Source organism: Bubalus bubalis, chromosome 3, assembly GCF_019923935.1.
Source record: "Bubalus bubalis isolate 160015118507 breed Murrah chromosome 3, NDDB_SH_1, whole genome shotgun sequence".
In the NCBI taxonomy this organism is placed as follows: domain Eukaryota; kingdom Metazoa; phylum Chordata; class Mammalia; order Artiodactyla; family Bovidae; genus Bubalus; species Bubalus bubalis.
This window is the reverse complement of record NC_059159.1, coordinates 120127972-120200060: the sequence shown is the minus strand read 5'-3', so window position 1 is coordinate 120200060 and position 72089 is coordinate 120127972.

Genomic DNA, 72089 nt, shown 5'->3' with positions numbered 1-72089 from the left:
ATGGGGAGTCAGAGTTCCTCTCAAAGATAAACTACTTTTCTTGCCTCCGTATTGAGAAGATATCCTTGGTCAGGGTTGTGCTTTCCCATTTTCTCTTAAAAAGAATTTGCTGAAATAATAATGCCATTCTCAGGTCGTATAATATGTACATATTGAAATGGTAACATTGTCCTCAGATCACATGACATTCAAATATACCACTGGTTCTAAATCAAAATGGTAAAAACTACTGAATTTGAGAACATAATCCTAGTTTTTATCAAACAGTGTTGGCAACCATTTACCAGTGGACTTTTTTAGTTCTATAAAGTGGGTGTTGATGGTACCCAAAGCAGGCATTAATAATCTTCACTGAAACAGAACGAATGGTAAGGAAGGAAATGAAAAACTTTGTTTGATATAATTGCAGTTTAATGTGCTTTATTGGTGTGACTTGCATAAGGCTTAAGAAACCAGTCAATTTCAGTGAACAAACAAGAAAATATCTAAAACTAGCTATTTATATTGTGTGTAGTTAATCATTACTTGCTTGAATTTTTCACATTCTAATCAGCTGTTTTGGCATTTTGTAGATGCAGTCTGAATAATTCTACCTATATTCCATCAGTCTTAAATGAACACGACAAGTATTTGCATTTAGTAACATTTTCTAAAGTTGATAACTTTGTAAACAATTAGATGGTTCACTCCAGTTTCCTAAAATACAGACATTTTCCAAGCAGATTGTTCTGAGAACAACAGTTCCCTCATTTCCAAAGGGCATTACAGAAACTACAGAACTAAACTGGCCACCTTCTTTTAATTTCCAGGACTCACTTTTCCATATGTCACTTAAGTGAAACATAAATGTATTTTAAATGGTTTACCTCCTTTTAGGTGCCTATCAAGAGAAATGGAAATGTCTATTCTACCGTTATCAAAAATTTCCTATATTTTTATCTAATTAAAAAGAGAGAGAGAAATTTGAATCATGTCACAGGCAGGTGGAAGGACACCGCAGGCAGGACTGTGTTTTCCAGTGGCATCGCAGAAGATAATGAGTCCATGTCTATGGAAATTGATTCATTAATATTTCATCGAGGCAGCTTCAGAGCAATTCAGGAACTAGCTACCAGGAATTCAATCAGTGAATTCAATGAATTGTTGAGCTTAAAATACTAGGGGGTGGGGGAGGGGGCAAAAATATACATATATTTGGCATGTGTGCATATTTATACATACGGATGTGACACATATATGCACATGAATACAGCCATACATATTAAAACACAGCACATGCAAGACACTATCATTTCTAGGCTTAAAATCAGTCTCACCTGCCTTTATTCTTAAGAATTTCCAAATAACACAAAAATTACTCAAGTTTAATATCATTGTCCTGACTGAGTACCTGATTGGAAAGCAAGTTAAAAACTGTTAGCGGCAACTTTTTCACTGGTAGTCACATTTATCAATAAAGCCCCTTCAATCAATTGCCAGCGCGTCAAGATGACTCCCAAGGACCCATGCTGCGGCTCAAAAAAACGGGGATCAACTATTTCAGGAGAAAGGACTGCTGGTGTGGGGCAGAGCGGCCAATTTACCGCACTGAGAAGGGCCAGTTAGGGGAATAAGATTCAAATTATCATGTCGGCTAAGTAATCGGTCTTTGGGTGTCCCTAAACACCAACCTACAAATAATTTTATTTTCATTTTGGATCAATGTCTTCTAGCCCTTGTCTAACTAACCTGTATTGATGTCTTTTTAATTAAACCATGCGTGATATGCTCGCTCGGCAGTGGGGCATGCTGAGTGTGCATGCTAGGAATTCCAGATAAGGTGATTATGCTGTTTGTCACTGTCATGATGAATGTGTGGCAGCTGTTGCGACAGCTGTGCCACTGTTTGGTCACAATGCTCTGTTCATCCAGCAAAATTAGCTGTCGCACTCAAAGGCACACACTTGCTGCTGTTTCTTTCTGAAGTCAACACGGAGAAAATCGAGAGGGACTATTACATGAAGTCCATGACAAACAAGAAAAACGACATCTTTATTTTTTTTTCTTTAAATGATGATATAACCTGCCTGCACTGAAAATGCAGATAGCTCACCTCTAGCAAACAAGCTGTCACGAGGAGCCAATCTACCACTAATCTAGCTAACAAGGTCTCAGTATGTGAGGGGTTTGCTTCATAATTTGAATCTGCCTTGTCAGGCAAGCCTTTTAGATGTTACCCAAATTAGCATGGGCTGGAACTGTTACTGCCTGTCAAGGTGGAAAACTGCAAATGCAGAGTTATAATAGGAAGTGGGAGACTGACTCACCCTTTGGGCGTCAGTCAAGTGGAGCAAAATAGGTGCTCTGCCTCCATCTCCCTCCAGACAGTCATCCCTCCTTCCCCACAAAGCCCTGCACCCTAAACTGGGGAAGATGCTTTCAGGAGCTGTCTCCAAATAGAGATATAAATTGTCAGATGAAGGCAGTTATTAACGTTAACCAATATTGTTTCTTACAGAGCCCTAAGACTGGACTATAAAACCACAGAAGACACTGATGTGAAGAGACAGATGGCTACAGTAATAGCGTCATTATTCTATAGCTTTGGGTGAAGTGGATACTGCATATGTTCCATAAATTTAAAAGAAAAAAGCCCACGAAGATTGTCTATTCATAACAAAAAAGAAACTTTGTGACATCGGAGACCCTGAGTGCAAAAGAAAGAAAATATGTCATGTCGGATATGTATAACTAATTGAATATGGTATTTTCTCTCTTAAAAATTAAAGGGAGAATGGCTGTGGCTATTACTGTTTTGCAACAAATGATTAGTTCAATTTACTGACAACATATTTAAATTTGCCAATAACTTAACCAGCAAATACAATATGCACTTTTAACAACAGTACTGTTTAAATCAGGCCCATCTGCACTGTCTCTCTTAGGCCTCTTCTCCAAAAACAGCCCTGGAACAGAACGCTGAATTATTTCAAACAATTAGAATGATTACAAAGGAAATGTTACCACCTGCTGCTGACTCTTGGCAGTCATCAGTCAATGAAGGATTTAGAATATTTATCAACAACGACCTAAACTCCTTTTGATTTGCCTCTGATTTCTTCATATGGGAAAAGTAAATTCTTTGAAATTCAAACAAAAGATGGTAGGGATTTCAGGAGTAAAGGTCACTTCAGCACATCAATCCCAGGAAGACCTTGGTGTTCATGGATTAATAAAGAATTGACTTCTCAGGACTTCCCTGGTGGTCCAGGGGCTAAGACTCCATGCTCCCAACGCAGGGGGCCCGGGTTCAATCCCTGGTCAGGGAACTAGGTCTCAGACACTGCAATTAAGACTTCACGTGCTGCAACTAAGGGTTCGCATGGTGTAACTAAAGATCACACCTGTGGAAACTAAAAAAAGATACCACATGATGCAGCTAAGGATCCCGGGTGCTACAACAAAGACATGCCACAGCCAAATTAAAAAATAACAAGAAGAAGAATTGACTTCTCTACAGATATTTGAGGGTTCCTCCTCTTTGGTTTCAAACAAGCTGGAGACAAGACTACAGATTAAGAGGCTCTTAAATTCACCCCCTCCCATGAGCGCACCAAATACAACTAACTGTTGAACAACCACTGATTTAAAAAAGACTGGAATCCATTTTAAAAAGATATTCTACATCTAATGACATAAGAAGAAACCATTAGAATGCAGGAGGTCATGATTTAGCCAAATTTTACCGTATCATCCAGGAGGGCAATCCACAAACTGGAAAACAATTATATTGCAGAAATTCACTCACAGTAGTGAGAGCTCTGAGCCCAATGCAGACCCCCCAGCTGAGGGGTCTGGCATTAGAAGGAGAAACCCCTGGAGCACTGAGCTTTGAAGGTCAGTAGGGCTTGAGTGCAGGAGCTCCACAGGACTGGGGGATACAGACTCTACCCTCAGAGGGTTCACACAAGGTCCTATGTGCGCTGGGTCCGAGGAAAAAAGCAGTGACTCCGCAGGAGGCTGGGGCAGATCTATCTGTCTTGGAAGGTCTCCTAGAGAGGCAGGGAGGCAACTGTAGCTCTCTCTGGAGTCCTAAAAGCTGATGGCAGACACAGAAGGGGCCTGTATGAACTCTGGCTGGAGTCAGAGGCAGATAGTTTGGGCCCTTGTTATGGAGACCTGGCTCCACTCGACAGCCTGTAAGCTTTAGTGTTGGGACGCCTTAGGCCAAACAACAAACGGGTCGGGAACACAGCCCTACCATCAGCTGCTACTGCTGCTGCTAAGTCGCTTCAGTCGTGTCCGACTCTGTGCGACCCCATAGACGACAGCCCACCAGGCTCCCCCATCCCTGGGATTCTCCAGGCAAGAACACTGGAGTGGGTTGCCATTTTCTTCTCCAATGCATAAAAGTGAAAAGTGAAAGGGAGTCGCTCAGTCGTGTCCGACTCTTTGCGACCCCATGGACTGCAGCCCACCAGGCTCCTCTGTCCATGGGATTTTCCAGGCAAGAGTACTGGAGTGGGGTGCCATTGCCTTCTCCGTACCATCAGCAGACAGGCCGCCTAAAAAGACTTTCTAAGTCCACAGTCATCTCTAGACACGCCCCTTGACTCAGCCCTGCCCACCAAAGGCCAAGATCTGGCTCCACCTACTAATGGGCGGGCATCAGCACCTCCCACTACGAAGTCTACACAAACCTCTAGACCAGCCTCATCCACCAGGAGGCAGGCATTAAGAAGGAAGGAAATTACCATCCCGCAGAGTGCGGAACTGACTTGGGTCGGAATCTACTCTGGGACCAGCTAGCTGGCTCTGGGTCTTTCGGTGCTGAGAGGTGAGTATGCTGCTGGGACACATAGGACATCCCCTACACAGGGTCACATAAATAAGTGACTACATGAAGAACTCAGGAAAAGAATGGATGCACAGAGGGAGAAGTTACAAGAAATTTTTATCAAACAGAAAAATGCTAAAAAATCTGGTGGCATGCTTAAATAGATTTCAAATCAGGATAGTTAGGCTTTATTCAACTACACTGGTTGTTTTCTCTGTGGCAGGTGTGTGAGCCCTTGATGATTCTTTTCATTTTTCCTTTCTACCTCAAAGGAGACAAGAACATTGGTTGCCTTACATTATTCTTACCAAGCATATAGCACTGAGCTACTCAATCACAAAGGTTTTTGGATGAAGGAAGTGATAGCCCTTTCCATGTGATAAATGCTCATGCATGAATGTTCATGAATTTATAGACAGTATCTTTGTTAACTCTGTTTCTACTCATCCTGAGAACTCCCTGTTGAAAACTACCCATCTTCAAGATCCACCTCCAGTGCTATCTCTTTCATGAAGCATTTGCTGAAATTTTGTCCCCATGTGTTCTTGCCCTTCCTTTTCTCGGGACTCCCATAGCACTTACTGCTTGTTTGTTTGCTTGCTTTAGTCGCCGATGGTATTTGATTGTGAAAGTCGCTCAGTCACTTCCGACTCTTTGTGACCCCATGGACTATAGAGTCCATGGACTTCTCCAGGCCAGAAAACTGGAGTGGGTAGCCGTTCCCTTCTCCAGAGGATCTTCCCAACCCAGGGATCGAACCCAGGTCTCCCTCATTGCAGGCGGATTCTTTACCAGCTGAGCCACAAGCGATTGGGAGATGATTATTTGTGCGCATTTCTTACCTGTGGGCTCCAAAGAGAGCAGGGCAAGATTCACTTTTTCTGAATCTTTTAATTTCTCACAGAATCTAGGATACTATCTCACACAGAGTAGGCCCTTTGGTTCATACTTATGAAGTAAATCACAGTTCTTGCATAACTGAATGCTGAAGAGAGTGTTTGTGTATTGTAGTACCTGTATCAAGTGATGGTAAAGAATTTAGGAGCTATTTAATGTGAGTAACTTTGTATAATTGAAAATAAAATATTTAAACAGACAAATGCTCCCAAGTGATACCAATCAGATCACCTTTAACGTCAACCGATATACCCAGGAGGGATATCAGATTAATGGGACACCTGAAATAACCATCATAAAAGGGCCCTAATTAAAAAAGGTGTTCCAACTATAGAGATAACTTATTCTTTTCTAAAGCCAGGGAAATCTAGAAAACACCTCTGTATATATAGCTGAAAAGGCATCCATATAATCCATAACAAACAGGACACAATTTTTGTGGGAGTTCTGTGGGAGTCAGTTTCTGCAGAAGGCAATTACACTGGAGGATAATGGCGCTTGCAGTGTTCCACAGGTCTGTGAAATTAGCAATTAAGCACAGACATAGCTAGAACAATAGAAATAGTGTAGATGGGCTGTATGCAGCAATGGCAAGCTAAAACTTTCGAACTCTGCAATTAGAAGATAAACTCTAGCACCAGGGACCTAAAACACCAGGATTAAATGGGGGCGGGCAGGGTGCGGGGGGAGATGTAGGAAGATCTAAAATGATGCGTAATTAGTAGCAGGTAGCAAGAAGAGGGGGGATTCCCTGGCAGCTCAGACTGTCAAGAATCTGCCTACAAGGTAGGAGCTTTCCCTGTGTGCTAACTTGCTTCAATCGTGTCCAGCTTTTTGTGACCCTATGGACTGTAGCCTGCCAGGCTCTTCTGCTGATGGGATTCTCCAAGTAAAATACTGGAGTGGGTTGCCATGCCCTATTCCAGGGGATCTTCCTGACCCAGGGATCGAACCTGCATCTCTTTCGTCTGACGTGCATTGGTAGGTGGGCTCTTTACCACTAGTGCCACCTGGGAAGCCCACAACACTGCTCTGTAACATCCCTGGTCACATGATGCTGTGATCACTCACCTAGAGCCAGACACCCTGGAATACGAAATCAAGTTGGCCGCACTATGAACAATGCAGGTGGAAGTGATGGAATTCCAGTTGAGCTATTTCAAATGCTAAAAGATGATGCTGTGAAAGTGCTGCACTCAATATGCCAGCAAATTTGGAAAGCTCAGCAGTGGCCACAGGACTGGAAAAGGTCAGTTTTCTTTCCAATCCCAAAGAAAGGCAATGCCAAAGAATGCTCAAACTACTGCACAACTGGACTCATCTCACACACTAGTAAAGTAATGCTCAAAATTCTCCAAGCCAGGCTTCAGCAATACGTGAACCGTGAACTTCCAGATGCTTAACCTGGATGTAGAAAAGGCAGAGGGACCAGAGATCAAATTGCCAACATCCGTTGGATCATCAAAAAAGCAAGAGAGTTCCAGAAAAACATCTATTTCTGCTTTATTGACTATGCCAAAGCCTTTGACTGTGTTGATCACGAAAAACTGTAGAAAATTCTTAAAGATTTGGGAATACCAGACCACCTGTCCTGCCTCCTGAGAAATCTGTATGCAGGTCAAGAAGCAAATGTTAGAACTGGACACGGAACAACAAACTGGTTCCAAATTGGGAAAGGAGTTTGTCAGGGCTGTATATTGTCACCCTGCTTATTTAACTTATAGGCAGGGTACATCGTGTGAAATGCTGGGCTAGATGAAGCAAAGCTGGAATCAAGATATATGTATATCAATAATCTCAGATATGCAGATGACACCACAATTATGGCAGAAAGCAAAGAAGAACTGAAGAGTCTCTTGATGAAAGTGAAAGAGGAGAGTGAAAAAGTTGGCTTAAAACTCAACATTCAGAAAACTAAGATCATGGCATCTGGTCCCATCACTTCATGGCAAATAGACGGGGAAACAATGGAAACAGTGTCAGACTTTATTTTGGGGGGCTCCAAAATCACTTCAGATGGTGACTGCAGCCATGAAATTAAAAGACACTTGCTTCATGGAAGAAAAGTTATGACCGACCTAGATAGCACATTGAAAAGCAGATACATTACTTTGCCAACAAAGGTCCGTCTAGTCAAGGCTATGGTTTTTCTAGTAGGCATGTATGGATGTGAGAGTTGGACTATAAAGAAAGCTGAGTGCCGAAGAATTGATGCTTTTGAACTGTGGTGTTGGAAAAGACTCTTGAAAGTCCCTTCGACAGCAAGGAGATCCAACCAGTCCATTCTGAAGGCAGTCAGTCCTGAATATTCATTGGAAGGACTGATGTTGAAGCTGAAACTCCAATACTTTGGCCACCCAAGGCTGGGAAAGATTGAAGGCGGGAGGAGAAGGGGGCGACAGAGGATGAGATGGTTGGATGGCATCCCTGACTCAATGGACATGAGTTTGAGTAAGCTTCGGGAGTTGGTTATGGACAGGGAGGCCTGGTATGCTGCAGTCCATGGGATCACAAAGTGTCAGACATGACTGAGGGACTGAACTGAACTGAACATCCCTGAAGAAGGAAATGACAAGCCACTCTAGTATTCTTCCCTGGAGAAGTCCATGGACAGGGGAGCCTGGCTGGTTATATAGTCTATGGCGTCTCAAAGAGTTGGACAGGACTGAGCCACTTACACTTTCACTTTTCATGAAGAGGACCCAATTTAAATCTGTCAGACATTAGGCAGAATTATTTCTGGTTAGGGAGAATCAATAAGTACCAGAACCCAATGAACTTAACCCTTAATTTTGTTCATTTTAGTTAACTTGTTAATAACCTGAACATTTTATCTCATTGTGAGGGCTGGGTTTTCTTCCTGAAAGTCACTCTTTTAATACATACCATGTTAACCTTTTGTAACACTTCCAATAAAACCTCTAGTTCTGGGGACTTTTGTTTCCACTTGATATTGAGAGGGTTCCCTTCTTACCCTCAGAGCAATAATACCTTGGGTCTACCATCTTAGTCCAGTGATTCTCAGACTTTCCTGCACATTGGAATAATCTAGGGAACTTTAAAAAATACTTATCTGTAGATTCCCACCTGCAGATATTCTGATTTGATTGGTCAGAAATCCAGATTGGACACTGCTTTTTCTAGAAGCTTTGTAGGGAATTCTAATTTATAGCCAATGTTGGAAACTATTGCTAAAGCTGAATGCCTTTTTACCATTCATGTGCATACAAACCATTTGAAGATTTTGTTGAAATGCAGATATTGATTCAGTGAAGTTGGAGGGTGGAGTCTGACATTTCCAATAAGCTTCTTTGTAATGCTGACACTCCTGATCTACAGACAACAATTGGATAGCAGTTATCTGGATGAGTCTCACTCCTACAAGTAAATGTCTATTTTGTTGTCCACATCTGGGATTTATGGCAACAATTAAATGTAAAAATTTATGTTTATGGTCATAGTCAGACATTCTTTAAAATTATACCCCAGCTAAATCTGAGTGCCGGGCACAGTTAAAGTAATAAGGAAAGGAAATTGGGGAGAGGATGCCTTAAAAATAAAGATTTGTAGATATGCAGTTATACTCATGTTCCCTTCATCAGAAGTGGTTTGCTTTCTTAATGAGTTTTTTTTTTTTTTAGTTTAGTTAGAAACACAGATTCTTTCCCCACACATATGCAGGACACTATAACACACATTATTTTATTTGATTGCAGTCATGTTAATGCTTTCAGTATTATGTGACAGTTCTATTGTATTATAAGAACAGAAAACTAACCTGATGGTGTATTGGTATGGATTTTGGGACAATCCCATCAATTCCCAATCTTGATTTAAGATATTCTTCCTTTGATCACTAGATTTCTCTTAAATATAAAGTTAGATAAATGCAAGTAGACTTTCAAAAAATGCCCATTGATGATTAAGAGAATTTCAGAGATATGATTTGAATGGACATAACTTTTGTAAATTTCTTTTTTGCATAAGGAGAATGAGGAGGCACATGGGGAAATATGCTCATCTGGTCACCACTTCACAAGAGAATGAAAAGAAATGTCTTTCATATTTCATACCACTCATGTACTAGCATTACCCTTCCTCCAGGGACCCATGGGCCAAATCTGGGTTCAGTATCTGCTTCTGTACAGCCCACGAGCTAAGAATGGCTTTTCTTTTTTTAAGTGGTGGGGAAAAAATCAAAAGAAAAATAATGTTTAATGATGTGAAAGTCATATGAAATTCAAATTTAAGTGTCCATAAATAAAGTTTTATTGGGACACAGACGTGCTCATTTGCTTGTGTGCGAAGGCTGTTTTGCGCTACAACAGCAGAGTTGAACATTTGAGACAGAGACCACGGTGCCCACCAAGTCTAAAATATATCTTTCTCTGGCTCTTTATGGAAAAAGCTTGTTGACTCCTACTCTAGAGATACACTCATTTTTATTCATTCTTACTTGAAACTGAAGATGTGCTTTGTTTCGCAGATTATATTGTGTTTTCAAATGTTGCTGCTTTATCCTGTGTGCCCATGCAAGTGTGTGTGTATGTGTGTGTGTGAAAGTAAACAAACATATACACACTCATTCATTTTATTCTACCGCCTCACTTCTGCTTTGACAATCAGGAAGTCTGAGCAGCATCCACTTCAGAATTAACTTTATTTGCTTTCCATAGACACACAAAATAGAATTCTTTAAAAAGGGAACCAAGCCTTAAAAGTAAAAACAATCACCTTTTCCTATTTCATGCTGCCTATTCTGGCCTGGCTCCTAGAAGCTGGGGTCTCAAACATATGCTACAACTTTTCTCCTAGGTTTCTGTGTGGAGAGCATTCCAAAAGGGAACAGATCTTTCTCTTGTTCCAATTTTCTATCAAAAAGTCTTGTGGCCAGGAAATAGAAAATGTTAAAATCTCTGAGCACATATTAGAGAGAACTGGGATAACCACTTAAGCCCACAGAAGGGTTTTCTTGGTTGTTTTTGTTTTTTAAATTTAAACAAAAAGCAGTCAGATTATTAGCCTTGATAAAGAAGAAGAATTTCTATTTTTCTTTCCTCTAGGAAATGGCAGTATAAAAAGAATACCCTCTGGACATGCATGAAAAGAAAGGGGAGAGGAAAAAGAAGGAATAAATACCTCAAGCTTTCATGTTACTTGTTAAGAGTTTGTAGATGGAGCTATACAGATAACATATATGTTAAAGGCACTGAGTTTCAGAAGGGACATTCATTTCTTTTGCAAAGATATTCTAGAACTATGACTAAATGACTTAGGAGAGAAAGACATAAAGATGTCAAGATTCTGGCACTTTTGACAGCAAAATGGAGAGGTTGTGGTAGAAGGAAAGTGAAAACCCAAACTCTAATCCTCAGTTACAATGCCCCTGTCCTGCAGTGGACAAGGCCCCTAATCATTCTGAGTCTCAGTTCCTGATATTTTAGAAGGATTATAGTGCTTCTTCAACTTGCCTCCAGAGGCTGTACTGAGACTTAATATATGTTAATTGCATTTTGTTGATTGTAGAGATTTAATCCCTTTTAAGAGACTGTTTTAATCACCACTTGTGTCCTGAACTTTATTTCATTGCTCAATCAGTTTCCTTTCAGTGCTCACAAAAACAGAACTTTTAAATTCACTCTCTATTTTGTAGCAGAAATTTTATTTCCTCATGTCTACAAAAAATATAAATAAATAAAAAAGACTCAGGCACAATTCTTCTCAGCCCTTATTTCAAGACAAGGTACCTGGGGGTTCCTGACTGGACCTATTACTCCACAGGTCACCATGTTCCCAGAACACAATAGAAACAATATTCTGGAAACAAAACAAAACAAACCCCATTCTGTAGTTCCCCAAATTCTCCAATTTAAAAGTGGCACTTATAGTCTCATTTTGCCACAATTCTCAAATGAATGGAAATTGGAGGGCAATCAAGTAAAAGTAATAATGTTGTTTAGTCACTAAATTGTGTCCAGCTCTTTGCAACCCCATGTACATGCAGAAATACAGGCCTAAAGTAATCTCCTATCTACTGTAGGTATCATTTATGGCCATGAACTATTATTATTATTTTCTCTGAAATCAGTGGTGCTTTATTTCTTTTCTGTTGTTGTTGTTGCTGTTGTTTACATCCAGGTGCAGAAGATAACATAACTGCTATCAGGAAAAATAATATCTTGAAATAACACAACATGATATGAAAAGGAACCACATGAATCCACTTGTAATATAATATTATGCTTTTTATTTAGGTAAATACAGAAATCATTACCAATTTTTCATATAAGAAAGTGGACTTCCTGAGGTTAAGCAGCACTTCCAAAATTATAGCAACTTTGTATAAATCTGATCCTTGAATTCTGCAATGCTTACATAGTCTTATAATCTGTTCCTTCAGTGCTTAGTAGAAATATTCATTCATTCAAATACTCACAAAATATGTGCCACACACCTACTACGTCTTGGGCCCTGCTTGTTTCTGGGGACTTACTGGGGAGAGTCATGGCCTCTTACGTCTAACGGATGTGGACCTTCCATCCTACACATAATACTACCCCTGACACTGCTTTGGATCAAAGGTGTCCTGGAAAAGACAGAACTCAAGCACAGACTGCACTCTTTGCTCTCTGAGGCCCCCTCTCCCTGTCATGCCCCACCCTTGGCAAAGATTCCTACTGCCCCTTGAATACAAGATGAGGCTAAATTCATCATGTTTCAGAGAATAAATGTTTGTGTTCTAAATAACTTATTTTATACTGTAACTGCCTATTTTTCAACACCTGGAGAATGTATTCCTACTACTGTTATTCTAATAAGGCTACAATAATACTAGATTCTGTCAGAAACGCCTCACACAAAAGACGTTAGTGTTCAATAATAGAGAAAAGATAAAATAAGATATGGCCTGTTCTCTCACCATACCCCTCGGCAGGCATTATAATCCATGATAACATGAAAAATGTTTGAATCATAGTAACTTGCTTCACCAGCCTGGACATATAAACACAGCCACATCCTTTTTATTATTCTAATTAATCACTTACAAACCCACATGCCTATATTGGCAGGCAGCTTTTTATCCCAAGTCACCTGCGATCACAATTATTCAGCCAGAGGATTCCCACCATTCTTCTCAATGAGAGGGAAAACCACTAATGAAACTACCCTGCTGGCACTGTCACGAGGGGACTGAAGCTGAATGAGACTCCCACAGCGACAGTGTGACCTGTGGACCTTTAGACTCCTAGGGCCACCCCACTGTTGCCAAGTCCTGACTCTTGTACCAGGCTGGCAAGGCCTAAGGACAAATGAAGGCTTAGCACAAGACCTGCCAAGGCCAGACCTATCCTCAAACCTTGCTGAAGCCCAAACTTACTTTCTCTTGTCATGTTTTCCCATCTGTCACTACTGTGGTTCTTCCCTGTCAGGGAGCCTCAGCCAAGGACACTGTGGTTTCCTCCAAATTTGTCTAATGTCAAATCTTACAGAGAAGGGGGTGGAGTCTTAGTCTCTTCACTCTCACAGGGCTTAACTTTTTAAACTATTTTTTAAATAAGTAGTTTACTTAACGATCAATTCTTTCTGAACTAGCTAATATAATAAGCAATAGAATGTTCCTTATTTTTATGACTGTTCATGTCTTTTTCATTATTTAGTCACAGGGAAAAACTATACAGTTTGAATTTGCCTGTGGCTGAGTAGTTTGGTAAACTCATACTTGGCATAAGCATTAGTCAAACAGCACATGAATTGTTTGCATAATGGAAAAATAAATATTCTTGACATTATTAATCAAAACGTCTCATGCAGTTTGCAACTTAGAGTCCAAGTTTTGGGGGACACAACTCAAAAATCTATGATCCTGCTTGCTACAAGACACACAAACTATGGCTAGATCATCAGGCAGCTTCTGAAATAGAAGGAATATAAGGATGTTGAAAAGTTGAAATTAAAATGTTAACCAAAACTGAGTAACAGAAGGTAGGTTATAACAATATGGTCACAATATTTCTCTTTTTAGTATAAATGAATACATTTTTACTTCACAGAATTTCACAGGAGGAATCTGCATCAAGTGGTGAAAATTCTAAGAACAATAACAACAACAAAACCCATTGAGAAGAGTGCTAATGATACAATAAATGTAGGCTCTGCAGAAGCCTTTTATGGACATTATCTTATTTGTTACAATATTGGATGTATGTTAGTATCACATGATAAAACTGATAATTTTTTAAAAAACGCATTCACCTAGTTGGTCAACAGTAACTTGGGTTCTCTGCCTCTAATTTCAGAACTTTTTCCTACTTAAATCTTAATATAAGAAAATTAATATAAGAAATATAAGAAAATATAAGAAAGAAATCTTAATATACAAAATACAGAGTATAAAAACCTACATGCCCATTAGAAATTTTAAATAAAATATGCTATCAATGAAATTCTTAATAGCAATGTCCTCAGTCTAATAGCCATTAATAATACTCCTAAAAAGTCATGAAACTTGTCTTAATTCAGGTTCCCCCAGAAGCAGACCCTGAGAAAAGGATTCAAACGCAAGTAGTTTATTTAGGAGGTGACCCAGGAAACAATAGTAGGGAAATAGAGTAGTGAAACAAAAAAAGGAGAGGAAAAGATGGAGGAAAAGGGAAGGAAAAGATGGGAAGAGAGAGTGAAAGATATGGAGAAGAAAGTCAGTAGGTATGTGTTATCAAACCAGTTACCGCTGTGGGCAACTAGAGCTTAATCTCCCTGGGGACCTTGAGGAAGCAGTATAGAACACACTCCAGAATGATCTCAACCGAAGGACAAGAAGCCAAGTATTTATCCATCAACATCCTTTCTGTCATTGGCTTGGGACTCCTTCCAGAAGCATTATGTTTACAGATAAAGCTTTGTCTTCATGTAAGCCAATCTGTGACAGGAAAAAAGACCTCTGGCTGGTGCTTGCCATAACAGTCTTCAGCACAGAGTGAATGTCAGAAGATTCTGGAAGATATAGCCAGAACATTGAAATCATGTGCTACATCACCTAGTTTAGGCAACTTTATCTGGGTGAACATGTATATAGCATTCATATAGAAGCATTTTGCACACTGGTCTATGACTTGGGTTTCATTACTATCCCCATTTTTCAGATGATAAAACTTAGGCACAACGAGGTTAAATGACCCATCTATATATATAGCACCTCTACTATGGCCAAGGCTGGTCAGCCAACATGAAGAACAGTGAAGGGGTTTTGGGAGAGCCTGTCACGAGGGCTCAGAGACAAGGTGTGATATCTCCTTCCTCACTGACTCCAAAGAAAGTAGCCTCTGATGTCTGTGGCCTTTGTTACTGCAGGTCAGCCAAGATACACAGACTGAATCAGGAAAGGAAGACCTGCAGAGAGTCATTTCCCAATCATCTGCCTCCCACTTGGTGTCCACACATAAACCTCTAGATTTCCTTCCAAAAATTCTTTTTCGGAATCCAGGTAGTCCAGCAGTCATTTTGAGACGCCATAATTTTCACTAACAATTTCAATCCTATGAGCCTCTAAACCTGTATCTCCATGATGCTGTAGTAGCCGAGGGATGGAATCAACTTGACAAGGAACTGAGAGCAAAGAGGCAGTTGAGCTCTATTTCAACTGATTGTGTAACTGTCAAAAGCACAATGTTAGACAGACAGTAAATTAGCTACTTAGGTTCTTTCAGTCTTTCAGGCCACTGAAGCATTAAAACCTCTATAAACATCTACCAGACAATGTTGTAAATTCTTGTGAAACTCTACTTTTAGCATAATTTTAAGAAAATCACTTATTCTAGGTAACCTAATTAAAACACTAGTAAGGCATACCAGGCTTCTATAAGACTATGAGCCTGAGTACCTGTCCGAGTTTGGTAAACAAAATTTGAAATTGAATTTAATAGGTTTAGACACTAAGCACTCCCTGCCAATTCTTTCCAATTAAACAGAAAATAGAAACAGATGAGGAATCAATCAAAATAAAATGAAACAGCTTTGATCACTTTGGGCCCATTTGAGAACGGGCCCATTGTTGTCTTATCCTATGGCATTATCAAATTCTTCCTGAGACAAACTAGAAAAGCAGAACGGGCTCATATTTCTTTAGCAGAATAGCAGGGGAGAGGGGTCTTAATTATATTTAATTCTTCCCCATTTTAAGAACATTATGGGCATGATTGTGTTCCCACCTCTTTTAAGCAGTAACATAAGTATGTGTGTGTGCTAAGTTGCTTCAGTTGTATCCAATTATCCAACTTTTTGTGACTCTGTTGACTGTAGCCCACCAGGCTCCTCTGTCCATGAGATTTTCCAGGCAAGAACACTGGAGTGGGCTGCCATGGCCTCCTCCATGAGATCTTCCCAACCCAGGGATCGAACTCACATCCCTTATGCACTAGCACCACCAGGGTAGCCCTAATATAAGTATACACACACCAAAAAAAAAAAAAAAAAAAAAAAAAACCTGGAAGATACATCAGATGTTTTCTTTCCACTACACTGCATTTTTGAATTCAGTAAATCTCTTTCTATTGTAAATTTCTTAGAAATCCTGAAAACTGCTTTCACAATTCCCATGTGGGTGGGTAGAGAATCAACATAATGCCAAGATTAAAGCCTTCATGCATTTCTTCTTCATTATTTTTAGGTTACTAGGGCAATATGTCTTCCTATGCTTAGCACAGGGAAAGCTTTCCATATATACATGTTAGGCATAGTAGAATAGCAGAAGAGGATAGAACTCTTAGCATTTCAATTTCAATTGAACTGCTACAATTTTCCAGCCATTGTGACTTAACATCTCTGATAATAATACCTACCTCATAAAATTACACTGAGGATTCAGTGGCATGCTATAGTTGGCTCTTACAGATTGTGAGAAACAAATGCGGGCATCTTTTTTAAATTTGGCGTGCAGTGGCTTCACTTGGTAGCCTGAAATCAGCCATGGTGAGAACACTGGCTGTAAAACTAAAAATTACAGCTTCCAACCCCCTAGAGACCTGGTTTACTAGCTCATTACTGAAAATTATGTAACATGCAGACTGTTTAACAGAGTATCCAAATGCTTTCCTCTTTCCTTTCCTGTCCTGAAGTTTGCAAAGATGGCTTTACTTCTATATCTAGAATATTCTTGTAACAATCTCTCTTTATAATCAGTCATTTGTTAAGGATTTGCTCTTGCTGGTGTTTCTGACAATATACGAAGCTATTTGTTAGGATGACCTTGATTAGAATGTAAATAACAAGTGAAACTCTGCTCTAGTATTTTGATCTCTGATGCGTTGCTTAAGCAGAGGTGACAAATGCTGCATTTGAGTTTTTTAATTGTCTAGGTTCTAATGAGTCGCTGGCACTTTCTGTTTAGCCTCAAGTGGCATCTACCCCCACAAAGTTCTCCTTTTAATCAAAGGATTCACTCAAGAAATCACAGCACCCTGCTGCAGCAGTTGGGAATATATTCCCAATAGACATATAAAAAGGTACTAAAATTATGTGATAGTGCAATTCAACATATCACATTAGATAAAAATGAAATCTGTGACATAGAAGTTACCATAGATTCGGTGGAGTGGAACCAACTGCTATCCCAGGAGGTGCTATAATTGGAAGGCTGACTTTCTAATAATGTGCAGGGAGGGGTGTGGTAGGAATATAAAGGCATCAGAGGTTCTCTTTCTCCTGTTGACTAAGATGAGAGTGCTTCATGAAACCCTATAGGATATCTGTCTTCCTCCGGACACATAAGATCATAAATGGTGTAGAATTCTACTCTGTAAAAAAATATTGGAGATATTCTTATGATTGATTACCCTTATCATCTTTCTGGAGATGCTACCAGAAAGATGAAATTTTTATATATAGTCTCTCATTTAACACAACAACATAATAAACTAGGTTATATCACACAGATATAACCTTATGTTACCAAACAGATGAAATTCCATCTCACGGATACTTTGGAGTCATTCTTTAACAAAAAAATTATTTATTTATTTTGGCTGCAGTGGGTCCTAGTTACAGCTCACGGGACCTTAGTTGAAGCATGCAAACTTCTTAGCTACAGCATGTGGGATCTAGCTCCCTAATCCTGGGCTCCCTGCATTGGGAGCCCAGAGTCCTACCTACTGGACCACCAGAGAAGTCCCTGGAGTAATTCTGGTAAACAGTAATACAGCACCCTATGTAAAGAAGAATGACATATTTGTCAAAAGACTGTGCCCCGTGTCTTAATTCTGCTATTTGCATTTGACCTTGGGCAATTCCATGATTTTTGTAAAAATCAATCTTTTCCTCTCTAATGGAAGCATCTATATAGGATCAATATGTGGGCAAATACTGAAAATATGTCCTATATCTAAAACACTGTACTAAGTGTAAAAGCCTATTACTGCTTGGACATTCTTGGTCACATCCTATCAAAAATAAGAGTTTCTGATACAGAATATCTAATTTGGCATTAATAATAAGCCAAACCACATATCTCAGAAATCATTTTGTATTATTAAACCATGGAGCAAAGAAGAAGGTGACATTCCTAGCAACTGAGAGCTAGGCCCACTGGATTTTATTACAAGTTTCAGTATATATTAGTTATGTGACCTTAGGCAATTTATTTACCTCTCTAAAACCCTAGTTTCCTTTTCTTTCAAATGAGAATAATGATTTGTTGTTGTTTAGTCACTAAGTTGTGTCTGACTCTTTTGTGACCCCATGGACTGTAGCCTATTAGACTCCTCTGTCCATGGGATTTCCCAGGCAAGAATACTGGAGTGGGTTTCCATTTCCTTCTTCAGTGGATCTTTCCAACCCAGGGATGGAACATGTGTCTCTTGCATTGGCAGGCAGGTTCTTTACCACTGAGCTACCTGGGCAGGATTATGATATAACCTCACTTACTATGTTGTTGTGTTAAATGAGAGAATATATATAAAATTGATTGGAACCAGAGATAGTTCTCAATAAATGTTATAATGTTTTTGTTTCTGCTGCTGCTATTATTATTTGTATTTTGAAAGTATCTAGGCAGAAATAGGAACTCAGTCCAGTATTTTTGCTTGGAGAATCCCATAGACAGAGGAGCCTGACAGGCTAGAGTCCATGGGATTGCAAGGGTTGGACATGACTTAGCAACTAAACCACCAAACCAGGCAGAAAAATATTTCTAATACTGAGGATAAGAATCCTTAGAGTAAGCTAAAAGAATCTGACAAGGAGGCACTGATTCTTAAACTTCAGAATTTAAATTAATGGTGCATGGCAGTAGCTAGCTTTGGCCCATAAAGTAGAGCAAACCAGTCTCATTTTTCTCTAGGCTCTTTCTCTTAAACTTTCTTCCATTTAAACGATGAGAAATGCCAGTGGGAACTCAGATATACTCCTGTCTGAGCTCTTCTCCTGGAAGTGATGAGGCCCTAAGAGGTGAGATTCTTTACTTCCTTGGGACTTAGTCTCATGGACTTTAAAACAGACACTTGGAAAGATGCTCTCCAACATCCAAGGTTAAGGATGGAGATAGTTTTAATGACCATAGCCACAGAGCATAAAAAGGGGGAAAGCAATTTTTAAGTCCCAAGCAAAGGTACACCAGGAAAAAAGGGACAGTTCATAATACTAAGTCCAGGAAGAAAGAAAGACAAAGACTAGAAACAGAGTAGAAACCAAAGGTAAAGTAAGCTTGTATGCCACTGTGGAAAGGCAGGATAGAAGAAGTTTAGGAAATAAAAAAAAAACCTGAAGCCATAAAAACAAGATAGCTTTTAAGGATAACTACGCCTCTTGGTGAGTAAACAGAAATGATTCACTCTCTTGTTTTGAGGATGGGGATAAGAAACAATCAGAAAATTTCAAGCTTAATATTTCTTTTTCTTCTACCAAGGGAAAAAAACAGGCTATCTCTTAGGAAAATATGTTTTTGCATGTAAGACCAATCACTGGACCAATCTCAGAAAGTTCTAGTATTTTATTAATAGGGAACCCAAGCCTTTCTATGTCCAAGATAGACCCAGGTTTAACCACTTTAAAAGTACATAAGTCAACCTGTACTCTAGAATAGCAATTAGACGTGATCACAGAGTAGAAAAGTGGTTGTTAGGGGTTGAGGTGGGAGTGGGGGAAAGTGAGAGAGGTTGGTAAAAGGATACAAACCTTCAGCTACAAGATAAGTAAGGTCTGAGGATCTAATGTAAAATATGGTGACTACAACTGGTAACACTAGCTGAAATTTGCTACAACATTAAAACTTAAATGTTTTCACCAAAAATACACACACACACACACACACACACACATTGGAGATAACAGACATTCTAATTAACTAGATGGGAGGAAAATCTTTTCACAATGCATACATATTATCAAATAGCAAAAAAAGTGACCACAACTCTCAATATGTGAAAAAGCATGCCATAGTGTAAAAGAATCAGTGTGCTTTAGTACAATGCCTAACAAAGTAGAAGTGCTTGCTACTGTATTTTTTTTTAAATCTTTAAAAAAAGCTAAAAAACTGTGAACAAAAAAAAATCTCAACCTACTTCCTAACATCAATCTTGACTCTTCCTTAAGAATCAAAATTCTAAAAAAACCAAAATATCATTATTGGAAGAAAAATCAGCAAGTATTTCCAATCCCTAGGTCAAGAAGAAAGCATTTGCCATGTGTCTGAAATAACCTTGGCTCATTCATTGTAAAGCACAGTGCTTATTAATGAAATGTGTCAACAGCAAGCTGCATTTGGAAGAGAGCACTCTGTGACTGGAGGCTAAAATTTGTGTTACAATCATTTTTTTCTTGCAATTTTCCAAGATTTCCAGGATTTACTCAGGCTCTCCATAATAAGATTATAGCTTTCTTGGGGTATTTCAATGTTTTCATTCATGATCTTTCATGAAATGAGGCATGCCTTAAGAAGCAGGGACTGTAAATGTTACTAACAATTACATACCCTTTTAAAAGGGGGTTCTCTGGTGTGGCTCAGTGGTAAAGAATCCACCTACCAACACAGGTGACTCAGGAGACCACAGGAGACACTGGTTCGATCCCTGGGTTGGGAAGAGCCCTTGGAGAAGGAAATGGCAATAGATTTCAGTATTTTTGCCTGGGAAATCCCAGGGACAGAGAAGTCTGGTGGGCTACAGTCCTTGGGGTCCACAAAGAGCTGGACACAACTTGGTAACTGAACAACAATAACTCTTTTAAAAAAACATAAGTATATGTCTTATTCTTATTTATTAAGATTATTTTTGGATGTGAACCATTTTTAAAGTTTTTATTGAATGTGTTACAATATTGCTTCTGTTTTATGTTTAGGTTTTTTAGGCCATGAAGCATGTGGGATCTTAGCTCTCTAACCAGGGATAGAACCTACACCCCCTGCATTGGAAAGCCAAGTCTTAATCACTGGACTGTCAGGGGAGACTCTATACCTTATTCTTATTTAAACAAAATTCAATCCATGTTTTGGTGAAACGGCAATTATTTTGCCAATTACAACTATTTGGTATGTTAAAAAATAATGAAGTTTGCTCTATGGATTCCTTTTTATTATCATGCTGCTGAATTCTAGATAAGAGGAGAAAAGGCAACCTAGAAAATAGAACATTTGAGCTATGAAAGGAATATTAGAACTCATATTTCCATATTTCTATTTCATGAAACTAAGCCTAAGAGAATTGATGCTTTTGAACTGTGGTGTTGGAGAAGACTCTTGAGAGTCCCTTGGACTGCAAGGAGTTCCAACCAGTCCATCCTAAAGGAAATCAGTCCTGAATATTCATTGGAAGGACTGATGTTGAAGCTGAAACTGCAATACTTTGGCCACCTGATGCAAAGAGCTGACTCATTTGAAAAGACCGTGATGCTGGGAAAGATGGAAGGCAGGAGGAGAAGGGGATGACAGAGGATGAGATGGTTGGATGGTGTCACCCACTCAATGGACATAAGTTTGAGTAAACTCTGGGAGTTGGTGATGGACAGGGAGGCCTGGCGTGCTGCAGTCCATGGGGTCACAAAGAGTTGGACATGACTGAGCAACTGAACTTAACTGAACTGAAGCCTAAGAGAAGTAAAGTGACTTACCCAAGGCCTCAGAACTATTAAAAGGAGGAGAAATGAGCAAAGTAGGAGCAGATCATAGTTAAATAATAGCCACTGTTACATGCTGATATAATGATTAATTTTGTGAAAACTTACTATGGCCATGTTATGTTTTCTAGTCATAAAGCAATTAAATTAGAAATTAATTGCAGAAAGTAGAAAATCACCAAATGTTTTGAACTTATGTAATATGCTAATAAATAGACTATATGTTAAAGAAATCAACTGAAAAGAAAATACTTTGAACTAAATGAAAATTTATAAAAATGTATATGAAAGCCCTTAGAATGCAGTGAAAGCCTGTGTTTGAAGAAAAAGCTAAAAACCTATTACCTAAATCACCTCCCTAAAAAGCAATCAAAAGAACAGTAAATTAAATACTTCCCAAAAGCAAAAGAAAGATAATAATAAGAATAAATGAATGAATGAAGACATGAACAATGAAGAAAATAAAAACAGAATAGAAAAGATCAGGAAGTCAAAAGTTTTATTCTTTGAAAGGAATTATGAAATTTATAAACATCAAGAGTGAAGATAAGAAAGAAAAAGGTAGAAAAGAACCAATAATAGAAGAGAAACATGGGACAGCATTATAGTCCCTACAGAATCAAAAAAAGAAATAATAAGGGGATTCTCTGAAAAACTTTACCAAAAAATTTGAATATTTAGATGAAATCAATAAATTCATACAAAATAAAGCTCTTATAACTGACAAAAAGAAAATATGAAAATTTCATATTTATGAAAGAATTGAATCTGTAACAAAAATTCTTCCTAATGCTTATAAGTAAATAACACCTATTTTATACAAATTCTTTAAGAGAGTATAAAGAGGAAAAACTTGCCAGCCCAGGATGAAGTTTATTATCAAAATCTGATAAGAAAAAACAAGATTATAAAATTGTTGTCCAATCTCTGGAGTATTGATACTAAATCCTAATCAAAATATTAGCAAATTAAGTCCAGTTATACAAAGATGGATAATATATTGCAATGAAATCAAGGTTGTTTAGCATATATGAAAAAAAATCACTTTTTAAAAAATTTTCTTCTAAAGACCATGAACAGGCACTTTATAAAAAATGATAACAAATAAATATAAAAGGTCTTGACATAATTATTCATCAGTTCAGTTCAGTTCAGTTCAGTCGCTCAGTCATTTCCGACTCTTTGCGACCCCATGAATTGCAGCACTTCAGGCCTCCCTGTCCATCACCAACTCCCGGAGTTCACCCAGACTCATGTCCATCGAGTCAGTGATGCCATCCAGCCATCTCATCCTCTGTCGTCCCCTTCTCCTCCTGCTCCCAGTCCCTCCCAGCATCAGAGTCTTTTCCAAGGAGTCAACTCTTCGCGTGAGATGGCCAAAGTACTGGAGTTTCAGCTTTAGCATCATTCCTTCCAAAGAAATCCCAGGGCTGATGTCCTTCAGAATGGACTGGTTGGATCTCCTTGCAGTCCAAGGGACTCTCAAGAGTCTTCTCTAACACCACAGTTCAAAAGCATCAATTCTTCCGCGCTCAGCCTTCTTCACAGTCCAATTCTCACATCCATACATGACCACAGGAAAAACCATAGCCTTTACTAGACGGACCTTTGTTGGCCAAGTAATGTCTCTGCTTTTGAATATGCTATCTAGGTTGGTCGTAACTTTCCATCCAAGGAATAAGCGTCTTTTAATTTCATGGCTGCAGTCACCATCTGCAGTGATTTTGGAGCCCCCAAAATAATTATTCATCAGAGGTATGTAAATTAAAACTACAGTGAGCTGTCACAACATCCTTAGAGAGGAAAGACTAAAAGGGCTGATTTAATATGAAGAGCTCCTGAGGACGTGGAGCAACTGGAACTCTTACATTGCTGATAGGAACATAAATCGTTACAAAAACTTTAGACAATTTTTCGGCTGTACCTACCAAAGTAAAACAAACATATGCTTTTATGATCCAACAATTCTACCTCTGGGTATATATACAAAGAAATTAATGTATATGTTCACCAAAAAAGATATATAACAATATTCACAGCAGTGTTAGTTACAGTAGCCCCAAACTGGAAACAATCCAAATATGCATTTAGCAGTAGGATAATAAAATTGTAGTATTTCACACAAAGGAGTATAATTACTCAGCATATTGTTGAATATTGCAAACATTATGTGGAACAAAGAAAGCCAGACACAGAAGAAAGATACTGAATGATGCAATCTATATAAAATTCAAAAACAGCTCGAACTGATAAAACTGATAAAAGTCACGGAATTTAGAATAGTAGATACTTTTGATTAGATGAAGGGAATAAAAGAGAAGGTTTTCCAGGTGTTGTGATGTTTTATAATGTGATCTAGGCAGTAATTACACAAATGTGTTCACTTTGTCAGAATTCATCAGGCTACATATTTAAAATTTTTGTGCTTTTCTGTATGTACATTATACCTCACTTTTTAAAAACTTGTAAAAGGAGGGAAGAGAATAACAAAATTTGGAGACTAAAAACAGTTGGCTGAGTGATATAGTCTCTGGACAGGGGGAATCAAGGTATACTTTACTAAAAATGGAAATAATACTCTAGTTCGCTTTCTCCACTCAGTTTCCAAATGTTGGCTGTTGGATATTTGCCCTCCAGGCAGGAGATTTCACAAGTCTCTTCTGGAGAAACTATTTAGCCAATGAGAAAAGACAAAAAGATACTGAAATTAGTTCTTCCATATCAACAGAGCCAAATCAACCCACAATGATAATACTGCCCATTCATCCTACTCACATGCTCAGAGCTTCCAATAAGTTTCATTTCCTTACTCCTAAACTTGAACCGGAGAAGGCAATGGCACCCCACTCCAGTACTTTTCCCTGGAAAATCCCATGGACGGAGGAGCCTGGTGGGCTGTGGTCCATGGGGTCGCTAAGAGTCAGACACGACTGAGTGACTTCACTTTCACTTTTCACTTTCATGCATTGGAGAAGGAAATGGCAACCCACTCCAGTGATCTTGCCTGGAGAATCCCAGGGATGGGGGAGCCTGGTGGGCTGCCGTCTATGGGGTCGCACAGAGTTGGATATGACTGAAGCGACTTAGCAGCAGCAGCAGCAGCAGCAAACTTGAACAGACATCCAGGACTATTGAAAATTCTAGGAAAATAAACAGAAAAAAAGCAATGTAGAGGAAACAGAAATTATGCAAAAAGAAGTCTCAAAAGTTATCTTTAATATCCTCAGAGTAATCAGAGAGGATGATGCAACCTTGAAACAAGAGCAGGGGATCCAATACAGAGCAGTGGCAAAGAGAATCCCTGAGATGGTGGCAAATGGGAATCTGAAAGTAACAGCTGTACACCAGGTATGGAGGGCAACCTGTGCAGACTAAAGCAGGTCAGAATGTTCTAAGAGAGATCCCTGCAGAAGATGAAACCGTTAGGATTGCAGATGTGAATGAAAGTATTGAGAGGCAATTTAGGTAACTGACAGTGTTCAGAATTGGCCTCTTTTAAACATATAGAAAAATAAGCAAACAAAAACCAGAAAGTATTATATCCAGTAGGGAAAAAAAAAAAAAAAAGTTTGCATAGGTAAGAAAAATGATCACTGTTTACCATACAATTCAGGTCCAAATTATATAATAAATAATAATGTAAATGCTAACTTCACCAACCTAAACTATAATCTTTCTATGTTGGCACCATTGATATAATAAGTATTAGAGGATAGAGGGGAAGGTGGGAAACCAAATTCTTACCTTCCCTACTAGGATATCAACAAATAATGACTAAAATATAAATAACTAGAGAATAAAGTATAGGAGAGGAAGTGATTATCTCTAGGTAGGGAGAAAAGGAAAAGGAGACCAGAGAATGTTGGGGACTTTAACAAAGCCGGTAGGAGTAACTGACCTTTTGAACTAAGTATATGTATATTTGATAAAAATGAAAGCTGTCTTTAAATAAAGAATGAGTAGGAGTTATGTGAAATGTTAAGGGGGGAGGGTATTACCAATAGAGGGCTGTCATAGGGGCAAAGTCTGTGAGTTAGACAGCCTTTGACATAGTACAGAGGTTGGCTTCAAGTAGAAAAGAAAAGTGAAGTCATTCAGTCGTGTCCGACTCTTTGTGACCCCATGGACTATCCCAGGCTCCTCTGTCCATGGGATTCTCCAGGCAAGAATACCTGAGTGGGTTGCCATTTCCTTCTCTAGGGGATCTTCCCGACCCAGGGATCGAACCGAGGTCTCCTGCCTTGTAAGCAGACGCTTTACCCTCTGAACCATCAGGGAAGCATCCTAGCTTCAAGTAGAAGCATGTTGCTAAAACAGCAAGACTGATTTAATGGGAGGTCTCTAGACGTCTAGATGTCTTCTTCTATGTGACTTCCAACAGGGAGGTGTTGAAAAGTGAAGTACAAAGGGTATTGACTATCTGGGACACTAAGGGTGCATGGTGCTTCCCTAGCACAGCTTGTCCCAAACTGGCTATTCAACCTGGTAAGGTACCTCTAGTGTTTTGAATGAAGCCAAAGGGTTACAAAACTACTTATTGGAAGAATTACAGAGAATCTGGAAGAATTGTGTTCAGAGAAAGCATCTCCAGAACTAAGCAAGCCAGAGTGAGCCCCCAAGTAGACAAATATGTGTATGTGGCAATACTGTTCTTGCTAAGGCCTGGCCAGCAGCCAGCACGCTCTGCATACTCAGGTTGGTGGAGATGCATGAGAAGAAAAAGGAGCCCCTCCAGAGCCTGGGAACTCTTGTGCTTTTGCTCGTCACTTGGAAGTAGGCTTCCCAGGGTCCCAAAGGGACTGAAATAAGACAAAAGCTGCTGAAGTTAAGATAAAACAGAAGAGGCATTTGTTCTTTTCTTCTGGGTATTAAATAATCCATATTGTGAAAGGAAAAAAAAATCAGTCATTAAAAGGAAAAAATCTGGCTTATAAAGGGGAAAATTGTAAACAAGTAATCAAAAATTAAAGGAGGAAAATTAAATAATTAGCATGAGAAAAAGCAGAACATTACAACCAAGAAATTTTTTAAATGTTTTGGAAGCAATGTGTGTATTTAAGAGGACAACATCAAGGAAAAATTGTGTGCACTTATAATAATAACAGGGGAATTAGAGACAATGAAAAAGGAAATAACGGAGACACTAAACAATTACTTGCAGCTGTCTTTACAAATAGAAAAGACTATAGATTCCTTCCATTTGGGGATCAGATTTCTTCAACTGAAAGCATGAGCATTCGGAAGTGGGTAGATAATAGTGGTACTGCTGATAGAGTATCTTTCATCTGATAAATCCACACAAGAAGCATCAGAGGGAAATAGGAAAGAGAGAGCCAAGGTTTTTAAGAGATTCATTTTTGAATTTATGTTATTTTCATAAAAAGCAAGGGGCTAAGACAGTGAATATAATACCTGCATGGAATTATCCTCCACTTTGAGAAAGGCAACATCCAAGCAGGCAATTTAATTTTGGTGCAAGAAGAACATTTAAGAAAGATGTAATCAGAAAGGAAATAACATATGTACTGTGCCTTTGTGGTATATAAAATGAACTATTAGATTAGAATCTATTCCCAAGTTTCTTTCTGAAATAGTAAAAACACAGGTATAACTGAAACTAAGCAAAGATAAAAAGGTTACTCCTGGCCTTACCCCATAGTTCTGAAGCTTCAGTTTGACTTATCTAAAATTCCTTATTTAATACTCTCTAAAGGATCATTTTACCTACAGTTGAATGCTGGAAGTAAAATTAAGCCATTTGGGAAAGCTTTGTTGAAGGTTTAACATGCTCTTCCAGGTCTCACTATCAACTTCAATCTCTAAATTTCTTTCTTATAACAACAACAATAAAAAGTGTAAGTCAAACAAGTCTCCAGCCTGACTTTTATCAATGAAGATACATGTAGCGAGCACTCGTCTCTTTGGGGGTTTGTTTCAAGTCCTAACATGGATTCTTTTGTTTGTTTTAATCAGATTTCACTTTTTTTTTTTTTTTTAACCTTTTTCTATCATCAGTAATGGGGGTAAGGCTGATTCACCACTCAGAAATTTTATAGGGACAGAGGTACAAATTACATTGACTTTGCTATTTTCAGCTTGTGAAAGAAAATACTTACTTTTAAAGAATTTGTATTACTTTTAATTCTTTAAGTTTTATAATTATAGCAAATTGACAAACTACCCCATTAACAACTAAGGCTTAAAATGTATGGAAATAACCAGTTTTACTATTTTTTTCCTTTTAATTTCAAGTGTTAAAGTACTTATATCAATGAAATCTATCCTCTCTTTTCTCTCTCTCACTTATACACATACACATATACATACACATAAGCACACAATTTCCCAATTCAATAACTAAGCCTAAATATTTGAACAGGAAATTGTTAGGCTTAACATTTTAATCTTATGTTAAATAAAAAGTATAGCCTATTCTATTAAAATGGTTATTCCATTCTTGGAAAACCCAATCTAGGAAAATTATAAGAATTGTTATGAATAGGAGTATACAAACTGAGTAGAGAATTCAGATATAGAACCAAATACATATAGGAAATTAATTTAAATGTGGCATTTTTCATCAATGGAGAAAAGCAGATTCCTTATAAATGAGGTTAAAACAACTGGAATGCTGTTTGGAAAAATAAAAGTTGAATCCCTCTTTTATTCTTTGTATCAAAATAATTTTCAGCTATGCTAAAGATTTAAATATAAAAAAAATGAATTCTTAAACATTATCAGCAAAAGTAAAAATAAAATTATTATGATATTAGAATAGAGAAGGTCTTCTTCACAGGAAGACCTAAACTAAAAACACAAAAAATAAAAAATAAAAATAAATTTAGCAGTATAAACATTCTAAATTTCTATGTGACAAAAACAAAAGATAATAGCAAAATAAGGAACATTTTACAATACATATGCTACAAAAATATTTTCTCCAACTTATACAATGTTACCTATAAAGATAATTTTCTTAATTTACAAAGAGCTTATATGAATCAATACCTTTTTTTAAAGAGCAGCTCAATGGAAAAAGGAGCAAAGGAGGAGCATAGGGAAGAAAACAAATGCAGATGAACAATGATCATGTGAAAAGAGGCTAAACCTTCAGTCCCTCCTAAACCCTGGCAACCATTAATCTTTTTATTGTCCCTTTTCCAGAGTATCGTATAGTTGGAATTATACAGCATGTAACTTTTCATTTTACTTCTTTCACTTCATCATAAATATTGAAGTTTCCTCCAGGTCTTTTCACAGCTTGGCAGTTCATTTCTTTTTAGTGCTGAACAGTATTGTATTGGAGAAAGCAATGGCAACCCACTCCAGTACTCTTGCCTGGAAAATCCCATGGACGGAGGAGCCTGGTAGGGTGCAGTCCATGGGGTCGCTAGGAGTCAGACACGACTGAGCGACTTCAGTTTCACATTTCACTTTCATGCATTGGAGAAGGAAATGGCAACCCATTCCAGTATTCTTGCCTGGAGAACCCCAGGGATGGGGGAGCCTGGTAGGTTGCCATCTATGGGGTCGCACAGAGTCGGACACGACTGAAGTGATTTAGCAGCAGCAGTATTGTATTACTTGGATGGACCACAATTTATTTATCCACTTACCTACTGAAGGACATCTTGGCTGCTTCCAAGTGACAATTATGAATAAAGCTGACAATTGACAATTATGAATAAAGCTGCTGTAAACCTCTGTGTACAGGTTTTTGTGTGGACATAAGTCTTCAACCCACCTGGGTAGAAACTAAGGAATGTGAGGGAAGCCTGGCATTCTGCAGTCAACAGGGTTGCAATGAGTTGTATATGACTTAGTGACTGAACAACAACAAAAATAGTAAAAGTATGTTTAATTTTGGGGCTTCCCTGGTGGCTCAGTGGAAAAGAATCCACGTGCAATGCAGGAGACTTTAGTTCAATCCCTTGGTAGGGAAGATTCACTGGAGGAGGGTGTGGCAGCCACTCCAGTATTCTTGCCTGGAGAATCCCATGGATAGAGGAGCCTGGCAGGCTATAGTCCATAGAGTCACAAAGAGTTGGGAGTGACTGAAGCAACTTAGCATGAACACACACGCACATGTTCAGTTTTGTCCAGAAACACCAAACTATCTTTCAAACTGAGTGCACTATTTTGCATTTCCACCAGCAATGAGTGAGAGTTCCTATTGCTCCAAATTTCGTCAAGATTTAATATTGTCAGTATTCTGGATTTTGGTCATTCTAATTGGTACATAGTGAAATTTTTACTTTTTATATCCTATTATCACCCTGCTTATTCAACTTATATGCAGAGTACATCATGAGAAATGCTGGGCTGGGTGAATCACAAGCTGGAATTAAGATTGCCAGAAGAAATATCTTCAACCTCAGATATGCAGATGATACCACTCTAATGGCAGAAAGTGAAGAAGAGCTAAAGATCCTCTTGATGAGGGTAAAAGAAGAGTGAAAAGGCTGGCTTAAAACTCAACATTCAAAAAACAAAGATCATGCCATCTGGTCCCATAACCTTATGGCAAATAGAAGGGGAAAAATGGAAACAGTGACAGATTTTCTTTTCCTAGGCTCCAAAATCACTGGGTATGGCGACTGTAGCCATGAAATTAAAAGACGCTTGGTCTTTGGAAGGAACGCTATGACAAATCTAGACAGTGTATTAAAAAGCAGAGACATCACTTTGCTAACAAAGGTCCATATAGTCAAAGCTATAGTTTTTTCAGTAATCACGTATGGATGTGAGAGTTGGACCATAAAGAAGGCTGAGCACCGAAGTTTTGATGCCTTCAAATTGTGATGCTGAAGACTCTTGAGAGTCCCTTGGACTGCAAGGAGATCAAACCAGTCAATTCTAAAGGAAAGCAACCCTGAATATTCATTGGAAGGACTGATACTAAAGCTGAAGCTCCAGTACTTTGACCACCTGATGGGAAGAGCCAGCCGACTCATTGGAAAAGACTCTGATTCTGGGAAATGTTGAAGACAAAAGGAGAAGGGGGAGGTAGAGAATGACATGGTTAGATAGCATCACAGACTCAATGGACGTGAATTTGAGCAAACTCTGGGAGATAATGAAGGACAGGGAAGCCTGGCAAGCTGCAGTCCACGGGGTTACAAAGAGTTGGAAATGACTTAGCAACTGAACAACAAAATTATTTGAATCTCAAGTAATGGAAATTTTTTGAATGCTAACAGCATTATTTGGAATGGAATGATGAGCTACTTTTATGCTTGAAAGCATAAGCAGGTTTGAGTTGATCATTCCATCTTTGTAGAAACTTTGGAGAAAGAGGTGGAGAGAATTAGAAAAAGCTCTCCCTCTCAGATCTTACCAAACCACTGGGACTACTCTATGATAAGCAGAACAGAGAAGGAAATTAACATTTCTGGACATTCATTATTTCCTGCACAATACTTTTCCTACTGGCTTATATTGGATTGGCCAAAAAGGTCATTCAGTTTTTCCATAAGATATTATTGAAAAACTCAAACAAACTTTTTGGCCAACCCAATAGTACCACAGTCAAATGAATTTAGGAAATCAGATTCATTATGACTACTAGTACATTACAAACTCTGAGAAGTCCTACAGTATAGAAAACCTTTAATTTTGCTTGACACTGTTTCCCACAATTATTTGATAATAGAGTACTTTTTAATTCATAACTTCTATTAACATTAGGCAGAACACATGGGGAAATATGGATCTATGTCCTTTTACATACATTATCTCATTTGATCCTAATAACAAATATGGGGAAACTATTCTCTTCATTTTAAAAATTAGAAAATTGAGATTTCATATATTTAGGTAACCTTGACCAAGATCATTCTACCCCTATGTGGATTCTTACCTGGTCTTTCCAATTAAAGAGTTCTTACCAGCTATTGCAGAGACCTGTGTAAATCCACTCAGCTTGGGAATTACTCCATACTAGATTCCCTTAATTCACTTTAGTATTTTTTAGAATAAGGATATTCTATATGTATAGAATGACACTAGGGAAAGAACTCAAGATTTGAGACTCCTTAAAGCCTGCAAAATATAAGATGACGGCATGGGCTCAGCTGTAACAAGACGCAATATTGTGATTCTCTCTGGTTCAAATTACCCACCTGGCAAATAATCTGGATTTTCTGACCTTGATAAACTTTTGAGTATTTGGTCATACTAAGAAATTTAAATGAGCCATGTAATTCTGGTAGACGCTGAATCATGATAATATGCTATCCCAACTCCAATGTGCTCTTAGACCCAGGCAAGAGGTATTTGATACCTTTGTAGCAGAACATAAAGCAAAAAAGGGGGCTGATAGGAAAGAAAATCTTACCATTAACCTGAATGTCCCTGTATTTTGTGGGTTTTGGTCAGACAAAGCTCCAATTATTTTTTCTGCATTAATTTCTTTTCCAGTAAAGTGCTTAAAGAATATACTTCCAGTTAAAGCTTTTACGGTGGACCATTGCTCAAGCCATTTTCAACTTTATTGAAGAAAGCATCTGAAAATATACTATGGGTAGAAATTCAGATACGGCTCTTGGGAAAAAGCATGATGACTTAATAGGTCTCCCTACCAACCCACCTAACTTCTGTGATTGAATTAATACAGAGAATAATGGGGGAGGAGGGATAGAAATGTGAGTTGTAACCACAATTTGAGCTGTGTACAGTTACATCATGGCATCAGTTTTTGCACTCAAGCTGGTAAATGACTACACCCAGAGATATGTGAGCCCTTTCTGATGAGATATAAATCAATCCAAACAGTCATCCAATTCTCCCTTGCAATAAATTTAAACCATATCTTCCATCCTTTAGCCTTTGGTTCTCATTTCACTTCTAGCTCACTGTGGTCTCAGCTCAATTTTTAAGGGATTTGATCCAATTGCCTGGCTCAGAAACTTGAAAAAAATTTAAATAAGCCCAAACTATGAAATCCTAAGATCTAGTTGAGTGGGGTTTGCCACAGAATAAGGGAGTGCATATCTCACCCAACTAGATCATATAAGTTTAGAGAATATATTTATCAGCTAGCAATTAGAGCATACCAAAACATCCCTATATTTAATAGCTTATAATGTTATGTATTCTTGTTGCCTACAAGAATCTGGGAGTGCTAACCTTTCAGCCTTCTTCTCAGGGTGTTTCTGCTTGTCTTAGCTAGGAACACTCATATATCTGTGGTCAGCTATGTGATGGATAGGCACTCTGCTGATCTTGGTTGAGCTCCCTCCCATGTATAGGGGTTGGCTGGCTGTTAGCCAGTATAAAATGGTCTCAGCAGGGATATCTTATCTTTGCTCCCTGTGGCCTCTTAGTCTCCTGTAAGCCAGTTCAGGAGAGGCAAGGTTCAAAAGGAAACAGAAGCAAACGGGTCTCTTGAAATCCAGGCTTAGAACTGGCACACCATACTTTAATCCTAATTTTACTGCCAAAGAAACTCATAAGTACAACCCAGATTTGACAACTGAATAAGACAAACTTCAGAGTGTTGATACAGAGAGGGGTGAAAACTGCAGCTGACTTTGCAATGAATTTATAATAGTATTTTATATTTTTCCTTTTCCAACTGCCTATTGAGGCATTCTGGGCACACAGAGGCATCCCAGTGTTGCGGCAAGGGTGAAGAGCCACTGTGACTGTGTTCACCATCAGTAGACTTTAAGACTCCTCTTCAAATTATGTAAGCTACATGAAGTCAGGTAGTATCTCTGTCTCTATCTCTGTTTCTCTGTCCCTTATTTCTCCCTCTCTCTCCTCCTCACCCTACTATATTTCTATATTTCCAGCACGTTAAATAAAGCCTGGCTCAGATGTTCAATAAAAATTTGTGAATGAATAAATGAATGAGGGAAAGGAAGCATTATGTAAAGAGTCTCCATTAACAGAGTCAGATGGAGAAAGTGAACCAAGTTTAACAAGAGATTGAGGAAAGGAGTAATAAAGGGATGCAAAGCAGATAAGAGAAATCTATCTTAGAAAAGAAATTCAGAACTGAAGTAAAGTGACAGTGGTAATGGTGTTTTGAGGTTCCTGCTGTTGCTGGCTTAGCCATGCTGGGAATACTTAAACAGACCAGAGTTCAGTAGACAGGAAGGAATGAATCTGCTGCAGAGATCAAGCAGAGCAGGAAAAACAGGAGATTATGCAGCTCACTGTCCTGGAAAGCAGTTGATTCCAGGTGACTGAGGATAAAGGGATAGGGTGACCCTCACTGGGGTGGATGTGGGGGTCAGTTTTACTGGCTAGCCTGGGAGGTCTAGAAAGACCCCAATAACGTGGAGATCTGTCAATAAATGTCAGGATCCCTGCCACCAGGTAGGATTTAAGGGACAAACAACTGCAGCCAACTGGGAGGAAAGAAAACTTGAAATGACAAGAGAGAAGCCCTGGGGCTCTGAACCCAACAAAAAGAGAAGCCAAGCCTATAGCATCCACCAAGGGAAGCCAAGGAGAAACGAATGGTTAGCGCATCGGGGATTCCCCGGCTCCTCAAGGCCATGCGCATATTTGACTCCCTTGTCCTTTAGCAAGCAGAGAAGTGTTTTATCCCGTCAGTAAAATCTGCATTGCTGGGATGACAGGACTCACTTTCTGCAGGGTGCATAACAACTTTCCGACATGTTGTCAGAATGTGTCAGGTCGAGTTACTGTGATTCTATTTCATGAGGACGTGACACATGGCGCCATTGCTGGCAATTCAGACGTTTCCTGTCAATGCCTGCCACTCAGGAATGGATGTGTAATCAAACCCAAGTCACAATGAGGCTTTCTGCTTGAGAGCCACTTCCAAGTTTTACTTTTAATACCTGAGGTTTTGTGTTACTGATATTAAATAAAAACTCTTTGCAATGAATTTTAAATGAGATAAAAGCTCTCACTAGAGATTTGTTAAAAGCAGATGAACAGCTGTTCTCTTTTCCCCCCTTTTTAGTAGAAGGGCTTTAAATTATATATTAACCAAAAAGGTAAACAGAATAAAATGGGCAATTAAATATTAATGGAAGATGTAGTGGAATTGTCCTGTGCTGCACTTAAAACAGCCTGAATGATTGAGCTGTGAATTGCTCTCCCCGAGGTATTGAAATATTCATCAGTGCTATTTAATAAATGTTCATATTCGTAGGCACTCATGTTTACACTACAGCACTTGCAAGAGAGTGCTTACTAAAGAAAACATGCTAATGGAAGGTGAACTTTCCTGTATAGTGAGTCACCTTAAATTATACAGAGTGTGCCACTGAGGAGACAGGGAAATCTCTCCTCTGACAAACGAGAAGCCTGCAAGAGAGAGAGAGGCGTCTTTTGTTAACAGAATGGCTAGGGATGGCATAGAGGCAATGTGGCACCAAGACTATTTTGAGGTTTTTAAAAATTTATCTGGTTTGCATTTTAAAAATGTTTAACCTTTCCTGCCTGAAGCATAGCTTCATTCCTATGCTATTACTGTAAACTGCCTACCTTATGGGAAGGGTTGCAAGAGACAGCAAAAAGAGACTGTAGTTGAAAACCTTTAAACAACCAAGGTAAAAACATTTCAGGTGACAGCGGAGACAGACACAAAGACGCACACAGCATTTACAGGTTGAGGCAGACACTGCCTCCAACCGCTTCCTCTCCATGACATTTATTTAGTCTTTCTTTCCCAGGAACTGCAGATACTGTATCACCTCAAGTGGGGAGTTTGATTGTTCTCATAAGTTAAACAGAATCAAGGCCAATCAATATCTTGGAATTGGCGGATCTCTAGGGAGGTTATTAAGGTTTACTAGGGCAGTGGAGGAAAGGGGCTGTAGCTATGGTTGCTGGATTTCTGATGAGCGGGATGCCTAAAAGGAACAAGCCCAACCAACTTAGATATCTCTTTACTGGAAAACACATTGTCACCCAATTCAGCAGCATCATGCACTTATGCTGGATCATGGTCGATTGCAGAATTCCTTTGTGACAGCTCTTTATCATTTTGTATGATTAATCAGAAAATACTTAAATAATATTTATTCAGTGAGAAAAGAGGACCTATGGTTCCCAGAGTAACAAAAACAAGCTTACAGAGTACCATAGGTTGATTTCAGTAGTTCACTTCCCTGTGATAGTTTTATACTTTCATACCTATGTCTTGGTTTCATAATAGGTAGAATACACCTCTCACGCCTTGACTGTAACCTTAGCTATTTAACTTGCATTGGCTAATGGGTTGGACATGGCATGAGGAAAAAGCTCAGAATGTTCATTTACAATGGGCTTGTTCTCTTCTGCCTTAGCCTTTTGCCATAAGAAGAAACTGCCTCCAGCTAGTCCAAGGAGCATGAAGGACACTGGGGCACCAAGCCCAGCTGTATTCATCTAGATCAGGTGAACTTTAACTGATCTGCAGATTCATGAGCAAGATGCTCACTGAGTTTGGAATCTGTTATTGGGGCTTCCCTGGTGGCTCAGTGGGTAAAGCGTCTGCCTACAATGCGGGAGACCCGGGTTCGATCCCTGGGTCGGGAAGATCCCCTGGAGAAGGAAATGGCAACCCACTCCAGTACACTTGCCTGGAAAATCCCATGGACCCCCATGGGGTCGCAAAGAGTTGGACACGACTGAGCGACTTTCCCTTCCCTATACAGCAGTACTATGGCATTGTCAAGGTCAGAAAGGATCATTCCAAGACATCTGTACATCTATTAATGGTTGTCCATTAGTTATAAATGTTTTAGAATGATCCTCGAAAATCTGTCCCCTAATTATCCTTCCATCTATCACTCTAGTCATTTCCCCTCATCTATCCTAGATTATGGCATTCTCAGATCATTTTCATTTTACTTCCTTGGTTTACTTTTAATGTAGCTCGTTTTGCCTACCATTCTCCTCTTTCTGATTCATTGTCTTGTATCCTCCAGGTTTCAATGTAAACATAGGTCACCTTTCCCTCTGGTATACAACAGACTTTAAAGGAATATTTATCCCACTCTATTATAAACTACTGCCCAATGCATGCCCCTCATTATACTAAGACTTCTTTACAAGTAGGAACAAAAGGGCTAGTACACAGAAGGTGTTCAATGAGTGACTAAACTTAAATACTACAGCCAAACAATACATCTTAAACTAACTATTTCTGAATAGTAGATGATTCCTATTTATATGAATTAGAGAAAATACTGTCACTACCAGGAGGAAACCCAAGTTATATATATAATAGTAATGGATTAGTGATAAAAAAAAATACTAAGTTATATCTAACCATTTGTTTCTTGAATAGTTGCCTTGTAAATCCTTCTTAAATAATTTTTCAAAACTAGAATTTGATTTTGATATAAAAGTAAAATTAAATTTAAAGTGTGGATTACTTAGGTTGAGAAACTTCTAAGAATTCTAGCTTTCCAATCATGAGACCATTATTGTTCAACGGATACCAAATATACTCCAGTTATCAAGGAAGAATATCATGAGTGTAAACCTATAAAGTAACAGTAAACATCACCATCACATGTAAGAATTTAACCTCTGAACTTGACCTAATGCATACAAAACCACCAATCAACACAGAAGAATAATTCTTCTATTCAAATTTTATTTGCTGATTTCCTCCCAATATGTTTGTAGAACACTTGGAAACTGTATAAGGGCTATTCTCAATGTTCCATAGATAAAACAAGTTGAGTTTGGTAACTAATTGAACATCAGCTAAAGTTCTGATAGGAAGTAAGGGAAAATTCATTTTACTGGTGATTTTATAGTCATTTTACTGGTTAGCACCAAAGGCAACATGATTACACTCCACAAACACCACATTAAACTTTAAAAGAAGCTATCAGAGTCCATTTGAGCTCTTGTTGAAACAAAGTGGAAGGACAGGCGAAAGACAAGAGAAAGCATGACAGAAGGAGGAAACAAGACTGTGATGCCATCAGCCCCTTCCTCCACAGCTTGACTCTCCAGCATGTACAACTGTGTCTGAAAATTCATCCAATATTTGAAACAGCTGGTCTTTCTTCCATTTATCTCGCCCTAAGCCTTTGGACCGACCCAGAGATCTAAAAAAAAAGAGCATGCTTCTAATAAAGTAGGTTCTACGAAGTCTAACCTTGCAGAGAAGAGAGATTTATACTCTTGTTCAAAAGAAGAGGGTGACCTTGTTAGTACAAGTAACGTAATAAGAATACATTGAGCAAAAGTATCTGTGTGAGTGCAGTAAAGCATCTGGGAGGAAATCAGCTGTTTCAAACCATGGAACTAATGTGAATCATTGCTAATAGCTGCTTATTTATCACCAGCATAAAAAGATGATTTGGCTAAGCTAATGAAGTAATTCCAGCTTTTAACTGAATGCTAGTTATTAACTGAATGTTACTGAAAAAAAAAAAAAAAAAAAACAGGGAGGGGAACTACCAGAAGGCATGAGTGTAACCAGCTTCCTGAGTCTATTAATATTTTGTTGACTCTGTTGGATAATATTCCAATTGCATAAATTTGGGGATGTCAAACTATTTAAGACTATTTCTAAAGAGGGACAATCTCTATTCAGCACTTTTATGAGAACAATGTAAAATGGGTTGGGCTGAAGGAGGGGTATGTGTGTGTGTGTGTATGGGTGGTGTTTGCGTGTGTATGTGTGTGTGGGTGGGTGGGTGGGTGGTGTGTGTTTCCCTTTGTGTTTTTCTTTCTCATTGCAAGTGAGAAGATATCTCCAACAGTAAAGTATAGACAGTAGATTCAGCCAAACTTGATATTTAATCATGGCTAATATTGGGTTAACCAAAAAATTCATTCATTTCCATAATATCCTATGGAAAAACCCGAATGAATTTTTTGGCTAACCTGACACTTTCTGCAGTATGACCTTAAATTCATTGTTTAATTTTCTAAGCCTTACTTTCTGCCTTCTCCAATGGGATAATAATATCTAGTTTTAAACTAAACTGTTGTGTTGAGGAGGAGTGTTAATTTTCTGAAGTAGAAACAGCAAATTGTTTTATGCTTTTTTTCGATATATTCCTCCAAGTCAGCTACGTGGAACCAAACTTTCCTTCTGGGCAGCAACTCCCTTAACATAAATTGTGGCAGATTTCCCAATTTTTCAGTGAATTTTGGTTATCAGAAAAATCGTATTTCTTATTTCAGTATTGAAAGACAGTTCCATTCAGGGTTTAATTTCAATCCCAAATCTGATTCAAAGTTCTCTCTGTCTCCGGGTAGTTGAGCTGAGGTACAGTCAGCTCTTGGTCTGCCCCACCCACCCTCGCAACCTCCTGTACTTTCCCCTTCACTTGATCTCTCAGGAACTAGCCAAGGATGAAAGAAGGAAAATAAATGTTTTTGGATTTTTTTTTTCTGGGCTAGACAGGATTATATACCTTTCCTTTGCTACAATGACTATTGATAAGGTTAATGTACTCTTTGGGATGGAAAGAGTCTAGAGGCCCCACTGATGGTAGCACATTTCCTTCCATACCACCTCTCCCAGGTAGGCATCCCACTCTGCCTCCACATGCTGTGACAAGATTGTGGCATCCAATCCCATTTACCCTCGTTGACCAACTCTCAGCCTGAATTCCCAAGATTTAGGTAACCAATGTTTAGTGAGTTCCTACTATGTGCTAGCCCTCTTTCAGGCCCTGGGGCCATAGGGAAAAAGTCTGTGGAGTACAGGAGGGCTGTAATTTTAAATGCTATGGTAGGCCTCACTGAAATGGTAATGTTTCAAAAAAGAGCTGAAGAAGGTGAGGGAGTGAATTGTTTGAATATCTGGGGGAAATGGTTTCTAAGTATCAGGAAAAGTCACTGAAAAAGTTTTGAGGTTGAAAGGTATACTTTGAGAACCAAAGAACAGCAAGGAGACTAGTGTCAGCCATGACACAAAGCCCTCCAATTTACTAAAGGTTGGAATGTGGCCATGCAAGTAAGCAAAAATGTGTGCACACTCACATACACACACATGCACACACATCTGAGGGTAGAGAAGGTGAGTCCAAGGGATCAGCACTCTATTTTTACTTGGTTACATGTGAGACCATAATTAACATAATTTAAATAGGGACTATATTAGAATAGTTAAAATTTTTGGTCCTGGAGTCAGATTATCTGAATGCAAATCCTGATTCTATTTATTATTTTTACAACCTTGTGAAAATAACATAGCCTCACTCTACCTCAGTTTCTTTTTCTGTAAAATGAGGATGGAAATAGAATGCAAGCATTGTTGTACAATAATGGAATTAAAGCCTGAAAGCACATACACAGTTTCTATCCAAGGTGATTTTAATGGGCAGTAAGGTTAAGAATCGGAGAAGGCAATGGCACCCCACTCCAGTACTCTTGCCTGGAATATCCCATGGGCGGAGGAGCCTGGTAGGCTGCAGTCCATGCGGTCATGAAGAGTCAGACACGACTAAGCGACTTCACTTTCACTTTTCACTTTCATGCATTGGAGAAGGAAATGGCAACCTACTCCAGTGTTCTTGCCTGGAGAATCCCAAGGACAGGGAAGCCTGGTGGGCTGCCATCTATGGGGTCACACAGAGTCGGACACGATTGAAGCGACTTAGCAGCAGCAGCAGCCAGGTTAAGAATTACTGACTATATCTATGTTTGACTGGCTTACTGATAAGGTTTCAAAAAATGTTGCCTCCTCATAAAGGCTTTCTGTGATAGTCCTTAGGAATGTTCAGAAATATTTCAGTACTCCTTCTTCTAGGCCCTGGTGTGACTGGAATACTTGACTTCCTTTCAGGTCAAATATGGCCATGTGCCTTGCCAGTGAAATTTGAGAAGTGGCACGTAGAGCTTTTACACACAAGTGACATCTGTCAATTCGAGCAGAGGCATCATATCTCTTCTCCCCTGCAATGGTGATCATAGACAAGAAATACATAAATAAATATTTCTATGGAACCTTTGACATGCTGTGTTTCTAGACTATGATGGCCCAAGGACAACCCTCCTGCCACCTGACTATTTGTACTGGACATGCATTTGGAGCAAGAATAAGTCTTTGTAGTCTTAAGCCACCAAGGTCTGGAGATTGTAGCATAATTTAGATTATTTTGACTCATATACTTTGATTTATTATACTATATAAAGTAGTTTCCTTATCCTCCAATCACTTTCCAGCACATCTTCAGATGTAATTTTCATTACAGTACTATAATGTCCTTTGAAATAATCTCATTCACAGAATGTCTGAGATACATTCTCTGTTATATTATCAGCAAAATAATGAGATAAAAAACGTATCCAGAATTTAATAACTATTTGTTGAATTAATAAACTTCACAAATATAAATCTTTTTATTTAGAACTTTAAAATACATGTACCTCATGCTACATTCTATAATATATGGCATGCTTCTAGTATATTTATATCAAAATTTTTTAATGTATGATTTGCACGTAATTTAAGTTAAACTTCTAGGATACACATACAACACTGTCACTTCACAGAGAGTTTATTTCATGAATTAAAAAATTCAAAAGGGAAAGGAAATGGCCTAAATACATCAATTAAAGGACAGAGATTGTCACAGCAGATTAAAAAAACATGATCCAATTTATGTTGTCCATAAGAAATCAATTGTAAATATAAAGTTGGTACAGATTAAAAGTAAATGCTTGGAATGCAGAATGGATGAACAATAAAATCTTACTGTATAATACATGGAACAATATTGAATATCCTTTAATAAACCATAGTGGAAAAGAATACAAAAGCATGTATTAGTTCAGTTCAGTTCAGTTCAGTCGCTCAGTTGTGTCCGACTCTTTGCGACCCCATGAATCGCAGCACGCCAGGCCTCCCTGTTCATCACCAACTCCCGGAGTTCACTCAGACTCACGTCCATCGAGTCAGTGATGCCATCCAGCCATCTTCTTCTCTGTCGTCCCATTCTCCTCCTGTCCTCAATCCCTCCAGGCATCAGAGTCTTTGCCAATGAGTCAACTTTTCGAATGAGGTGGTCAAAGTACGGGAGTTTCAACTTCAGCATCATTCCTTCCAAAGAAATCCCAGGGCTGATCTCCTTCAGAATGGACTGGTTGGATCTCCCTGCAGTCCAAGGGACTCTCAAGAGATTTCTCCAACACCTCAGTTCAAAAGCACCAATTCGTATGTGCTCAGCCTTCTTCACAGTCCAACTCTCGCATCCATACATGACCACAAGGAAAACCATAGCCTTGACTAGACGGATCTTTGTTGGCAAAGTAATGTCTCTGCTTTTGAATATGCTATCTAGGTTGGTCATAACTTTCCTTCCAAGCAGTAAGCGTCTTTTAATTTCATGGCTGCAGTCACCACCTGTAGTGATTTTTGAGCCCAGAAAAATAAAGTCTGACACTGTTTCCACTGTTGCCCCATCTATTTCCCATGAAGTGATGGGACCAGATGCCATGATCTTCGTTTTCTGAATGTTGAGCTTTAAGCCAACTTTTTCACTCTCCACTTTCACTTTCATCAAGAGGCTTTTTAGTTCCTCTTCACTTTCTGCCATAAGGGTGGTGTCATCTGCATATCTGAGGTGATTGATATTTCTCCCGGCAATCTTTATGCCAGCTTGTGCTTCTTCCAGTCCAGCGTTTCTCATGATGTACTCTGCATATAAATTGAATAAGCAGGGTGATAATATACAGCCTTGATGAACTCCTTTTCCTATTTGGAACCAGTCTGTTGTTCCATGTCCAGTTCTAAGTGTTGCTTCCTGACCTGCATACAGATTTCTCAAGACTCAGGTCAGGTGGTCTGGTATTCCCATCCCTTTCAGAATTTTCCACAGTTTATTGTGATCCACACAGTCAAAGGCTTTGGCATAGTCAATAAAGCAGAAATAGATGTTTTTCTGGAACTCTCTTGCTTTTTCCATGATCCAGCAGATGTTGGCAATTTGATCTCTGGTTCCTCTGCCTTTTCTAAAACCAGCTTGAACATCAGGAAGTTCACGGTTCATGTACTGCTGAAGCCTGGCTTGGAGAAATTTGAGCATTACTTCACTAGCGTGTGAGATGAGTGCAATTGTGCAGTAGTTTGAGCATTCTTTGGCATTGCCTTTCTTTGGGATCGGTATGAAAACTGACCTTTTCCAGTCCTGTGGCCACTGCTGAGTTTTCCAAATTTGCTGGCATACTGAGTGCAGCACTTTCACGGCATCATCTTTCAGGATTTGGAATAGCTCAACTGGAATTCCATCACCTCCACTAGCTTTGTTCATAGTGATGCTTTCTAAGGCCCACTTGACTTCACATTCCAGGATGTCTGGCTTTAAATGAGTGATCACACCATCATGATTATTTGGGATGTGAAGATCTTTTTTGTACAGTTCTTCTGTGTATTCTTGGCACCTCTTCTTAATATCTTCTGTTCTGTTAGATCCATACCATTTCTGTCCTTTATCGAGCCCATCTTTGCATGAAATGTTCCCTTGGTATCTCTAATTTTCTTGAAGAGATCTCTAGTCTTTACCATTCTGTTGTTTTCCTCTATTTCTTTGCATTGATCACTGAAGAAGGCTTTCTTATCTCTTCTTGCTATTCTTTGGAACTCTGCATTCAGATGCTTATATCTTTCCTTTTCACTTCTCTTCTTTTCACCGCTATTTGTAAGGCCTCCCCAGACAGCCATTTTGCTTTTTTGCATTTCTTTTCCATGGGAATGGTCTTGATGCCTGTCTCCTGTACAATGTCACGAGTCTCATTCCATAGTTCATCAGGCACTCTATCTGTCAGATCTAGGCCCTTAAATCTATTTCTCACTTCCACTGTATAATCATAAGGGATTTGATTTAGGTCATACCTGAATGGTCTAGTGGTTTTCCCTACTTTCTTCAATTTCAGTCTCAATTTGGCAGTAAGGAGTTCATGATCTGAGCCATAGTCAGCTCCTGGTCTTGTTTTTGCTGACTGTATAGAACTTCTCCGTCTTTGGCTGCAAAGAATATAATCAATCTGAATTCGGTGTTGACCATCTGGTGATGTCCATGTGTAGAGTCTTCTCTTGCGTTGTTGGAAGAGGGTGTTTGTTATGACCAGTGCATTTTCTTGGCAAATTTCTATTAGTCTTTGCTCTGCTTCATTCCGTATTTCAAGGCCAAATTTGCCTGTTACCCCAGGTGTTTCTTGACTTCCTACTTTTGCATTACAGTCCCCTATAATGAAAAGGACATCTTTTTTGGGTGTTAGTTCTAAAAGGTCTTGTAGGTCTTCATAGAACCGTTCAACTTCAGCTTCTTCAGCATTACTGGTTGGGGCATAGACTTGGATTACTGTGATATTGAATGGTTTGCCTTGGAAATGAACAGAGATCATTCTGTCGTTTTTGAGATTGCATCCAAGTACTGCATTTTGAACTCTTTTGTTGACCATGATGCTACTCCATTTCTTCTGAGGGATTCCTGCCTTCAGTAGTAGATATAATGGTCATCTGAGTTAAATTCACACATTCCAGTCCATTTCAGTTCGCTGATTCCTAGAATGTTGACATTCACTCTTGTCATCTCTTGTTTGACAACTTCCAATTTGCCTTGATTCATGGACCTGACATTCCAGGTTCCTATGTAATATTGCTCTTTACAGCATTGGACTTTGCTTCTATCACCAGTCACATCCACAACTGGGTATTGTTTTTGCTTTGGCTCCATCCCTTCATTCTTTCTGGAGTTATTTCTCCACTGATCTCCAGTAGCATATTGGGCACCTACTAACCTGGGGAGTTTCTCTTTCAGTATCCTATAATTTTGCCTTTTCATACTGTTCGTGGGGTTCTCAAGGCAAGAATACTGAAGTGGTTTGCCATTCCCTTCTCCAGTGGACCACATTCTGTCAGATCTCTCCACCATGACCCACCTGTCTTGGGTTGCCCCACGCGCATGGCTTAGTTTCATTGAGGTAGACAAGGTTGTGGTCCTAGTGTGATTAGATTGACTAGTTTTCTGTGAGTATGGTTTCAGTGTGTCTGCCCTCTGATGTCCTCTTGCAACACCTACCATCTTACTTGGGTTTCTTGTACCTTGCACGTGGGGTTATCTCTTCATGGCTGCTCCAGCAAAGCACAGCCATTGCTCCTTACCTTGGACAAGGGGTATCTCCTCACTGCCGCTGTTCCTGACCTTCAACGTGGGACAGCTCCTCTAGGCCCTCCTGAGCCTGCACAGCCACTGCTCCTTGGACATGGGGTAGCTCATCCTGGCCACCACCCCTGGCCTTGGGCGTGGGGGCGTGGGGTAGCTCCTGCTGGCCGCTGCCCCTGTCCTCGGACGCGGGGTATCTCCTCTCGGCCACTGCCCCTGACCTCGGACTTGGGTAGCTCTTCTCGGCAGTTCCTGTGTCATTGCAGCCTGGCACTCTTGGCCGCTGCCCCTGACCTCGGACGTGTATATATATATATATGTAAAACACAGTGTTGAGTCTTCTGATCTATACATATAGTATATTTCTACTTAAGAGTTCTTTGATTTCTCTCAGTAATGTCTTATGCTTTCAGTATATAAGTCTTGAATAGATTTATCAGAAAGAATTTAATATTTAATATTTTCTGATAGAGGAACAGGGATCAAGACCATCCTCATGGAAAAGAAATGCAAAAAAGCAAAATGGCTGTCTGGGGAGGCCTTACAAATAGCTGTGAAAAGAAGAGAAGCAAAAAGCAAAGGAGAAAAGTAAAGATATAAACATCTGAATGCAGAGTCCCAAAGAAGAGCAAGAAGAGATAAGAAAGCCTTCTTCAGCGATCAATGCAAAGAAATAGAGGAAAACAACAGAATGGGAAAGACTAGAGATCTCTTCAAGAAAATCAGAGATACCAAAGGAACATTTCATGCAAAGATGAGCTCGATAAAGGACAGAAATGGTACGGACCTAACAGAAGCAGAAGATATTAAGAAGAGATGGCAAGAATACACAGAAGAACTGTACAAAAAAGATCTTCATGACTCAGATAATCACGATGGTGTGATCACTGACCTAGAGCCAGACATCCTGGAATGTGAAGTCAAGTGGGCCTTAGAAAGCATCACTACGAACAAAGCTAGTGGAGGTGATGGAATTCCAGTTGAGCTATTCCAAATCCTGAAAGATGATGCCATGAACGTGCTGCACTCAATATGCCAGCAAATTTGGAAAACTCAGCAGTGGCCACAGGGCTGGAAAAGGTCAGTTTTCATTCTGATCCCAAAGAAAGGCAATGCCAAAGAATGCTCAAACTATCACACAATTGCACTCATCTCACATGCTAGTGAAGTAATGCTCAAAATTCTCCAAGCCAGGCTTCAGCAGTACATGAACCGTGAACTTCCTGATGTTCGAGCTGGTTTTAGAAAAGGCAGAAGAACCAGAGATCAAATTGCCAACATCTGCTGGATCATGGAAAAAGCAAGAGAGTTCCAGAAAAACATCTATTTCTGCTTTATTGACTATGCCAAAGCCTTTGACTGTGTGGATCACAAGAAACTGTGGAAAATTCTGAAAAAGATACCAGACCACCTGATGTGCCTCTTGAGAAATCTGTATGCAGGTCAGGAAGCAACATTTAGAACTGGATATGGAACAACAGACTGGTTCCAATTAGGAAAAGGAGTTCATCAAGGCTGTATATTATCACCCTGATTATTTAACTTATATGCAGAGAACATCATGAGAAATGCTGGACTGGAAGCAACACAAGCTGGAATCAAGATTGCCAGGAGAAATATCAATCACCTCAGATATGCAGATGACACCACCCTTATGGCAGAAAGTGAAGAGGAACTAAAAAGCCTCTTAATGAAAGTGAAAGTGGAGAGTGAAAAAGTTGGCTTAAAGCTCAACATTCAGAAAACGAAGATCATGGCATCTGGTCCCATCACTTCATGGGAAATAGATGGGGCAACAGTGGAAACAGTGTCAGACTTTATTTTTCTGGGCTCCAAAATCACTACAGATGGTGACTGCAGCCATGAAATTAAAAGATGCTTACTGCTTGGAAGGAAAGTTATGACCAACCTAGATAGCATATTCAAAAGCAGAGACATTACTTTGCAAACAAAGGTTCGTCTAGTCAAGGCTATGGTTTTTCCTGTGGTCATGTATGGATGTGAGAGTTGGACTGTGAAGAAGGCTGAGTGCCGAAGAATTGATGCTTTTGAACTGTGGTGTTGGAGAAGACTCTTGAGAGTCCCTTGGACTGCAAGGAGATCCAACCAGTCCATTCTGAAGGAGATCAGCCCTGGGATTTCTTTGGAAAGAATGACGCTAAAGCTGAAACTCCAGTTCTTTGGCCACCTCATGCAAAGAGTTGACTCATTGGCAAAGACTCTGATGCTGGAGGGATTGGGGGCAGGAGGTGAAGGGGACGACAGAGGATGAGATGGCTAGATGGCATCGCTGACTCGATGGACGTGAGTCTGAGTGAACTCCGGGAGTTGGGGATGGATAGGGAGGCTGGGCGTGCTGCGATTCATGGGGTCGCAAAGAGTCGGACACAACTGAGCGACTGATCTGATCTGATCTGATGACAAGTGAATTTTTTACATTTCAATTTCTACTGTCTTTGCCTTGTTGTTGTTGTTGAGTTGCTAGGTTCTGCTTAACTCTTTGTGACCCCATAGACTGCAGAATACCAGGCTTCTCTGTCCTTCACTCTCTCCCAGAGTTTACTCAAATTTGTACTCAATGAGTCAGTGATGCTATCTAACCATCTCATCCTCTGCAGCTCTCTCCTCCTTTCCCTTCAATCTTTTCCAGCATCAGTGTCTTTATCAATGAGTCAGCTCTTCGCATCAGGTGGCCAAAGCTTTGCAACTTCAGTTTCAGCATTAGTCTTTCCAATGAATACTCAGGTTTGATTTCATTTAGGATTGACAGATTTGATCTCCTTACAGTCCAAGGGACTCTCAAGAGTCTTCTCCAGTACCACAATTCTAAAGCTCAAACCTTCATTGCTCAGCCTTCTTTATGGTCCAAATTTTACATCTATACATGACTACTGGGAAAACTATAGCTTGGACTATATGGACCGATGTCAGCAAAATGCTGTCTTTGCTTTTAAATACGCTGTCTAGGTTTGTCATAGCTTTCCTTCCAAAGAGCAAGGATCTTTTAATTTCATGGCTGCAATCACCATCCCCAGTGATTTTGGAGCCCAAGAAAAGAAAATTTGTCACTGTTTTTAATTTTTCCCCTTCTATTTGCCATGAGGTGATGGGACCAGATGCCATGATCTTAGTTTTCTGAATGTTGAGTTTCAAACCAGCTTTTGCAGTCTCCTTTTCATCCTCACCAAGAGGCTCTTTATAAAGTTCCTCTTCACTTTCTGCCATTAGGGTGGTGTCGTCTGCATATCTGAGGTTGTTGACATTTCTCCTGGCAATCTTCATTCCAGCGTGTGATTCACTCGGCATTTAGCATGATGTACTCTGCATATAATCATAAGGGATTTGATTTAGGTCATACCTGAATGGTCTAGTGGTTTCCCCTATTTTCTTCAATTTCAGTCTCAATTTGGCAATAAGGAGTTCATGAACTGAGCCACAGTCAGCTCCTGGTCTTATTTTTGCTGACTGTATAGAACTTCTCCATCTTTGGCTGCAAAGAATATAATCAATCTGATTTCGGTGTTGACCATCTGGTCATGTCCATGTCTAGAGTCTCCTCTTGTGTTGTTTGGAGCAGTTGTTTGCTATGGCCAGTGCATTCTCTTGGCAAAACTCTATCAGTCTTTGCCCTGCTTCATTCCGTATTCCAAGGCCAAATTTGCCTGTTACCCCAGGTGTTTCTTGACTTCCCACTTTTGCATTACAGTCCCCTATAATGAAAAGGACATCTTTTTTGGGTGTTAGTTCTAAAAGGTCTTGTAGGTCGTCATAGAACCGTTCAACTTCAGCTTCTTCAGCATTACTGGTTGGGGCATAGACTTGGATTACTGTGATATTGAATGGTTTGCCTTGGAAACGAACAGAGATCATTCTGTCATTTTTGAGATTGCATCCAAGTACTGCATTTTGGACTCTTTTTTTGACCATGATGGCTACTCCATTTCTTCTGAGGGATTCCTGCCTGCAGTAGTAGATATAATGGTCATTTGAGTTAAATTCACACATTCCAGTCCATTTCAGTTCCCTGATTCCTAGAATGTCGACGTTCACTCTTGCCATCTCTTGTTTGACCACTTTCAATTTGCCTTGATTCATGGACCTGACATTCCAGGTTCCTATGTAATATTGCTCTTTACAGCATCGGACCTTGCTTCTATCACCAGTCACATCCACAACTGGGTATTGTTTTTGCTTTGGCTCCATCCCTTCATTCTTTCTGGAGTTATTTCTCCACTGATCTGCAGTAGCATATTGGGCACCTACTAACCTGGGGAGTTTCTCTTTCAGTATCCTATAATTTTGTCTTTTCATACTGTTCGTGGGGTTCTCAAGGCAAGAATACTGAAGTGGTTTGCCATTCCCTTCTCCAGTGGACCACATTCTGTCAGACCTCTCCACCATGACCCGCCCGTCTTGGGTTGCCCCACGCGCTTGGCTTAGTTTCATTGAGTTAGACAAGGCTGTGGTCCTAGTGTGATTAGATTGACTAATTTTCTGTGAGTATGGTTTCAGTGTGTCTGCCCTCTGATGCCCTCTTGCAATACCTACCGTCTTACTTGGCTTTCTCTTACCTTGCGCGTGGGGTTATCTCTTCACGGCTGCTCCAGCAAAGCGCAGCTGTTTCTCCTTACCTTGGACGAGGGGTATCTCCTCACCGCCGCCCTTCCTGACCTTCAACATGGGACAGCGCTTCTAGGCCCTCCTGTGCCCACGCAGCCACCATACAGTGGAAGTGAGAAATAGATTTAAGGGCCTAGATCTGATAGAGTGCCTGACGAACTATGGAATGAGGTTCATGACATTGTACAGGAGACAGGGATCAAGACCATCCCCATGGAAAAGAAATGCAAAAAAGCAAAATGGCTGTCTGGGGAGGCCTTAAAAATAGCGGTGAAAAGAAGAGAAGCAAAAAGCAAAGGAGAAAAGGAAAGATATAAACATCTGAATGCAGAGTTCCAAAGAATAGCAAGAAGAGATAAGAAAGCCTTCTTCAGTGATCAATGCAAAGAAATAGAGGAAAACAACAGAATGGTAAAGACTAGAGATCTCTTCAAGAAAATTAGAGATACCAAGGGAACATTTCATGCAAAGATGGGCTCGATAAAGGACAGAAATGGTATGGACCTAACAGAACAGAAATATTAAGAAGAGGTGGCAAGAATACACAGAACAACTGTGCAAAAAAGATCTTCACGTCCCAAATAATCACGATGGTGTGATCACTCATCTAGAGCCAGACATCCTGGAATGTGAAGTCAAGTAGGCCTTAGAAAGCATCACTACAAACAAAGCTAGTGGAGGTGATAGAATTCCAGTTGAGCTTTTTCAAATCCTGAAAGATGATGCCGTGAAAGTGCTGCACTCAATATGCCAGCAAATTTGGAAAACTCAGCAGTGGCCACAGGACTGGAAAAGGTCAGTTTTCATACCGATCCCAAAGAAAGGCAATGCCAATGAATGCTCAAACTACCACACAATTGCACTCATCTCACACGCTAGTAAAGTAATGCTCAAATTTCTCCAAGCCAGGCTTCAGCAGTACATGAACCGTGAACTTCCTGATGTTCAAGCTGGTTTTAGAAAAGGCAGAGGAACCAGAGATCAAATTGCCAACATCTGCTGGATCATGGAAAAAGCAAGAGAGTTCCAGAAAAACATCTATTTCTGCTTTATTGACTATGCCAAAGCCTTTGACTGTGTGGATCACAATAAGCTGTGGAAAATTCTGAAAGGGATGGGAATATCAGAACACCTGACCTGCCTCTTGAGAAATCTGTATGCAGGTCAGGAAGCAACAGTTAGAACTGGACATGGAACAACAGACTGGTTCCAAATAGAAAAAGGAGTTCATCAAGGCTGTATATTGTCACCCTGCTTATTTAACTTCTATGCAGAGTACATCATGAGAAACGCTGGACTGGAAGAAGCACAAGCTGGCATAAAGATTGCTTGGAGAAATATCAATCACCTCAGATATGGAGATGACACCACCCTTATGGCAGAAAGTGAAGAGGAACTAAAAAGCCTCTTGATGAAAGTGAAAGAGGAGAGTGAAAAAGTTGGCTTAAAGCTCAACATTCAGAAAACGAAGATCATGGCATCTGGTCCCATCACTTCATGGGAAATAGATGGGGCAACAGTGGAAACAGTGTCAGACTTTATTTTTCTGGGCTCCAAAATCACTATAGATGGTGACTGCAGCCATGAAATTAAAAGATGCTTACTGCTTGGAAGGAAAGTTATGACCAACCTAGATAGCATATTCAAAAGCAGAGACATTACTTTGCCAACAAAGGTTCGTCTAGTCAAGGCTGTGGTTTTTCCTGTGGTCATGTATGGATCGAGACTTGGACTGTCAAGAAGGCTAAGCGCCGAAGAATTGATGCGTTTGAACTGTGATGTTGGAGAAGACTCTGAGAGTCCCTTGGACTGCAGGGAGATCCAACCAGTCCATTCTGAAGGCTATCAGCCCTGAGATTTCTTTGGAAGGAATGATGCTAAAGCTGAAACTCCAGTACTTTGGCCACCTGATGCAAAGAAATAACTCATTGGAAAAGACTCTGATGCTGGGAGGGATTGGGGGCAGGAGGAGAAGGGGACGACAGAGGATGAGATGGCTGGATGGCATCACTGACTCGATGGACGTGAGTCAGAGTGAACTCTGGGAGTTGGTGATGGACAGGGAAGCCTGGGGTGCTGCAATTCATGGGGTTGCTAAGAGTCGGACATGACTGAGTGGCCGATCTGAACTGAACTGAATGCTGCATATATTTTATATAAACAGTGTTACAAAATAGGTTTGTCATACTCCTTTTCCAATTTTGGACTAGTCAGTTGTTGCATGGAAGGTTCTTACTTTTTCTTCTTGACCCGCATATAGTTTTCTTAGGAGACAGGTAACGTGGTCTGGTTTTCCTATCTCTTTAAGAATTTTGTAGTTTGTTGTGATCCACACAAAGTCTTTAGAGTAGCCAATGAAACAGAAGTAGATGTTTTTCTGGAATTCTCTTGCTTTCTCTATGATCCAATGTAAGTTGGCAATTTGACCTTTGGTTCCTCCGCCTTTTCTAAATCCAGCTTGTTCATCTGGAAGCTCTTGATTCATGTACTCCTGATGCCCTGCTTGAAGGATTTTAAGCATAACCTCACTAGCATGTGAAATGACCACAGTTGTATGATAATTTAACATCTTTTGGCATTGCCTTTCTTTGGGGCTGGAAGAAAAACTGACCTTTTCCAGTCCTGTGGTCACTGCTGAACTTTCCAAATTTGCTGGCATACTGAGTACAGCACTTTTTAATACCATCATCTTTTAGGATTTGACATAGCTCAACTGGAATTTCATCACCTCCACTAGCTTTGTGTGTAGTAATGCTTCCTAAGGCCCGCTTGACTTCACACTCCAGGATGTCTGGCTTTAGGTGAGTGACCATACCATTGTGGTTATCCAGGCCTTAAGTCCTTTTTTTGTATAATTCTTCTGTGTATTCTTGCCACCTCTTCTTAATCTCTGTTCCTTCTGTTAGGTCCTTACTGTTTCTGTCCTTTATCCTGCCCGTCCTTTCATGAAATGTTGCTTTCATATCTCCAGTTTTCGTGAAGAGATCTCTAGTGTTTCCCATTCTTTGGTTTCCTCTACTTCTTTGCATTGTTCATTTAAGAAATCCTATTTCTCCTTGCTATTCTCTGGAACGCTGCATTAATTTGGATATATCTTTCCTTTTCTCCCTTGCTTTTCACGTCTCTTCTTTCCTCACCTTTTTGTAAAGTCTCCTCAGAGAACCACTTTGCCTTCTTACATTTCTTTTTCTTTGGGATGGTTTTGGTCACTGCCTCTTGTGCAATGTTATGAAACTCCATCCACAGTTCTTCAGGCATTCTGTCTACCACAGTTATTCCCTTGAATCACCTCCACTGTATAATCATAAGCGATTTGATTTATGTCATGCAGATGACACCTCCCTTATGGCAGAAAGTGAATAGGAACTGAAAAGCCTCTTGATGAAAGTGAAAGAGGAGAGTGAAAAAGTTGGCTTAAAGCTCAACATTCAGAAAACGAAGATCATGGCATCTGGTTCCATCACTTCATGAGAAATAGATGGGAAAACAGTGGAAACAGTGTCAGACTTTATTTTTTGGGGCTCCAAAATCACTGCAGATTGTGACTGCAGCCATGAAATTAAAAGACACTTACTCCTTGGAAGAAAAGTTATGACCGACCTAGATAGTATATTGAAAAGCAGAGACATTACTTTACCAACAAAGGTTTGTCTAGTCAAGGCTATGGTTTTTCCAGTGGTCATGTATGGATGTGAGAGTTGGACTGTGAAGAAAGCTGAGGGCCGAAGAATTGATGCTTTTGAACTGTGGTGTTGGAGAAGACTCTCACAAGTCCCTTGGACTGCAAGGAGATCCAACCAGTCCATTTTAAAGGAGATCAGCCCTGGGTGTTCTTCGCAAGGAATGATGCCAAAGCTGGAACTCCAATACTTTGGCCACCTCATGCGAAGAGTTGACTCACTGGAAAAGACTCTGATGCTGGGAGGGATTGGGGCCAGGAGGAGAAGGGGACAACAGAGGATGAGATGGCTGGACGGCCACCGACTTGAAGGACATGAGTGTGAGTGAACTCCAGGAGATGGTGATAGACAGGGAGGCCTGGCATGTTGTGATTCATGGGGTCACAGAGAGTCGGACATGACTGAGCGACTGAACTGAACTGAATGGTCTGATGGTTTTCCATAGATTTTTCAATTTATGCCTGAATTTTTCACTAAGGAGCTTATGATCTGAGCCACAGTCAGCTCCAGGACTTGTTTTTGCTGACTGTATAGAGTTTCTCCATTTGGGGCTTCAGAGAATATAATCAGTCTGATTTCAGTATTGACCATGTGGTGATTTCCGGGTATAAAGTCATCTCTTGTGTTATTGGAAAAGGGCATTTGCTATGAACATTGTATTTTCTTGCCAAAACTCTGTGTTAGCCTTTGCCCTGCTTCATTTTGTACTCCAAGGCCAAATTTGCCTGTTATTCCAGGTATCTCTTAACTTCAGATTAAGAAGTTTGCATCCCAACCCCCTATGATGAAAAGGACATCATTCTTTGGTGTTCATTCTAGAAGGTCTTCACAGAGCCATTCAACTTAAGCTTCTTTGGCATCAGTGGTTGGGTCATAGACTTGGATTACTGTGATGTTGAATGGTTTGTCTTGGAAATGAACTGAGATCATTCTGTCGTTTCTGAGATTGCAACCAAGTACTACATTTCAGACTCTTTTTTTTGTTGACTATGAGAGCTATTCCATTTCTTCTAAGGGATTCTTGACCACAGCAGTAAATATAATGGTCATCTGAATTAAATTTGCCCATTTCCATCCATTTTAGTTCACTGATTCCTAAAATATCAATGTTCACTCTTTCCATCTCCTGCATGACCATGTCTAATATACCTTGACTTATGGGCCTAACATTCCAGATTCCTATGCAATATTGTTCTTACAGCACTGGACTTTACTTTCACCACCAGACACACCCACACTTCAGGGTCTTTTCTGCTTTAGCCCAATTGCATCATTCTTTCTGTACCTATTAGTAATTGCCCTCCACTCTTCTCCAGTAGCATATTGGACACCTTCTGACCTGAGGGGCTCATCTTCCAGACATCTTTTTGTCTTTTCATACTGTTGCCTTTGCTACTACATAGAAAGTCAATTAATTTTGTATGTTGATCTTGAATGCTTCATCCTTGCTGGACTTACTTATTAGTTCTAGTGATGTCTTGAGGATCATTGGATTTTCTACATAAACAATCATATCTTCTTAAAATAAATACAGTTTTAATGGTTCATTGCAAGCTGGTGAAACATGCTTCTTTTTCCTGCCTTACTATATTGGCTGGAACCTCAAGTACAATGTTGAACAAAAGATGAAGAAACCAAAAAAAGGCAAATTATGGAGGAAAATATAACATGGCAATACCTATCAAAATAAGAAGGAGAAGCTATATTAATTTTAAGCAGAGAATATTTCAAAGAAAAATTATCAGGTATTAATATAAAGAAAGGCATTGCATAATAATAAGAGGTCAATTCTCCAAGAAGATATAATAATCCTAACATGTTGCATCTAACAAAAAAGCATCAAACTGTTTGAGACAGAAATTGAGAGAACTACACGGAGAAAGAGATGAATCCACTATTACAGCTGAAGACTTCAACACTCCACTCAAAGAACTGGACAGATCAACCAGAGAGAAATCAGCAAGGACACAGTTGAACTCAATAACACCATCAATCTACTGGATTAGCTAATATCTAGAAGACGACTCCATCCAACAAGAGCATAATTCACATTTTTCTCAAACTGACATGGAACTTTCACCAAAATAGGCCATAATCTGGGCCATGAAAGTGAAAGTTGCTCAGTCATATCTGACTCTTTGTGACCCCATGGACTATACAGTCCATGGAATTCTCCAGGCTAGAATACTGGAGTAGGTAGCCTTTCCCTTCTCCAGGGGATCTTCCCAACCAAGGGATTGAATCCAGGTCTCCTTCATTGCAGGCAGATTAGTCACCAGCTGAGCCACCAGCGAAGCCAAAGGATACTGGAGTGGGTAGTCTATCCCTTCTCCAACCAATCTTCCCGACCCAGGAATTGAATCAGGGTCTCCTGCATTGCAGGTGGATTCTTTACCAACTGAGCTATCAGGGAAGCCCAATCTGGGCCATAAAGCATAACAAATTAAAACATAACAAATTTAAAAGAATAGAAATAATCCAATGTCTGCTCACAGACCACAGTAAAATTAAACTAGAAATGAATAACAGAAACTGGAAAACTGGACAACCCTCCCAAATGGAAATTAAACATCACACTTCCAAATAATACAAACAAGCCACTCAAAAAAATGGGCAGAAGACCTGAACAGACATTTCTCTAAAGAGGACATACAGGTGGTCAAAAAACACATGAAAAGATGTTCAAAATCACTAGTTATTAGAGAAATGCAAATCAAAACTACAATGAGATACCACCTCACATCAGTCAGAATGGTTATCATCAAAAAATCCACAAACAGCAAATGCTGGAGAGGGTGTGGAGAGAAGAGAACCCTCCTTCACTTTTGGTAAGAATGTAAATTGGTACAGTCAATATGGAGAAGAGTATGGAGGTTCCTAAAAAAACTGAAAATAAAGCTACCATTTGTTGTTGTTCAGTCACTCAGTCCTGTCTGATACATTGCAGCCCCATGGACTGCAGCATGCCAGGCTTTCCTGTCCTTCATCATCTCCTGGAGCTTGTGCAGACTCATGTCCATTGAGTCAGTGATGCAATCCAACAATCTCATCCTTTCTCGTCCCCTTCTCCTTATGCCTTCAATCTTTGCCAGCATCAGGATCTTTTCTAATGAGCTGGCTCTTCACATCAGGTGGTCAAAGTATTGGAACTTAAGCTTCAGTATAAGTCCTTCTAATAAATATTCATGGCTGATTTCCTTTAGGATTGACTGGTTTGATTTCTTTGCTGTTTAAGGGACTCTCAAGAGTCTTCTCCAACACAATGGTTTAAAGCATCAATTCTTCAGTGCTCAGCTTTCTTTATGGTTCAACTCCCACATCCATACATGACTAATGAAAAATCCATAGCTTTGACTAGATATACATTCATCAGCAAAGTAATGTTTCTGCTTTGAGCTGTGGCTGCGCGGGCGCAGGAGGGCCTAGAGGAGCTATCACACGTTGAAGGTCAGGAAGGGCAGCAGTGAGGAGATACCCCTCGTCCAAGGTAAGGAGCAATGGCTGCGCTTTGCTGGAGCAGCTGTGAAGAGATATCCCACGCCCAAGGTAAGAGAAAACCAAATAAGATGGTAGATGTTGCAAGAGGGCATCAGAGAGCAAACACACTGAAACCATACTCACAGAATACTAGTCAATCTAATCACACTAGGGCCACAGCCTTGTCTAACTCAATGAAACTAAGCCATGTGCGTGGGGCAACCCAAGACATGTGGGTCATGGTGGAGAGATTTGACAAAATGTGGTCCACTGGAGAAGGGAATGGCAAACCACTTCAGTATTCTTACCTTGAGAACCCCACGAACAGTATGAAAAGGCAAAATTATAGGATACTGAAAGAGAAACTCCCCAGGTCAGTAGGTGTCCAATATGCTACTGGAGATCAGTGGAGAAATAACTCCAGAAAGAATGAAGGGATGGAGCCAAAGCAAAAACAATACCCAGTTGTGGATGTGACTGGTGATAGAAGCAAGGTCCAATGCTGTAAAGAGCAATATTGCATAGGAACCTGGAATGTCAGGTCCATGAATCAAGGCAAATTGAAAGTGGTCAAACAAGAGATGGCAAGAGTGAACGTCGACATTCTAGGAATCAGGGAACTGAAATGGACTGGAATGTGTGAATTTAACTCAGATGACCATTATATCTACTACTGCAGGCAGGAATCCCTCAGAAGAAATGGAGTAGCCATCATGGTCAACAAAAGAGTTCAAAATGCAGTACTTGGATGCAATCTCAAAAACGACAGAATGATATCTGTTCATTTCCAAGGCAAACCATTCAATATCACAGTAATCCAAGTCTATGCCCCAACCAGTAATGCTGAAGAAGCTGAAGTTGAACGGTTCTATGAAGACCTACAAGACCTTTTAGAACTAACACCCAAAAAAGATGTCCTTTTCATTATAGGGGACTGGAATGAAAAATTAGGAAGTCAAGAAACACCTGGAGTAACAGGCAAATTTGGCCTTGGAATACGGAATGAAGCAGGGCAAAAACTGATAGAGTTTTACCAAGAAAATACACTGGTCATAACAAACACCCTCTTCCAACAACACAAGAGAAGACTCTATACATGGACATCACCAGAGGTCAACACCGAAATCAGATTGATTATATTCTTTGCAGCCAAAGATGAAGAAGCTCTATACAGTCAGCAAAAATAAGACCAGGAGCTGACTGTGGCTCAGATCATGAACTCCTTACTGCCAAATTGAGACTGAAATTGAAGAAAGTAGGGAAAACCACTAGACCATTCAGGTATGATCTAAATCAAATCCCTTATGATTATACAGTGGAAGGCAGAAATAGATTTAAGGGCCTAGATCTGACAGATAGAATGCCTGATGAACTATGGAATGAGGTTCGTGACATTGTACAGGAGACAGGCATCAAGACCATTCCCATGGAAAAGAAATGCAAAAAAGCAAAATGGCTGTCTGGGGAGGCCTTACAAATAGCTGTGAAAAGAAGAGAAGTGAAAAGGAAAGATATAAGCATCTGAATGCAGAGTTCCAAAGAATAGCAAGAAGAGATAAGAAAGCCTTCCTCAGCGATCAATGCAAAGAAATAGAGGAAAACAACAGAATGGGAAAGACTAGGGATCGCTTCAAGAAAATCAGAGATACCAAAGGAGCATTTCATACAAAGATGAGCTCGATAAAGTACAAAAATGGTATGGACCTAACAGAAGCAGAAGATATTAAGAAGAGATGGCAAGAATACACAGAAGAACTGTACAAAAAAGATCTTCATGACTCAGATAATCACGATGGTGTGATCACTGACCCAGAGGCAGACATCCTGGAATGTGAAGTCAGTGGGCCTTAGAAAGCATCACTACGAACAAAGCTAGTGGAGGTGATGAAATTCCAGTTGAGCTATTCCAAATCCTGAAAGATGATGCCGTGAAAGTGCTGCACTCAATATGCCAGCAAATTTGGAAAACTCAGCAGTGGCCACAGGACTGGGAAAGGTCAGTTTTCATTCCAATCCCAAAGAAAGGCAATGCCAAAGAATGCTCAAACTACCGCACAATTGCACTCATCTTACATGCTAGTAAAGTAGTGCCCAAAATTCTCCAAGCCAGGCTTCAGCAATATGTGAACCATGAACTTCCTGATGTTCAAGCTGGTTTTGGAAAAGGCAGAGGAACCAGAGATCAAATTGCCAACATCTGCTGGATCATGGAAAAAGCAAGAGAGTTCCAGGAAAACATCTATTTCTGCTTTATTGACTATGCCAAAGCCTTTGTGTGGATCACAATAAACTGGAAAATTCTGAAAGAGATGGGAGTACCAGACCACCTGATCTGCCTCTTGAGAAATCTGTATGCAGGTCAGGAAGCAACACTTAGAACTGGACATGGAACAACAGACTGGTTCCAAATAGGAAAAGGAGTTCGTCAAGGCTGTATATTGTCACCCTGCTTATTTAACTTATATGCAGAGTACATCATGAGAAACGCTGGACTGGAAGAAAGACAAGCTGGAATCAAGATTGCCGGGAGAAATATCAATCACCTCAGATATGGAGATGACACCACCCTTATGGCAGAAAGTGAAGAGGAACTAAAATCCTCTTGATGAAAGTGAAAGTGGAGAGTGAAAAAGTTGGCTTAAAGTTCAACATTCAGAAAATGAAGATCATGACATCCGGTCCCACCACTTCATGGAAAATAGATGGGGAAACGGTGGAGACAGTGTCAGACTTTATTTTGGGGGGCTCCAAAATCACTACAGATGGTGACTGCAGCCATGAAATTAAAAGACGCTTACTGCTTGGAAGGAAAGTTATGACCAACCTAGATAGCATATTCAAAAGCAGAGACATTACTCTGCCAAAAAATGTCCATCTAGTCAAGGCTATGGTTTTTCCAGTGGTCATGTATGGATATGAGAGTTGGACTGTGAAGAAGGCTGAGTGCCGAAGAATTGATGCTTTTGAACTGTGGTGTTGGAGAAGACTCTTGAGAGTCCCTTGGACTGCAAGGAGATCCAACCAATCCATTCTAAAGGAGATCAGCCCTGGGATTTCTTTGGAAGGAATGATGCTGAAGCTGAAACTCCAATACTTTGGCCACCTCATGCGAGAAGTTGACTCATTGGAAAAGACTCTGATGCTGGGGAGGATTGGGGGCAGGAGGAGAAGGGGACGACAGAGGATGAGATGGCTGGATGGCATTGCTGACTCGATGGACATGAGTCTGAGTGAACTCCTTGAGTTGGTGATGGACAGGGAGGCCTGGCGTGCTGCGATTCATGGGATCACATAGAGTCGGACACGACTGAGCGACTGATCTGATCTAGGTAGGTCATAGCTTTTCTTCCTAGGAGCATTTCAGTTCAGTTCAGTCACTCAGTCGTGTCCGACTCTTTGCAACCCCATGAACTGCAGCATGCTAGGTTTCCCTGTCCATCACCAACTCCGGGAGTTTACTCAAATCAATGTCCATGGAGTTGGTGATGCCATGCAGCTATCTCATCCTCTGTCTTCCCCTTCTCCTCTTGCCCCCAATCCCTCCCTGCATCAGTCTTTTCCAATGAGTTAACTCTTCACATGAGGTGGCCAAAGTATTGGAGTTTCAGCTTTAGCATCAATCCTTCCAAAGAACACCCAGGTCTGATCTCCTTTATAAGGGACTGGTTGGATCTCCTTGCAGTTCAAGGGACTCTGAAGAATCTTCTCCAACACCTCAGTTCAAAAGCATCAATTCTTTGGCGCTCAGCTTTCTTCACAGTCCATCTCTCACATCCATACATGACCACTGGAAAAACCATAGCCTTGACTAGATGGAAGATTATCTTTTAATTTCATGGCTGCAGTCACCATCTGCAGAGATTTTGAAGCCCAAGAAAATAAAGTCTGTCACTGTTTTCATTGTCACCCCATCTATTTAGCATGAAGTGATGGGTCCAGATGCCATGATCTTAGTTTGCAGTGTCATATGAACTACCATATGACCCTGTGATCACACTCCTAGGCATATATCAATAAAAAAATATGGCCCAAAAAGATACATGCACCCCAATATCCATTGCAGTACTGTTTACAAAAGCCAAGACATGGTAACGACCTAAATATCTATTGAAAGAGGAATGGATAAAGAAGATTTGGTACATATACACAATGGAATATTACTCAGTCATTAAGAAGAATGAAATAAGGCCATTTGCAGCAACATGGATGGACCTAGAAAATGTCGTACTTAGTGAATTAAGTGAGACAGAGAACCATCATATGACATCCTTTATATCTAGAATCCAAAAAGAAATGATACAGTGAACTTACTGACAAAACAGATAGTCTCACAGACTTAGAAAATGAATTCATGGTTGCCAGGGGTAAGGGATAGCTAAGAACTTTGGGAAGGTCATATACACACTGCTATATTTAAAATAGATAACCAAAAAACCTACTGCATAGCATTTGAAAATCTGCTCAATGTTATGTGCCAGCCTGAATGGGAGGGGGGTTTGGGGAAGAACAGATATATGTATATGCATGGCTGAGTCCCTTTGCTGTTTACCTAAAACTATCACAACACTGTTAATAGGCTATATCACAATACAAAATGTTTTTGGTGTTAAAAATAAATAAATAAAAGAAATATCAAGAGAAATTCTAAAATACTTTGAATTAAGTGAAAATTAAAACACAACTTATCAAAATATGTGGAATGCAGTGAAAGAAGTGTTTAGAAGGAAATTTATAAGAGTGAATGCACATATTAGAAAAGAAGAAAGAACTAAATTCAATTGCCAGGCTTCCATCACAGGAAACTAGAAAAAGAAGAGCAAATTAAAACCAAAGTAAGTTAAAAAAAAGAAATAATAAGTATTAGAGCAGAAATAAATGAAATTGAAATATAGGAAGTCGACAGAACTCAAGGAAACCAAAAGCTGCTTCTTTGAAAAGAACAATGAAATTGATAAGCCTCTAGACAAGCTAACTAAAGAAAAAAAAAGAAAGAAAGAAGACACAAATTACCAATGATCAGAAATGAGACCACCATAAATCTCATGAAAATAAAAAGGACTATAAAGGAATACTATGAACAACTCTATGCACACAAAATTGATAACTTAGATGGACCAATTTCTAGAAAGATACAATCTGCCAAAACTCACACAAGGAGAAACAGATGATCTGAATAGGCCTATTCACATTAGCAAAACTGAATCAACAATTAATACCCTTCCAAACAGAGTGCATCTAACCTAGATGGCATATTCAAAAGCAGAGACATTACTTTGCCAACAAAGGTCCATCTAGTCAAGGCTATGGTTTTTCCAGTAGTCATGTATGGATGTGAGTTGGACTGTGAAAAAAGCTGAGTGCCAAAGAATTGATGCTTTTGAACTGTGGTGTTGGAGAAGACTCTTGAGAGTCCCTTGGACTGCAAGGAGATCCAATCAGTCCATTCTAAAGGAGATCAGTCCTGGGTGTTCTTTGGAAGGAATGATGCTGAAGCTGAAACTTCAGTACTTTAGCCACCTCATGTGAAGAGTTGACTCACTGGAAAAGAGTTTGATGCTGGGAGGGATTGGGGGCGGGAGGAGAAGGGGACGATAGAGGATGAGATGGCTGGACGGCATCACTGACTCCATGGACGTGAGTCTGAGTGAACTCCAGGAGATGGTGATGGACAGGGAGGCCTGGCGTGCTGCAATTCATGGGGTCACAAAGAGTTGGACACGACTGAGCGACTGAATTGAACTGAACCTAGATGTGTTCACTAGGGAATTCTTCCAAACATTTAAGGGAGAATTATATCAATTCTCTACAATCTCTTCTAAAAATAGAAGCAAAGGGCATACCTCCTATCTCATTCTATAACCAGCTTAACATCAATACCAAAACCAGATAAAGACATGAAAAGAAAACTACAGACCAATATTTCTCGTGAACATAGATGCAAAAATTCTCAGCAACATATTAAAAATAAAATTAAAAAATGTAAAAAGAATTAATATACCACAACCAAGAGGGATTTATCTCAGATATATAAAGCTGGTTCAATATTTAAAAATCAATTACTATAAGGAAATATTCTAATTTCATTGTTTTCTATGTAGTTGTCCAGTTTTCCCAGCACGACTTGTTGAATAGACTGTCATTTCTCCATTGCATATTCTTTCCTCTTTTGTCATAGGTTAATTGACCATAGGTGTGTGGCTTTATTTCTGGGCACTCTATTCTGCTCCGCTAATCTATGTGTCTGTTATTGTGCCAGTACCAAGCTGTTTTGATTACTGTAGCTTTGCAGTATGGTCTAAAGACTGGGAGCATAATACCTCCAACTTTGTTCTTTTCTCGAAAGATTTATTGGCAACTTAGGGGTGTTCTGTGGTTCCATATGAATTTTAGGATTACTTATTCTGGTTCTGTGAAAAACATCATGTGTTTTATGATAGGAATTGCATTAAATCTATAGATTTCTTTGAGTACTATGGCCATTTTAATAATGTTAATTCTGCCAATTAAAGAGCACAGTGTATCCTTCCATTTCTTTGTATTATCTTCAATTTCCTTCATCAGTGTTTTATAGTTTTCAGAGTATATGTCTTTCACCTCCTTAGATAAGTTTATTGCTAGTTATTTCATTCTTTTTGATGGAATTTTAAATGTAACTTTGTTTTTAAACTTTCTTTTTCTGAGAGTTAATTATAAGTGTATACAAAAGAAATAGACTTCTGTACATTAATCTTGTATCCTGAAACTTTCTGAATTCATTTATTAGTCCTAATAGTTCTTGGCCGAATACTGTGGGCTTTCTATATGAAGTATCTATACCATGTCATATGCAAATACTGACAATTTTACTTCTTCCTTTCCAATATAGATGCCATGTATTTCTTTTTATCGTCTGATTGATGTGGCTGGGACTTCTAATACTATGTTAAATAGAAGAGTGAGCTTCCTTTTCTTGGTCCTGAGTTTAAAGGAAAAATTTTCAGCATTTCACAACTGAGTATGATGTTAGCTATTGGTTTGTCCTAAATGTATAAATGGCTTTTATTATGTTGAGATATATTCCCTCTATACCTACTCTGATACGAGTTTTTATCATGAATGGATGTTGAATTTTGTCACATGTTTTTCTGTATCTACTGAGATTGTCATGTGATTTTTATTTTTCCTATCACATTGATTGATTTGTGAATGTTGACCTATTCTTACATTCCTTGAATAAATCCCACTTGATCATTCTGTATGATCCTTTCTATATAATGTTGGGTTTGGCTTGCTAATATTTTGTGGAGAATTTTGGCATCTATATTCATCAAAGATATTGTCCTGTAATTTACTTTTTTGTAGTCTTTTTGGTTTTGGCATCAGGGTAATGGTGGTCTCAGAATGAATTTGGCAGTGTACTGTCCTTGTCAACTTTTTGCAACATTTTGAAAAAGATAAGCATTCGTTCTTTTTTCTATATTTGGTAGAATTCCCCTGTAAAGCCATCCAGTCCTGGCCTTTGTTTGCTGGAAGTTTTTTTATTACAAACTTAATTTTACTACTAGTGATCAGTCCTGTTCAAACTGTCTGTATCTTTTTGACTCTGTCTTAAGAGGTTGTATGTTTTTAGAATTTGTCCATTTACTCTAGATTGTCCAATTTGTTGACATAAAACTGTTACATTTTTGTTCTTATTTAACTGGTGAGAACATTTTCTCATATCATATACAAAAAATAAACTCAAAAAGTATTAAAGCCCTAAATATAAGACCTGAAACCATAAAATTCCTAGAAGAGAATACAGAAAGACATTCTTGACATAAATTTTTTGGATCTGTCTCCTGAGGCAAGAGAAATAAAAGCAAAATGAACAAGTTTAAACTTAAAAGCTTTTAAAGAGCAAAGAAAATCATTGACAAAATGAAAAGCCTACAGGATGGGAAATAAGATTTAAAACTCATATGACTGACAAGAGGTTAATATGCAAAATACACAAACAACTAATAAAACTTATAAAAAAATCCCCAAACTCAAAAATATGCAGAAGACCTGAACAGACATTTTTTTTAGACATACAAATGACCAACAAGAACATGAAAAGATGCTCAACAGTGCTAATTACCAGAGAAATGCAAATCAAAGCAACAAAGAGATATCACATCATACCTGTCAGAATGATTTTCATTAAAAAGACTACAAATGACTAACATCAGGATGTGGAGAAAGGGAGCCCCTGTACACTGTTGGTGGGAATGTAACTTGGTGCATCAACTATGGAAAACAGTATGGAGGTTCCTCAAAAAGCTAAAAGTAGAACTATCATATGATATAGCAATTCCACCCCTAGGTGTATATTTGAAAAGTACGAAAATATCAATTCAAAAAGATACAGGTACTCCAATGTTCACTGAAGCAATGTTTACAGTAGCCAAAACATGGAAGCACCCCAAGTGCCCACCAACAGACAAATGGATAAAGAGACTTAATATAACATATACAATGACATTCTATTCATCCATAAACAGGAATGAAATCCCATCATTTGCAGCAGTATGGATTGACCTAGAGAATATTATGCTTAGTGAAACTTAAGTCAGACAGAGAAAGACAAATACTGCATTATATCAGTTACATGTGGAATCTAAAATAATACTAATTAATGTATTTGCAAACAGAAACAGACTCATAGACATAAAAAACAAATTTGTGGTTACCAAAAGGGAGTGGGGGCAAGTTAGGGGTATGGGATTGAGAGATTTAAATAATATATATATATATATAAAATAGATAACCAAAAAGCATGGCACAGGGAGTTACAGGCAATATCTTATAGTACCTTTTAGTAGAGTATAATGTATAATAGGTTTCAAATAGGAAAAGGAGTACGTCAAGGCTGTATATATTGTCACCCTGCTTATTCAACTTATATGCAGAGTACATCATGAGAAATGCTGGGCTGGATGAAGCACAAGCTGGTATCAATATAGCCAGGAGAAATATCAATAATCTCAGATATGCAGATGACACCACCCTATGGCAGAAAGTGAAGAGGAACTATAAAGCCCCTTGATGAAAGTGAAAGAGGAGAGTGAAAAAGTTGGCTTAAAGCCCAACATTCAGAAAACTAAGATCATGGCATCTGGTCCCATCACTTCATGGCAAATAGATGGGGAAACAGTGAAAAAAGTGTCAGACTTTATTTTTATGGGCTCCAAAATCACTGCAGATGATGACTGCAGACATGAAATTAAATATGCTTGCTCCTTGGAAGAAATGCTATGACCAAACTAGACAGCATATTGGAAAGCAGAGACATTACTTTGTCAACAAAGGTCCATCTCGTCAAAGCTATGGTTTTTCCAGTAGTCATGTATGGATGTGAGAGTTGGACTATAAAGAAAGTTGAGTGCTGAAGAACTGATGCTTTTGAACTGTGGTGTTGGAGAAGACTCTTGAGAGTCCCTTGGACAGCAAGGAGATCCAGCCAGTCCGTCCTAAAGGAGATCAGTCCTGAGTGGTCATTGACGTTGAGACTGAAACTCTAATACTTTGGCCACCTTATGCAAAGAGCTGACTCATTTGAAAAGACCCTGATGATGGGAAAGATTGAAGGCGGGAGGACAAGGGGATGACAGAGGATGAGATGTTTGGATGGAGTCACCGACTCAATGGACATTCGTTTGGGTAAACTCTGGGAGTTGGTGATGGACAGGAAGGCCTGGCATGCTGCAGTCCATGGGGTTGCAAATGTCGGACATGACTGAGCAACTGAACTGAACTGAATTGAATGTATAAAACTGCCTCCCAGGTGGCTCAGTGGTAAAGAATCCACCTGCCAGTGCAGGAGGCATAGGTTTGATCCCTGGTCCAGGAAGATCCCACATTCTACAGAGCAACTCAGCCTGTGCATCACAACTATTGAGCCTGTGCTTTAGAGTCTGGGAACCACAACTACTGAGCCCAAGCACTGCAACTACTGAAACTCACATGCTATAGAGCCTGTGCTCTGCAACAAGAGAGGTCACCACAATGAGAAGCCTGCACACCACAACTTGAGTAGCCCCAGCTTGACACAACTAGAAAAAAAGCCCAGGCAGCAAAGTACACCCAGCTTAGACAAAAATAGCTATACAAATAAATAAATAAAATTATAAAAGAAATCAAGTAATGTAATCCATCACAACAACAGACTAAAAATATTAAATCATGTGGTCATATCAATAGATGCAGAAAAAGCCTTTGACATAAACTACACCCATTTATGATTAAAAAAAAACCTAAAACAACTCTTAGAAAGCCTATAATAAAGCAAAAAGCTAAAATGGATTAATGTATAGGTTCATAATAAATAAAGCAGACATCTGTGATAGTAATAATTTGTCTCTTGTTCATAACTTAGCAAAATAAATTTTTAGGTTTTAAGGATGATAATTGTTCACATTCTAATATTACATCCAAACTTCAAAGCAATTGAGAATTAGGGAATCAAACTGATAGAAATTAAGACACCTCTGTGATTTGGACATGTGACCAACCTCTGGCCTCCTAATATCTTTCCCTCGCTCTCACCCCTATCCCAAAGTCTGGACTTTCAGAGAGCCATTTAAAGAAGAGCAAAGGTCTACAGAGACAACCCTCTTAATCACAACTGTAGTCTTATACCCATGGAGCCCTTAGAGCAAAGACAGAGGCAGGTATGGAGTCTGACCCATTTACTGGGTGCTTAAACATGGAAATAGAAGCAAGCTCAGAGCTCAGACTCCTGAAGCTAAACAGCTCTAAGTGAGAGAAGTACACACATCTCCAGATATTACTCTTCAGGGAAACCATGCCTTCTATCTCCTAAAACAAATGAGTACAAATATATAGGAACAGAGGCCAGAAGAGTTTCTTACATTCTCATTCCTTCTGGACAGTGCAGATTTCTTTCTTCTGTGGAAATGTTAAGAGTGGAAAATGAGGAAAGGAAGAGATAAGTGCACCTCAATCTACAGGCAAAGCAAGTCTTAAAGGCCAATATTTTTTCTTTCTGAATGACAAAGTCAAATTGACTGCTTTCTTTTAATAGCAGTGGAGCAGTGCTGGCTCACTTCCCAAATATCCTTTCAGATAAAGATACCTAGTGAATGGCAACATTGCTCTGTTTCCTTCCTCTTTTCACAGCAATAATTATAATTAATTTTGGACATTCAACCAATAGCTTATAATTATGATTAGAAGGACTTAGCAATGAAATCACTTATTTTAACAATAGTATTTTCACTGCGAAGTCCACCCCCCAAATTAAAATCCTTTAAAAATATAAATTAAAATACTGGCTAAAATAAATCTGTAATGAAAGTTTATAATGTTCTCTTACACCTTCCCTGGATCCCTCTGTATAAATGTAAAAGTTTACCAATGCTAATTTAGGCACTGAATAAGCTATTTCTCATTGCTGATTCAAAATGAGAATTAGGCTCTATAGATCCCAAACTGCTTACACTATACAGAAGGCATCCTTAAAGCTGACTTTTGGGACCTGTATCTGACACACTGAAGAGAAAATTAAGCTATTTGTAATACAAAAAATGATAGTTTAACATCAGAGGCATCCTCCTGACAAGAGTACTAATCATTCTTACATTAAAGCAATATAAAAGACATTGAATAAGTATTGGCCTAAAAGCTTAACAGTGAACTCCTGACCTTTCTTAAGTTGGGACACAAAGAATTTAATATCTCTGAGTGATGCTAGACTAGTGGCAATTCTCAACCTGGTGGGGACAGGGAGCACTCTCATTAAGAATCACTGAATGGAATGAGAAAATGTACTAAATAGAGCATGTTATAAACATAAATGGTATCATCAAAGAAGATAAGGGGAAAAATCCAAACCCCCATTTTTCAGGTTAGAAAAACAGGGCACAGAGAAGCTGCTGCTGCTAAGTCGCTTCAGTCTTGTCCGACTGTGTGCAACCCCAGAGACGGCAGCCCACCAGGCTCCCCCGTCCCTGGGATTCTCCAGGCAAGAACATTGGAGTGGGTTGCCATTTCCTTCTCCAATGTATGAAAGTGAAAGGTGAAAGTGAAGTCGCTCAGAAGCTGCTACTTCAGGTTAAATGGCAAGCTAGGTCAAGTCAGAACTAGCCTAATTCTCCAGCAATTTGGGCCAATGATCTTTCCTCAGAATAATTTACATTCATATTTTGGTAATATCTTTGCTCAAACCTAATATCTTTGTTCAAACTATTAAAGGTATGCAATTTTTATATGAAACTAAGAATGAATTTTGATTTAAGAATTATCCTACAGCCTTTTATAATGCCCAGAGATAGTCTTGGACTTGATGAGATAAAGTTCCTCCTGATTTGTGCCCATTCTAATGTGATGGCAATACCTACCTGTGTCTATCACTCCTGATTAATTTCTGTGGCACTTGTAGCTTCTTGCCCTTTAGAAACAGAATTTTAATTTTATTTTTTTAAATTTTATTTTATTTTTAAACTTTACAAAATTGTATTAGTTTTGCCAAATATCAAAATGAATCCGCCACAGGTATACATGTGTTCTCCATCCTGAACCCTCCTCCCTCCTCCCTCCCCATACTATCCCTCTGGGTCGTCCCAGTGCACCAGCCCCAAGCATCCAGTATTGTGCATTGAACCTGGACTGGCAACTCGTTTCATACATGATATTTTACAGGTTTCAATGCCATTCTCCCAAATCTTCCCACCCTCTCCCCCTCCCACAGAGTCCATAAGACTGTTCTATACATCAGTGTCTCTTTTGCTGTCTCGTACACAGGGTTATTTTTACCATCTTTCTAAATTCCATATATATGCGTTAGTATACTGTATTGGTGTTTTTCTTTCTGGTTTACTTCACTCTGTATAACAGGCTCCAGTTTCATCCACCTCTGTTCATCGCAGCACTGTTTATAATAGCCAGGACATGGAAGCAACCTAGATGTTCATCAGCAGATGAATGGATAAGAAAGCTATGGTACATATACACAATGGAGTATTACTCAGCCATTAAAAAGAATACATTTGAATCAGTTCTAATGAGAATTTTAATTTTATATGGATTCCCTATCAGTGTATTTCCCATGAGAGGAAGACACTAGATTAAGTAGCAAAGTTAAGGTTTACAGCAAGACCCCTGTCAAGAAGAAATTAGTCAGCCAGTCTGTAGAAAAATCTGATATTTTAGCTTCTTGAAATTTTTCTTTTTACTTTTATCAACATATCAAATTTGTTTATGAAAAAGTGGCCCAAGACAACATCAAAATTTTTGCATTTGAAGTAAAAGGATAGAGTTTATAATTTGTTATTAAAAATAAAGATTATAGTTCAGTTCAGTCGCTCAGTCGTGTCCGACTCTTTGTGACCCCATGAATCGCAGCATGCCAGGCCTCCCTGTCCATCACCAACACCTGGAGTTCACTGAGACTCATGTCCATCGAGTCAGTGATGCCATCCAGCCACTCATCCTCTGTCATCCCCTTCTCCTCCTGCCCCCAATCCCTCCCAGCATCAGAGTCTTTTCCAATGAGTCAACTCTTCGCATGAGGTGGCCAAAGTATTGGAGTTTCAGCTTTAGCATCATTCCTTCCAAAGAAATCCCAGGGCTGATCTCCTTCAGAATGGACTGGTTGGATCTCCTTGCAGTCCAAGGGACTCTCAAGAGTCTTCTCCAACACCACAGTTCAAAAGCATCAATTCTTCGGCACTCAGCCTTCTTCACAGTCCAACTCACATCCATACATGACCACTGGAAAAACCATAGCCTTGACTAGACAGACCTTTGTTGGTAAAGTAATGTCTCTGCTTTTGAATATGCTATATAGGTTGGTCATAACTTTCCTTCCAAGGAGTAAGCGTCTTTGAATTTCATGGCTGCAGTCACCATCTGCAGTGATTTTGGAGTCCCCCAAAATAAAGTCTGACACGTTTCCACTGTTTCCCCATCTATTTGCCATGAAGTGATGGGACCGAATGCCATGATCTTCGTTTTCTGAATGTTGAGCATTAAGCCAACTTTTTCACTCTCCTCTTTCACTTTCATCAAGAGGCTTTTTAGTTCCTCTTCACTTTCTGCCATAAGGGTGGTGTCATCTGCAAATCTGAGGTTATTGATACTTCTAGTCAAATCAAGAAACATATCAGGCCCAGTTTAGCTGAAAATTGCAGTTATATTTTGAAACAGAACTTTGCTGTTTGTATAAATGACAAGTAAGTTTAAAATGAAATGCCAAAAAGTCTTTCCTTCTTCCTTTCATAGATGAAGGAAACACTCTATTGTTCTAAGCCTTCTTTCCCCACTCTTTCTAAAATCAATAATTGAGGCTTCTGGTTCAAGATTATGGAGAAGAAGGATGTGTGCTCATCTCCTCCTGTTGAGAGCAGCAAAATTGCAACTAGCAGTTGAACAACCACTGATAGAAGTACTCTGGAACCTACCAAAAAAGGATACCCCCATCCAAAGACAAAGAAGAAGCCACAGCAAGACGTTAGGAGGGGTGCAGTCAAGATCAAATCAAATCCCATACCAGCTGGATGGGTGACCCACAAACTGGAGAACAATAATACCAAAGAAGTTCTCACACTATTGTGAATGTTCTGAATTCCACATCAAGGTTCCTGGCTTGGGGATCAGATAAAGGGACTGGGAATCCCCAGGGAATCTGGCCTTGAGGGCCAGCGGGATTTGACTGTAGGCCTTCCAGAGGACTGAGGGAAACAGAGACTCCAGTCTTGGAGAGTACAAACAAAATTTTGCATGCACCAAGACCCAGAGGAGAGGAGCAGAGGCCTTACAGGAGACTGAACCAAAACTACCTGCTACTGTTGGAGGTCCTCCTGTGGAAGCATGGGTTGACAGGAGCTCACCATAGGGACGGGAGCATTGGAAGGTCTCTCTTGGCATAAACTCTCTTGTAGTTTGCCATTAACCTTACCATAGACCCCAGGACTGGGTCGCTTCATGCCAAACAACGACCAGGTAGGGAGTGAAACCCCACCCATCAGCAGATAGTTGGATTAAAGCTTTACTGAGCAAGGCCCTGCCCACCAGAGAAAGACCCAGTTTTTCCCATGGCCAGTCCCTCCCATCAGGAAGCTTATACAAGCTTCTTAGCCTCATCCATCAGAGGGTAGACAGAAGAAGCACAGTCTCACGGTGGCTAAAACAAAAACCATATTATAGAAAGTTAATCATGATGAAAAAGCAGAAAGCTATGTCCTAGATGAAGGGACAAGATATCACCCCAGAAAAACAACTAAATGAAGTGGAGATAGGCAACCTCCCAGAAAAATAATTCAGAATAATGATAGTGAAGATGACCCAGGATCTTAGGAAGAGAATGGAGGCAAAGATTGAGAAGATGCAAGAAATGTTTACCAAAGAACTAGAAGAACTACAGAACAAACAGAGATGAATAATACATTAGAAGGAATCAATAGCAAAATAAATGAGGCAGAACAGATATAT